Raw genomic sequence first — 72,089 nt, 5'->3', positions numbered from 1 at the left:
AGTAAATACTAAAAAAAGTGATTCATTTATTTGTAGAACAACCAAAACATCAACATTTTCAGTAACAGTATTTTTATTTTTAGCTTTTTACATTTCTGTCCTTTGCCACATTAAATTATACTGTATCTGATTTCCAAGTAAATTATTTGTTTCAGAATATCCAACGCAACCAACACCCACAGACTACAAAGGTACAATGTGTATAAAATGCATTTTGATGACAGCTGTATACATATACTGTATATATCTATATGAAGCATACATAAGTTTCTTGCATACATTGGATCTTATATACGTTGCATGTCTTAGCACACTAATGTCCTTGACAGTATTTGTATCTTCATTGGTCATGTGTGATGTTTCAAGTGAAGGAGTTTTTATGAAGACTATTATGGCCATTACCAATTACTTTAGTCATGATACCCTTGATTTGGGTTTATACATTCCATTTGCCAAGTACTTATCACTTGCATTTTATTTGACAGAATAAGTCATCAGTATGTGATCTGTGGGGTATGAAACCTGAACTCCATACAGATTAGATGTAATACACAGAGGCTGTTGCAACAAGCTGCTAGTAGGAGCAGCATATCGTTTCCCGGATGAGGCTCCTACGCGTTCCTATTACACTAGCAGCTTCCGGAATCCAGAGGCTGTTGCATTAGTTGATCTGTGTGGGGTCCAGATGAGACGAATGACCTGTGGATAGGTCACAAGCACAATAAAATTGATTGTGGGCTGGAAAACTCCTTTAAATAATGCATGAATGGTCAGTGTGCAGCTACCACATAGATTGTAGTTTATGCAGTATTTTTTTTAGCATATAACTATTAAAAAATTTGCTTCTTTTATTTCAGAAGAATCATCACCACCAACACCAACAAATTACCAGGGTACTGTCTAAACTACTTTAAAAAGATCCCCTGTTCCTGTAAAACATATTTGTTGACCTTAAAATACTATACAGCTGAATAATATGCAACTTCCACATAGCCTTTAGTTTGTACGATTCATTATTTTTAGCATGCATTATTTTTTTTTATATAACTGTTGATGATTAGAGATGAGCGAACACCGTTTGATCGAATAGGTATTTGATCGAATATCAGGCCGTTTGAGGTATTTGTTTCCAATCAAATACCACGCGGCATACACAGTAAAGATTTGTATCCCCTCCCACCTTTCCTGGCGCGTTTTTTGCACCAATAACTGTGCAGGGGAGGTGGAACAGGAACTACGACAACGGAAGCATTGAAAAAAAAATCAGAAAAAGTAATTCGCTAAATCAGGTGACTTTATACGAATGGTGGATTTAACATTCAGTTAATTTGAGACTGTGAACTATGTGATTGTGAGACGGATAGATGTACAGGTAGGGTTAGCTAGGGATTACCTTTATTTAGGTGGGAATGTCACTCACACAGCTCTTTGGGGCTCTATCTGGTCGGGATCCCTGTCAGCTTGCGATATACGCGAGCTGACTTTTTCCCATAGGAATGCATTGACCAGCGTTGATTGGCCGAATGCCATACAGAGTACAGCATTCGGCCAATCAATGCTGGTTCTGCTGGAGGAGGCGGAGTCTAAGATCGGTCCACAGCAGTTTCTATTGTGGTCTTGTGGTCCGATCTCAGATGTAGCAGAGCTGACATAGCTCTGCTACACTGGAGAAGCAGCAGAGCTCAGCACACACACCAGAGATGCAGCAGAGCTGAGTGTGCGCTGAGACCTGCTGCATCTCAGATGTAGCAGTGCTGAGTGTGCAGCAGGGTTCAGTGCACACTCAGCTCTGCAACATCTGAGATGCAGCAGAGCTGAGTGTGTAGCAGAGCTCAGCGCACACACAGCTCTACTACATCTCCGGTGTAGCCGAGCTGAGTGCACGGCCAGCTCAGTATAGTAGAGCTGGCCATGCGCTGAGCTCAGCTGTATCTCCAGTATAGTTGAGCTGAGTGCACGGCCAACTCTGCCTCATCTCCGGTGCAGCTCAGCTGGCCATGCGCTGAGCTCGGCTGTATCTCCGGTGTAATCGAGCTCAGCGCATGGCCAGCTCTGCTACATCTCAGCATAGGAATGCATTGACCAGCGTTGATTGTCCAAATGAACCTATACAGCATTCGGCCAATCAACGCTGGTTCTGCCAGAGGAGTCAGAGTCTAAGATTGGTCCACAGCAGTCTCCATTCTGGTCCGATAGTAGACTCCGCCTCCTCACAGACAAGCCTCCGGCAGAACCAGCGTTGATTGGCCGAATGCTGTACTCTGTATGGCATTCGGCCAATCAACGCTGGTCAATGCATTCCTATGGGAAAAAGTCAGCTCCCACATATCACAAGCTGACAGGGATCCCGACGTAATATAGTGACTTGGGCATGTTAGATGCCCCCAGACATGCTTCCCTTGTTGACCCAGTTGCATTTCAGGGTGTTGGCATCATTTCCTGGGGTGTCATAGTGGACTTCCTGACTCTCCTGAGTCGAAGAGTGGGATCCCCTGAAACAAGCATTTTTTCCCCATAGACTATAATGGGGTTCGATATTCGTTCAAATAGTCGAATATTGAGGGACTATTCAAAATGAATCTCGAATCTCGAATATTTGTCTGTTCGCTCATCTCTATTGACGATGTTGTTTGCTTTATTCCAGAAGAAACAAAGCTACCGATACCAACAACGTACCAAGGTATTATCTGAACTACGTCAAAATGATCCCCTTCTGTGATTTTGAAACATATTTATTATTTTTTTAAATGCCGTTCAGCTGAGTCAGTTACTGTGCACATTTATAGTTACAAGTGTGTTCCATGTTGCGAAATAAGATGCTTTCTATATTAAAATTTTATTTTTTCTGTACTGATCACCACCACTATTTGTAAATGTGACAGAGTTTTATTTGGGATATTTAAGCCCTTAAGGGCACAGTACTTTTTTATGTTTTGTTTTGTATGTTTGTTTTTTTCGTTTTTGGTAATTCATTTAGCTTAGTGATCAAGTATTGTTATCCATTTCTTATAAGGATGGAAAAAGTCAGTGGGCATCATAAATAATATAGTAACTTTTTTCTGGCGGTTATTATGATTGCCGCAATACTCAGGTTAATAAGTTTTGTATGCTTTTACAGGTTTACTACCTTTTTTAAAATAAAATCACTTATTTGCCAAAAATTATTTATTTTAGTGACACCATATTCAACGAGCCATAACTTTTTAAAATTTTTCTATCATTGGAGTTGTGTGAGGATTAATTTTTTTGTAGTTTCTATTGATATTATTTTGGGTTATAGGTAACTTTTTGATATTTTGGACAATTTTTTTAAGGCAATGTGACCAAAAAGTAGTAATTTTGTTGTTGTTTTTTTATGGTGCTTAGCATGCGGGATGAATAATGTTCTGTTTATACAATAATGATTGATATTGTCAGGGTCTGGGGTTGCTAGGTGGGGTGGCATAGACACAAAACTCCAGTTTCTAGAATAACAGAAATCCAAAAGCCAGTTGAGTCATTCAGGACACAGCTCCAAAAATATGACCTCTCTCTTTCACTCTCCAGCCAAGCTCTGCCAAAGTGTTGCTGCTGGAGCAACTTCTTAAGCCTCCTTGACAAGGAGACTCTCTGCAGCTGAGTCGCTGCTGGAACATCCCCAAAGTGTGGACTGGAGGGGGGTGGAATGACAGTTCCCACTACCAACCTACCGGTCCTTCCAAAAAATCCAGCCCAATACTTAGCATTTACCAAAATGCTCAGCAGATGAAAGTTGTCTGCTGAGAACAAACATTCCTGGAGTTTTCTCATCCCACCCACCTGAGTAGTCTGGGTGAGATGTACACCCCCTCCATTACCTGACCAGCCATCGGCTTACATATCCCCCCCTCCCCTCTTCTCCAGACCGGAGGGCTGGGCATTTGTGGCCATCATACATTGCACCCTTGACAGGGCATCAGCATTTCCCAATAATTTCCCTGGCCTGTGTTCTACATCAAACGCAAAATTTTGCAGAGACAGGAACCATCGGGTAACCTTAGCATTTCTGTCCTTATTGATTTTCATCCATGTAAGGGGAACATGGTCAGTGATCAATTTAAACTTTCTCCCCAGGAGGTAATACATCAGAGCATCCAGCACCCACTTAATGGCCAAACATTCCCTCTCTACAATGGTGTACTTTTTCTCAGTGGAGGACAGCTTCCGGCTCAGGTACATTACTGGATGCTCCTCACCATTTACAACCTGGGACAGCACTGCTCCTCAACCTGCATTTGAGGCATCTGTCTGCTCCAGGAACTACTTTCTAAAGTTAGGGGATATCAGCACTGGCTGCTGGAATAGAGCTTGCTTTAACCTCTGGAATGCCTCCTCTTCCTCTGGTGTCCAGTGGATCATCACTAACTTCCCACCTTTCATCAGGTCAGTGAGAGGAGCTGCAATAGAGGCAAAGTTTGGCACAAACCTCCGATAGTAGTCCACAATGCCAAGAAATGCCCTGACTTGCTTCTTGGTTAGTGGTCTTGGCCAGTTTTGTATTGCCTCCACCTTATTGATTTGGGACTTTATTACCCCTTTGTCAATGACATAGCCCAGGTACTTGGCTTCCTCCAGCTCTAAAGCACATTTCTCAGGGTTGCTAGTAAGGTCTGCCTCACTTATGGAGTCCAGTACTGCCTGCACCTTACAGAGGTGACTTCCCCAGTCTGGGCTATGAATGACCACATCGTCCAGGTAAGCTGCTGCGTAGTCACAATGTGGCCGCAAGATCTGGTCCATCAACCTCTGAAAGGTAGCAGGAGCTCCATGCAAACCAAATGGCATAACCCTGTATTGGAACAGCCCTTCTGGAACAACAAAGGCAGTTTTCTTCTTGGCTTCTTTAGACAAAGGTATTTGCCAGTAACCTTTTGTAAGGTGCAGTCTGGTTATGTACCTGGCATTACCCAACTTCTCAATAAGCTCATAAACCCTGGGCTTGGGATAAACGTCAAGAACTATTGGGCTTTGGTATCCATACAATTGGGTTAGACAACTCACTTGGATTCCTCAATTACACCTAACTCCAGCATGTGTTTAACCTTGGCTGACACTACCTCCTTACGTGCCTCTGGTATTCTGTAGGGTTTGAGGTTTACTTTCCTCCCAGGTTCTATCTCTACACGGTGCTCTATCAGGTGTGTACGCCCTGGTAGATCAGAGAACTTGCGTCTATTCTTCTGCAGGAACTCTTTTGCCTCCTGTTGCTGGGGCACTGAGAGGGTCTCATTCACACGAACTGTGGCAACAAATCGCCCACCTCTGTATTTGAAGCCACCAAGGATTCCCTATGGTTCCAGGGCTTAATCAAATTCACATGGTAGATTTGAAAAGGCATCCTTTTCCCTGGTTGGTGTACCTTATAGTTGACTGACCCTACTCTTTCCACAATTTCATATAGGCCTTGCCATTTCGCTAAGAACTTGCTCTCCACAGTAGGCACCAAAATAAGGACTCTGTCCCCTGGGTTAAATTCTCGGACTCTGGCACAACAATTGTAAATTCTGCTTTGGGCCTCTTGTGCTCTTTGCGATTGTCATGACTGTTGAAATGCGATCCTGCATTTGAGCTACAATCTCTATGACACTATGGTATGGGGAAGCCTCCGTTTCCCAGGTCTCTTTGGCTATATCAAGTAAGCCCCTATGGTGTCTACCATAGACTAATTCAAAAGGGGAAAAACCTGTAGACAATTGTGGAACCTCTGTAAAAGAGAACATCAGGTATGGCAACAGGCAATCCCAGTCACGACCATCTTTTTCTACCACCTTTTTAAGCATATGCTTGAGAGTCTTATTAAAGCGCTCCACTAACCCATCTGTCTGGGGGTGATACACAGAGGTCCATATGTGGGTAATTTTAAACAGCTTGCATAGCTCTTTCATAACCTTTGACATGGTCGGTCAGTATCTCTTTAGGTATGCCTGTCCTTGAAAACATATAGAATAACTCACAGGCAATACTCTTTGATGTCGTATTACGCAAGGGAACCGCCTCAGGATAGTGAGTAGCGTAATCTAAGACAACCAGAATATATTGGTGACCTCTAGCTGACTTGACTATTGGACCGACCAAGTACATACCAATCCTTTCAAAAGGCACTTCAATGATGGGCAAGGGAACCAAGGGACTACAGAAATGTGGGGCTGGGGCATGTACCTGACACGTAGGACAGGATGCACAGTAGTCCTTTATTTCCCTGTACACACCTGGCCAATAAAATCTTTGGAGAATCCTCTCCTGTGTTTTCTCCACCCCTAGGTGTCCCCCAAGCACATGATTATGGCCCATATCAAGAATCATACAGCAGTATGGCTTTGGAACAAGAAGCTGCTCCACAATTTCTCCATTACTTTTTGCAACCCGATACAAGAGGTCATTATTCATAGCAAAATGTGGGAATTGGTGGTCAGCATCAGGTTCCTGAGGCACATTGTTAACAACTGTCACATTATCACGAGTATTAGCAAGAGTGGGATCTCTCAACTGTGCAGTACCAAAATTATCCAGTGAGACCTCTAATTCAGGTATATTAGGCTCAGGAACTGGCGAACTGACATCATCCTCCTCTCCAGCTAGGACCTGTAATGGAAAGGTGTCGCCCTCCTCATGCACTTTGGGCGGAGTTTCCACATTTGGCTGTGTGGCTTTACCTTTTCCCCACAAATCCCAGAACAAAGGGAAATCATGTCCCAAAATCACATTATGCATAAATATTTTTACAACACCCACTTCATAATAAACTTATCCTACTATAGTCTCTATTGTGACCTTGGACATAGGGTAGTCCTTGACATCCCCATGGATGCAACAAACACTCATACGTTTGCCCGGGATAAATCTGGCATGCACCAGAGTGACCAGATGTTAGGATGGGGTCCCGCAGGTTGTCCTCACAGCGCACAGCGCCACCTGCGGGTCAATCCAGCTCTTGCCCTCGACGTCATGCAGTGAGGTGCGTGGAGACTAAGTCCAGCTTTTCCCCTACTGAGCATGCTCGGACCTTTTGCAGTCGCTCAGATTCTAAGTTCCATTCTTCACCTACTGAGCATGCTCGGACTTTCTGGATTCGCTCTGATTCTAAGTGTTTCCCCTACTGAGCATGATCAGTGGGTTCATGGCCACCGCCCTGTGGGCGGGGACTTGCCTTTTTATAGTGTGAGTTGACGCCCACCGGGTGCTCACACTTTGACTAAATGTCGTTAAAACAGGAGTTCAGGGCTATCACGGCCGCAAAATAACGCAGCGTATACGATCCAGGCTCCCATTGAAATCAATGAGAGTTTTTACGGCGCGCAAAGTCTCACACGCCTTATAGGTGCCACATCACGCGGCATGTTACTCCGTGTGAATGGACCCTTAGGCAGGTTGCCAGACTAGGCTTCTAGGATAGGAGTCCTTCGCCCCACCTGGGCACTGCCGTTAGGGACCAGAAAGCTAACTGAACTTTCCTAAAATAGCCTGTCATCCATGTATTGACATGGTAGCTCCAAGCGGTAGTGGAGCACTTTTGTGTTGCTGACCTTCAGTGACGTATAACCCCTGACAGCCTTTACTTAATAGCATCTACACACAGGTGCAGTTTCCCAGTGAAGATTAACTGGTGGAAAGTTATTGCAGTCTGTTCACATGAAGACTGCACAGACAAAGCTACCCAGTGCAGTTAACTGGTAGTTGTATTTCAGCCCGCACACACAAATTCGTACCTGTGAGACAAACTGTTACAGCGTGTATTGCGGCGTACATTCTGCTGTGCTCAGGCAGACGGCTGCCCTCCTGGGGCTTGTGGACCTCGACTGCCATCAATTGCAGTCTAAAAGGTTCTGTCTAAATTATATCTTTATTAATAAAAATAAAGATATTTTAATATATATAGACAGAACCATAACACCAGGCTACCAGAGTCCAACAACACCTGGACAGAATGGCCATTCACCTCAACTTGGCAGACCTGAGGCCCAGACTCTAGTCCCGGTGCTGCAGCGCAGACAGGTCTGGCAAATAATGATCAATGCCCACCAGCGTCACAGTCCATTGGGTCATAGGTGAATGGGCAAGTGGTTACCCCCAGCTGACAAGAATTTCCGCCTTTAATTTGTCATAGTCCTGGACATCTTGCTGGCAGAGGTCATAATAGGCCTTCTGGGGTTCACCAGTCAAATAGGGTGCAATGACATCTGCCCAGTCAGCATCTGGCAGTTTCTCCCGATCGGCCACTCTCTCAAACACAGTCAGGAAGGCCTCCACGTAATCATCTGGGGACATCTTTTGAAAATCTCTTTGCACAGCCTGCTTCTCTTCTCTGTGCTCCACAGGTCTTTGCGGGCTATTGACAACAGTCTCTTTAAGGAGCCCAATTTGCTTTATCAGCAAACGATTCGTTTGTTGTTGCTGCACATTTGACTGTACAAGATGCTTCAGTATCTCCTCCATAGTCTCCATAGCAGCCTTTACCCAGGACATAAAAAAAAATTTCTCCAGAAAGGAGTGGACGTGTCATTGCCCCTAGCAACTGCTGTACGCCCACATCCTCCACCAATTGTCAGGGTCTGGGGTTGCTAGGTGGGGTGGCATAGACACAAAACTCCAGCTTCTAAAATAACAGAAATCCAAAAGCCAGTTGAGTCATTCAGGACACAGTTCCAAAAATATGACCTCTCTCTTTCACTCTCCAGACAAGCTCTGCCAAAGTGTTGCTGCTGGAGCAACTTCTTAAGCCTCCTTGACGAGGAGACTCTCTACAGCTGAGTCGCTTCCGGAACATCGCCAAAGTGTGGACTGGAGGGGAATGGAATGACAGGTCCCACTACCAACCTACCTGTCATTCCTAAAAATCCAGCCCAATACTTAGCATTTACCAAAATGCTCAGCAGACGAAAGTTGTCTGCTGAGAACAAACATTCTGGGTGAGATGTACACCCCCTTCATTACCTGACCAGCCATCGGCCTACAGTATATACTAGATATGGCTATTTTTTATTATAATTTTTTGCGGAAAGAGTTATTTATGTTTTTTAAATTTTTTAACACTTTACAATTATTTTATTTATTTATCTTTTGTACTTAGTACCACACTAGGACTTAAACCTAGGGGGAGTGATTGCTAGTACAGTACATTGCAATACTTCCATATTGCAGTGTATTATACTTTGCCAAAGTGAAAGTGAAAGTAAATCTGTATATAGGGTTTACTTATGATGGTGACGTGGTGGTCTTCAGTAGGACCATCATCACCATGACAAACCATCTATACCTTGTGATTGCATTGAGATGTTTTTATTGGTAAACTGACACTTCCAAAACTTAATTCTGTATGGTGTATAGTTAGTATATTATAGTTATTTAGTGCATTTTATAGAAATTATAAAAAATAGATAAAACATTTTTCTTTTTTTGTTGATATTCAGATTCTGAAACAGTGGGTGAGTATTTCAGTCATATTTATTCTTGAATTATTCTTGTTGCTATTAATCTTTTAATTTTTATACATGCAATTTACATTAACTACTAAAGGGGGCTTCCCAATATAAAACTTGAGCAGCCATGTTGATAGACTATCTGCACAGTAACTTCATCCCTCACTGCACCCCTCCATAGCTCAATTATATGTTCAGCTTTACTATAATGCATATGACTGTCTGCTTCACCAGTGAGAGCTACATTTCCCAGGTGCACCTTGCTCTGTGCCACACTGGCCACTCCTCCTACCAGAAATTATTCATACATTCCATCTGTTAGGACGGAACCTTCACTTTAGTATAGCAAAGTGTTAGGATAGTGCGGCAGATGCAGCCAAGGGGCCGGGTCACTGCCCATTCCTCTGTTGTAGTGTCTTGATGGCTGTCATCCTTTCCCTGTTGCTGGCAGCCCTGTGTGGTCTTTGCAGCTATTGGGTGTGGTTGGTCTGTTGACTGACAGTGGTGTCAGCCCATGAGCGCCTGGCTTAGGCAGCTGGGATGGACCGCCCCTCCTCCATTTAAGGAGGCAAGTTTGTCAGCCCGCTGCCCTAGCCTCATTTCCAAAATGCATTGCATTGAAATGCATTCATGTGGGTTCAGCACTAGGGTTGAGCCGATCTTGAAATTTCAGGATCGTTTTTAAAATCCGATTTCCGATCATTTTCCATTCAAACCCGATCCCAATTCCGGTCCCAATGCAAGTCAATGGAATTTTTTTTAATAATCAAAGATCGGATTTTAAAAACGATCCTATTCACTACACAGCATGTAGTCCAAAAATTGTTTCAATTTTTGGACTCCACGCTGTGTAGTGATTAAGAAAAAAATTCTCCCTGGTGTCCGCTTACCTGCACAGATCCGCTGCCGCTCCCAGTTCTTCTTGGTCCAGTCCGGTCTTGGTCTCTCCTTCACAGGCCTTCAGAGCGCTGTCACCTCCCTAGACTAGTGTCCTCTAGTGGCTGTTCTGAACTACAGAGACCTCTTTGTGAAGTTAACAGAGAAATACCCAAATGGTGGAGTAGCCCGGCAGTGGCGCTGTCAGGTCCAGCTCACACCAGAGTAGCTCTGCGGTTCAGAGCCCATTTGGGCTCCACAGGTTATTGTTCATTTTTTAATTTTTTTAGTTAACCTGTTGATCATAACACACTGATCTAATAAATAGTTACAGACAAGAGGATCTGAGATGCTTATCCTGGATGAAGATGGGCTACAGGCCGAGACAACAATTCTCAAACAATGTTAGGAAAGATTGATATCTCTAGGCTTTTTCTAGTGATGTATACAATTTGGATAATTTCAAAGGGTGACAATGATATATTTTTTTTATGAAATATGATTTTTGTTGTGTGAATACACGTTTAAGAAAAATGTCAAACTAATATACATTTTGGAAGATAAACTAATAAAAATGCACCAGAATTCTAGCCTAATTTCTACAAAGAAAATGATGTGCATACTTTAATCTTCATTTTCTGTGTGTTTTAGAAACTTTGTAACAGCTTGTGTACCTCGTGTGATATGTGAACAGTGATTTTTTTAAAAAAGGGATTGATTACCCTGCTAATCTTTGAGCCAGAAATTGCAATAAAATTTCAGCCTTTGTGCTTAATTATGGGGAGGTGCACTGTTCTATTATTGATGATCTATCCTGAGGATACAGCTGTAAAGCCCCTTTAAGAAAGCCAAAGTGCCACTTCAATTAAATTAATTGGCCCTTATATTAAAACCCCTGATGTATATACAGCAGACCTGCTTATGACTCCTTATATAAATGATGTTCCCTTCTAGTCACAATAGCCCCTTATATAAATGATCCCTTATGTTTGTAATTTCCTCTATTGAGCCCTTACATGAATGTTTCTCCCCCTTATAGTCATAATGCCCCATAATTAGCCTTTAATAAAAGTAATGATTTATTATTTATTTTTGCAAACATGGGGAGAACATACAATCACCTTGCAGATGTACCTTTAGTCGATTTTCAACCTTGTACTCCAGCACTGCAAGGCCAGCAGTGCTAACCACATAATTATCTCTTCTCTCTATCTTATAAAAATGAATTCTTGTCTGTCTGTCTGTCTGTTCTCTAATGTGAACCAAACGACTGGACCGATCTTCACCAAATTTGGTACAGAGATACTTCAGATATCAGGGAAGGTTTAAGATGAGACTCCAACTCGCTCGGACGTACCGTTGCTGAGATACAGCATTCCAAACACAGTGCCCCCCCTTAGCCAATACAAACCTGCAAGACTTTCACTCATATTCCAACAGCAATACACACGGTCACTCCACATGCACAATACAACACTGATATAAAAACTGAGATACACGCATCAGAGGATTAGATACACAGATCAGCACAAAGTATCACACGCCAGAGGATTAGATACACGGGTCTGCACACAGTCCCACAAACCAGAGGATTAAATACGCACTTCTGCACACAGTTCCACACACTGAAGGATTAGATACACGCATCTGCACTCGGTTCCACATGCCGTAGGATTAGATACAGGCATCTACACATAGTTTTACACTCCAGAGGATTAGATACGCGCATCTGCACACAGTTGTACACGCCATAGGATTAGATACACGTGTCTGCACACAGTACCACATGCAGTAGGATTAGATACGCGCGTCTACACATAGTTCCACACGTTGAAGGATTAGATACGCGCCTCTTCACACAATACCACACAAGGGAGGATTAGATACATGCCTCTGCACACAGTACCACAAGCCAGAGAATTAGATATGCGTGTCCGCACACAGTATCACACGGGGGAGGATTAGATACACGCGTCTGCACACAGTACCACACGGGGGAGGATTAGATACAGGCGTCTACACACAGTACCACATGCCATAGGATTAGATACGCGCGTCTGCACACAGTACCACATGCCGGGGGATTTGATACGCGCGTCTACACACAGTTCCACACGCCATAGGATTAGATACGCGCCTCTTCACACAATACCGCACAGGGGAGGATTAGATACACGTGTCTTCACACAGTTGTACATGCCATAGAATTAGATACATGCGTCTGCACACAGTACCACATGCCGTAGGATTAGATACGCGCGTCTACACACAGTACCACATGCCGTAGGATTAGATACGCGCATCTACACACAGTTCCACACACCATAGGATTAGATACACACGTCTGCACACAGTACCACATGCCGTAGGATTAGATACGCGCGTCTACACACAGTACCACATGCCGTAGGATGAAATACGCGCATCTACACACAGTTTCACACTCCAGAGGATTAGATACGCGCATCTGCACACATTTGTACACGCCATAGGATTAGATACACATGTCTGCACAGAGTACCTCATGCCATAGGATTAGATACACGCGTCTACATACAGTTCCAAACTCCAGAGGATTAGATACGCGCATCTGCACACAGTTGTACATGCCATAGGATTAGATACACGCGTCTGCACACAGTACCACATGCTGTAGGATTAGATATGCGCATCTACACACAGTTCCACACGCCTTAGGATTGATTAGATACGCGCCTCTTCACACAATACCACACAGGGGAGGATTAGATTAAAGCGTCTGCACACAGTACCACATGCTGTAGGATTAGATACGCGTGTCTACACATAGTTCCACACCCCGAAGGATTAGATACGCGCCTCTTCATGCAATACCACACAAGGGAGGATTAGATACGTGTGTGTGCACACAGTACCACACTTTGGAGGATTAGATACATGCCTCTGCACACAGTACCGCAAGCCAGAGAATTAGATACGCATTTCCGCACACAGTATCACACGGGGGAGGATTAGATACGCGCGTCTGCACACAGTACCACACGGGGGAGGATTACATACATGCGTCTACACACAGTACCACATGCCATAGGATTAGATACGCGCGTCTGCACACAGTACCACATGCCGGAGGATTGGATACGTGCGTCTACACACAGTTCCACACGCCATAGGATTAGATATGCGCCTCTTCACACAATACCACACAGGGGAGGATTAGATACACGTGTCTTCACACAGTTGTACATGCCATAGGATTAGATACATGCGTCTGCACACAGTACCACATGCCGTAGGATTAGATACGCGCGTCTACACACAGTACCACATGCCGTAGGATTAGATACGCGCATCTAAACACAGTTCCACACACCATAGGATTAGATACACGCGTCTGCACACAGTACCACATGCCGTAGGATGAAATACGCGCATCTACACACAGTTTCACACTCCAGAGGATTAGATACGCGCATCTGCACACATTTGTACACGCCATAGGATTAGATACACATGTCTGCACAGAGTACCACATGCCGTAGGATTAGATACACGCATCTACATATAGTTCCACACGCCGAAGGATTAGATATACGCCTCTTCACACAATACCACACAGGGGAGGATTGGGATACGTGTGTGTGCACACAGTACCACACTTTGGAGGACTAGATGCATGCCTCTGCACACAGTACCACAAGCCAGAGAATTAGATATGCGTCTCAGCACACAGTATCACACGGGGGAGGATTAGATTCGTGCATCTGCACACAGTACCACACGCCAGAGGATTAGATACACACGTCTACACACAGTACCACATGCCATAGGATTAGATATGCGCTTCTGCACACAGTACCACATGCCGGGGGATTGGATACGCGCGTCTACATACAGTACCACTTGCCGTAGGGTTAGATATGCGCATCTACACACAGTTCCACACTCCAGAGGATTAGATACGCGCATCTGCACACATTTGTACATGCCATAGGATTAGATACACACGTCTGCACAGAGTACCACATGCCGTAGGATTAGATACACGCGTCTACATACAGTTCCACACTCCAGAGGATTAGATATGCGCGTCTGCACACAGTTGTACATGCCATAGGATTAGATACACGCGTCTGCACACAGTACCACATGCTGTAGGATTAAATATGCGCGTCTACACACAGTTCCACACGCCGAAGGATTAGATACGCGCCTCTTCACACAATACCACACAGGGGAGGATTAGATACGTGCGTCTGCACACAGTACCACACTTTGGAGGATTAGATATATGCATCTCAGCACACAGTACCACATGCCAGATAATTAGATGCGTATCTCAGCACACAGTACCACACGGGGGAGGATTAGATACGCGCATCTGCACACAGTATCTCACGCCAGGGATTAGATACACCTGTCTGCACACAATACCACACGCCAGAGGATTAGATACACGCGTCTGCACATAGTACCACATACCGTAAGATTAGATATGCACGTCTGCACACAGTTTCATTACCGGAGGATTAGATACGTGCCTCTTCACACAATGCCACACGGGGGAGGATTAGATACACACATCTGCACACAGTACCACACCAACAAGGATTAGATACTTGCGTCTAAACACAGTACTGCACGGGGAAGGGTTAGATACAGCTTTACTCCAGGTATCCATAACAACTGATCACAGGTTTTTCACTGATGTCCAAAATGAGATACACATAATCACATGATGCTTATGGACATACACACAAACCACATACAAAATACATCAGTGCAAAACTGGACAATTCTTATGGGGCCACTACACAAACATAACATGTAATATACCCGTGCGAAGCCGGGTCCTCCCTCTAGTCCTTTATATAAATGACTCCCCCTTTATGTGATCCCCTCACCCTTGTACTATTATAGGGCCACAGGTCTGCTTAAAAAGAAAAGAGTAAAAGTTATTCTAACCTGGTTCCGATCTCTTGATGAAACGGAACCGCTTCTTCCTTTTCTTGAGCCACGCTGTATGTGCTGTGACTACATATTAAACGTCAGTATCTCTGCGCAGGAGACACAATGCTATGATGTCATCGCGCCTGCCTGTGATGAGAAGCAAGCATCTTGTCTGTGGTCTCAGAGTTCAGTATTTTATTTGTCTGGATTTTTAAATGCAGTTTAGGATGAATAGTCTTAGATATGATATTATAACATTTGTAAACATTATAACTTAATTCTAACATATATGTATGTATTTTATTGTAAGATATCAAGATATCAGATTATGAAGGTAAGTTGATTGTAAAAAAAAAATACATTAGCAAAATACCTACCATGACACAGACTACTTAACCTCTTCAGGAAACATTTTGTTTTGGCCTTTACACTGTTTGCAGATGACCATGGCCGTATTCAGTGTGCTACCTGTGTATTTCACGGATAGCACACTGACTCATTCATGACTTTGAATTACATAGTCACGTGTGCGGGCTGACAGTCCGAGCCACTAGATATGGAACAGGTCCTATTGCTCTCCTGTTTTGCGGCCCTTGCTTCCATGGATGCACACAGTTGTCTTCAATCAGCCTAAGGCTTATCTATTTTTTTCCACTTTTTCTTGGAAGAATTAATAAAGCCAAATATTTTGTCTGTAGTATTATAAAATAGTTTTTTTTTTTTTTTTTGACGTACACAAAGTCCTGCATGTCCGACTTTGTGTGGTGCCAAAAAAATCCCAATTTTCCCGCAGAGAGACTGCATATGGACATTGGCGGTTTCCTTTTAAACTCCTTCAAATGAACGGGCTTTAAAACTGACCGCCTGGAAGCCGCCCCCTGTCCAGTTTCGTCTTGGATTAGACAGAATGACACAAGGCAGACACAGGTGCAAGTGTGAACGCCTTTTTTTTTTTTTTTTAATAAGATCAAATTTTTTGTGTCACGATGTTCTGAGAGCCGTAATTTTTTTCAACAGAGCTGATGGAAAGCTTCTTTTTTTGAGACGAGCTGAAATTTTTATTGATACCATTCTGTGGTACATTCATCTTTATGATTAATTTTTATTCCTTTTTTGTTACTGATACTGGCATTGTTTTTTTTTTTGTTTTTTTTTTATAAAAATGTATTTATTTTTATAGTAGAGTTCATTCTAAATATTTTAATACTAAATAGAGATGAGCGAACAGCACACTCCCATAGAAATGAATGGAAGCACCTGTGACGCTCACTTTGCCGGCGGTCGGCCTGCATCACAAGTGCTTCCATTTATTTCTATGGGAGCGTGCTGTTCAGATCGGCTGATCCGAACAGTGTTCGCTCATCTCTATTACTAAACGCATTGTTTATTGTTTGATTATAAATTAATAATACATTCATAATTTAACTGCATTTCATGTGTACTCTAAATCTTTTCTTTTTAAACGTTTTAAAATTATATTCTTCTTTTTTTAGTTCTATTAGGGAATTATTTATTATTTATTTATTTATTTATTTATTATGCTTAATTATATAGCGCCATCATATTCCGCAGTGCTTTACAGATATTGTTGGTCACTGTCCCATATAGGGCTCACAATCTACATTCCCTATCAGTATGTCTTTGGTGTGTGAGAGGAAACCGGAGTACCCGGAGGAAACCCACGCAAACACGGGGAGAACATACAAACTCCTTGCAGATGTTGCCCTTGGCAGGATTTGAACCTAGGACTCCAGCTAATTCTGATAATTAGCCTAATAATTAGAATTAGACTAAACTGGATAGAAGATACCTCACTATTAATATACTGCAGTGTATACTGGCTGTCAGCAAATGGCAGTTAGCTCCTACCTGCTAGACAAGTAGAGATGGAGTATCAAGGATAAGGCCGCAGGTTGGCATAGCAGCACTTTGACTCCCCTGATCACAGACCGGAGGGCTAATAAGGGAGGCCCTAACAGCAATTATCCCCTTAGATTTTGTAGCTTCTAAAGGGCTATAAACCTGTAATCTGAGTTATCTTTGATCACAGCTTTTACAATCAGGTAAGGCTAGGTTCATACCTGCGGCTGGGTTCCATTCGGTTTCCATCAAGCAGGACTTCTCTCTCTGCATTTTTCTACCTTTTTTTGTGTGGAACCTGGTCAGGAACCACTTTTTAAGCCGAACGCAATTGTGATATGCAGGGCTTTGTACATGTGGATAATATTCAATATTTTTACTACTACGACTACTACTGAAAACATATTTGTGTAAATAAATTAATATCTATTTATTTAATTCCATTGCAGGTCCATCATTTACAGGTATTATTATTTATTTAGTTATACATATTTGTTTATTAAAATACTCAACAAAGTGTACTGGATGGGGTTATCAATTATATTTTCATATCACAAGTCCGGAAACACTGATAGGGCTCGTTCACATCTGTGACCGGGTCTCCGTTATGCAGGTTTCCATTTTCTGCACGAAACTGGGCAGGAGACGGAAACCTGCAGTCATGTTTAAACCCATTCACTTGAATGGGCTTAAAAAGTGTCCAGCCGTGAGTGCCGGTGAGCGTTTTATGCTCTCCACGGAAAAATCGTTTTTTTTTAACCGAATACAGTCGGACATGCAGGACTTTGTGTCCGTTTTTTTAAAAAAAAACGGTTTCGCCGCGGAGAGCATAAAACGCTCACCGGCACTCACGGCTGGACCCGGTCTGACAGGTTTCCGTCTTCTGCTGACAGAAGACGGAAACCTGATACGGAGACCTGAACACTGGTGTGAACCCAGCGTTAAGTGTTTTTTGTGTGTAAATTACATTGTCTCTTTTTTTTCTATTTTGGTTTCCCTGAGTAGCCATTGGTGGTACAGTGATGCTATTGTGTACTGCTGCAGACAGGCTCTAGGAACAATTAGTCTTTTGTCCTCCGGCAAGTTACAATATAAACCTTTCTTACTTCCTTAGCAAGTAGGTAATGGATAGAGATGAGCGAGTAGTGAAATATTCGATATTCGTTTCGAGTAGACCCTCAATATTTGACTATTCGACCGAATATTGAATCCTATTATAGTCTATGGGAGAAAAAATGCTTGTTTCAGGGGAAACCAAAATTCGACTAATTGGAGTCACCAAGTCCACAGTGACACCTCAACAAATGATTCCAACACCTCTGGAATGCAACTGGGACAGCAGGGGAAGCATGCCTGGGTGCATCTAACACACCCAAGTCCCAGTATTACCCCAGTATCACAGCCTATCAACCAGACACTTCTCAAACTCAATAGAACCTCTATAAAAGTGGAAAAATACTTGGAAGCCTTCTTTCCTCTACATTAGTATGGACAGAAAGCCAAATTTTAAACTAAAGAAATATTAGCATGCACCCCTTTAAATCATGTTGCCCATGACAACCACAGATGGCATAGTCAATGGGAAATCCAACAGCCCCCACCCTTAAATGTCATTGTTTATGTGTGTGTGTGATGTGGTGAGACCTCCAAAAATTACTTTTATGGCCCTTCACATGAGCCCTTTCAAATTAAGCTGAGCCATACATAAATTTACTTTTCAGGCCCTTGGGGTGAATTGAGCCTTTAACCAGCAGAGTATTAGGCCATTGAAGTGATTGAGCCTTGTAGTAGCAGAGTTTTAGGCCCTTGAGGTGAGTTGAGCCTTGCACCAGCAGAATTTTAGGCCCTTGAAGTGAGTTGAGCCTTTAACCAGCAGTGTTTTTGGCCCTTGGGGTGAGTTGAGTCTTGCACCAGCATTTTTTTTTTTAGTTTTTGGCCCTTGGGGTGATTTGAGCCTTGCACCAGCAGTGTTTTAGTTTTTGGCCCTTTGGGTGAGTTGAGCCTTTAACCATCAGTGTTTTTGGCCCTTGGGGTGAGTGGAGCCTTTAACCAGCAGTGTTTTACTTTTTGGCCCTTGGGGTAAGCCCTAAAAAATAACTTTTCAGGCCTTTGGGGTGAGCCCTAAAAAATGATTTGTAAGGCCCTTGGGGTGAGCCCTAAAAAATTATTTGTAAGAACCTTAGTGCGAGCCCCAGTGGCGTAACTAGGAATGGCGGGGCCCCGTGGCAAACTTTTGACATGGCCCCCCCCCCTTCCTGACCGGCACCGAAGAGCTTGTCTGACCGCCACCCCCCCCCCCCCCGGCGCATTCCTGCGCGCTCTATTATGTCCATATTATGTCAGTGGCCCCTTCACACAGTATTATACCCCATTGTGGCCCCTGCACACAGTATTACACCCCATTGTGGCCCCGGCACACGGGATTATGCCCCATAATGAACACCCATGAACAATTATTATACTCTGGGGTATTTTCAGACCCCGGAGTATAATAATCAGAGACCGAGGGGAGATACAGACATAAAAAAAAGTTACTTACCTGTCTCCGGCTCCGCTGCAGTCTTTGGTGGTGTTGGCCATCTTTAATAACACACGGATGTCACATGACATTTCATGCCCTCCCTCCATCTGCCCCCAGATTCATGTCCTCCCTCCATCTGCCCCCAGTTTCATGCACCCCTCATCTCTGCCCCCATTTTCATGTCCTCCCCTCTATCTCTGTCCCTAGGTTACTGTTGCTCCTCAATTGCTCCACACCACACATACATACACACTCACACTCTCCATTCTGCATCTCACATCCCACTCCTCTTCAGTACAATACAATACAATACACAGAGCGCCCCCTGACTACTATTAGACAGTCATTAGTAACAGCAATTGCAGGCAAGTCTGAATACAAACAATGTGTAGAGTACTGATCCATCTACTGACACTGACCTCCCCCTCTTCCTAATACAGAGATATCAGGACACTGACCTCCCCCTCTTCCTAATACAGAGATATCAGGACACTGACCTCTCCTCACCTAATACACAGATATCAGGACACTGTCCTCTCCCCTCCTCCAGACCACACATACATACACACTCACACACACTCTCCATCCTGCATCTCACATTACCTCTCCCCTTCAGTACCTAGCACCACATCTCCCCTTCTTTTCATCTCTTACAGGACTGCACGGGCTATAAAGACATGCCAACCTAGTCATGTGATGGCTGACGTCACTCAAGATCCTTCACCTACAGGTCCTACAAGCTTTCCCCCGATCTTATCACAGTTTGTCTGTTATAAGAGGGGGGGTAGCAGGGGTAGCTGTCACCGGGCCCCTAATGTCCCGAGCCCTGTGGCAGCTGCCTTTGCTGCTATGGCGGTAGTTACGCCACTGGTGAGCCCTAAAAAAATATTTTTTAGGCCCTTGGGGTGAGCCCTAAAAAATTATTTGTAAGGCTCTTTCGGTGAGCCATAAAATAAATATTTGTAAGGCCCTTTGGGTGATCCTTAATGGGGTGATTTTAATTGGTTTTTAACAGTGATGGTGGTGGTGGTGGAGGAGGAGGAGGAGGACGAGGAACATGTGAGCTGGTACAGAAACATGGAACTGTGTCTCGTCATTAGCACTGAGGACGGGACATGCTGGTTGCAACCACTACATCGCCAGGAGAGGCAGACTTGTGTTACTACATGCCTGAAGGTAGTGGCTGACTGACTGGTGCAAATGCCGCTGGAAGCAATATCTGCTATCCACTGTAACATCGGTTCCTGGTGCTCGGGCCTCGTCAGCGGGGTACCCTGTACTCTGCTTGATGTTGTGGATGAGGGCACTGCTGCTGCCCCTCTCCAGTAGCCATTGGATCCACAGTATCTCGACTGTGGCCTGAATCCCCAGCTGGATTTCCATGTTCCCATCCTCTTTCCCATCCCTTTGTGCTACCCTGACGCATTTTCAGATGTGTAAAGGTGATGACAGTATACAGCTTTCTTCTCACCCCTATGGGACAGTTAAAATGTATACCAGTTGTAAGGAATTTGAGCCCTAAAAAGGGCTTTTGTTAAATTTTGGCAGGTTGAGTATATACACTCTTCCTGCAGTGTAGCTCTGAAAAGAACTGTTGGTTTTCAGTTTTCCTGCCTAGCAGATGCTAAAATCGCTATCTGACCCTCAGTAGTATGTCTCTCCAAACCGTATCTGACACGAATATGGCTGACACTATTCTTATAAAATCCGAGGTCACCTGATTTAGCCAGCCAATGACTTTTTTCTATTTTTTCGATGCTTACGTTTTCCTGCTTCCTGTCCCACCTTCCTTGCACAGTTATTGCTGCAAAAAAAGTGCCAGGGAAGGTGGGAGGGGATACAAATTTTTACCGCGTAATATTCGATCGAATACCTACTCGATCGAAAAGTATTCGCTCATCTCTAGTAATGGATAATTTTCCCAGAAAAAACACTGAAAATATAATGAAGTAAAACGATATTAATTGGGTTGACACGTTCAGGGTTCATATCTGGCTGTCAGGATGCAGAGCTGTACAATTCTTAGTCTGCATGCACACAAAAGTCTGCATCTTCTGGTCATTTGGAAATGGCTTGGATGGCACATGGTTGATATTAGAGATGAGCGAACAGTGTTCTATCGAACACATGTTCGATCAGATATCAGGGTGTTCGCCATGTTCGAATCGAATCGAACACCGCGTGGTAAAGTGCCTACATCAGAGCCGAGGGTGCGCTTGAACCCTTGTGCACCCTCGGCTCTGCTACATCAGAGCTAAGTGTGCGCTTGAACCCTTGTGCACACTCGGCTTCATCAAGCTAATAGAATGCATTGGCCAGCGCTGATTGAAGCAGAGCTGAATCTGTGTGCTTAGCTCAACTACTCCACCGGCGTAGTTGAGCTAAGCACACATTCAGCACTGCTTCATCACGCCAATAGAATGCATTGGCCAGCGCTGATTGGCCAGCGTACGGAATTCAGCCAATCAGCGCTGGCTCTGCTGGAGGAGGCGGAGTCTAAGGTCGGACCAGAATGGAGACTGGTGTGGAGCGATCTTAGACTCCGCCTCCTCCAGCAGAGCCAGCTTTGATTGGCCAAAGTACGGAATTCGGCCAATCAGCGCTGGCCAATGCATTCCTATGGGAAAAAGTTAGCTTGCGACAATCGCAAGCTGACGGATTTCCATGTAATTAAGTGATTTATATGCACCCAGACATGCTTCCCCTGCTGTCCCAGTGTCATTCCAGGGTGTTGGCATCATTTCCTGGGGTGTCATAGTGGACTTGGTGACCCTCCAGACACGGATTTGGGATTCCCCCTTAACGAGTATATGTTCCCCATAGACTATAATGGGGTTCGAAACCCGTTCGAACACTCGAACAGTGAGCGGCAGTTCGAATCGGATTTCGAACCTCGAACATTTTGGTGTTCGCTCATCTCTAGTTGATATCCATGAGCCATTTGTGGCCTCCAAGGACCCTTTCATCTCATGTATTGTGACTGGTAGCAAAGCAGACAGGAATGGGACCTAAATTTTGCCGCTGAGCTCATGGCTCCCTAGCTGAGATAAGACATGATAGTGTGTAAGGAGCCATAGAAATTAATGGGTCAGTGTGCTAGCTGTTAAAATCATGTGCATAGAACCTTAATGTGAGCTTATGCAACACTTTTAATTGTGGTATTTTATTGATGAACTGAAATCCAGTCTAACAAGCTGAGAATGAGGTATTTTCTCAACAATACTGCCACATTTATGTTTTTCTCCATGATATATATATATATATATATATATATATATATATATATATATATATATATATACATTATTTACAGTGGGGAAAGAAATTATTTGCAAATTATGGTGGAAAATAATCCTTTGTTACCAATGACAGAGGTCAAATGTTTTCTGTAAGTCTTCACAAGGTTGGCACATACTGTTGCTTTTATGTTGGCACTTTCCTCCATGCAGATCTCCTCTACAGCAGTGATGTTTTGGGGCTGTCGCTGGGCAACACAGACTTTCAACTTCATCCAAAGGTTTTCTATAGGGTTGAGATCTGGAGACTGGCTAGGCAAATCCAGTACCTTGAAATGCTCCTTACAAAGACACTTCTTCGTTGCTCTTGTAGTGTGCTTGGGATCCCTGTCATGCTGAAAGACTCAGCCACGTTTCATCTTCATTGGACTTGCTGATGGAAGGAAGTTTGCACTCAAAATCTCATGATACATGGCCCCATTCATTCTTTCATGTACATGGATCAGTCGTACTGGTCCCTTTGCAGAGAAACAGCCCCAAAGCATGATGTTGCCACCTCCATGCTTTACAGTAGGTATGGTGTTCTTTGGAAGCAACTCAGCATTCTTTCTCCTCCAAACACGATGACTTGTGTTTTTACCAAACAGTTCTAGTTTGGTTTTATCTGACCATATGATATTCTTCCAATACTCTTCTGGATCATCCAAATACTTTCTAGAAAACTTCATACGGGCCCAGACATTTACTGGGTTAAGCAGGAAGACACGTCTGGCACTGCAGGATCTAAGTCCCTGGTGGCATAGTGTGTTACTGATGGTAGCCTTTGTTACGTTGCTTCCAGCTCTCTGTAGTTCATTCACTAGGTCCCCCCACCATGTGGTTCTGGGATTTTTGTTCACCATTCTTATGATCATTTTGACCCCACGGGGAGAGATCATGCATGGAGCCCCAGATCGAGGGAGATTATCAGAGGTCTTGTATGTCTTCCTGTTAGGAACCTGATGCGACAATAGCGGACAGTTAGCCCTGGGCAAACAGAATCCTCAATCACTGAGGCTAAAACAGACCTGAGTGTACAACGCTCTCCTAACCAGAGCAGAACCAGGCCCCAGAAGTCTTCGTCAGAGCTCCTGATGGTGGAGTTGGAATTGGTAAATTCTGAGACCCAGAATCACAACTGCCCAGAGAGCACTGTGCACTCAGCGCACCCCAAGTAGCAGAGGACCCAGAAAACCAAGTAAAACCAACCTTAGCAGATGAAGAAACGGGAGAGCTGCTCAGCAAGGAGAGAGATGTTCTGAGGTATGCCAGGAGATAGCAGAAGCACCGCAGGAAAGTCGTACAGGCCAAGATGATACACAGGAGGTCTTGCAGGTTCAAGGGGATATCCAAAATGAAGAGGTAGCAGGAGGGAGAAGCAAATGTGTAGTCAGAAGAGCCGGGTAATGCACAAGAGATCATGGAATAGCCAAGCAGAGGTCAAGCAGGAGTAGTCAGGAAACAAGCCGAGGTCATACACAGGAGGTCAGAAGGTAGCCAAATTAGGAGTTCAAGGAGAGGTAGTCTGGAAGATAAGCAGAGGTCATACACAGGAACACTGGAGGACAAACAGGAGGTTCAGGGTCAGGATCAAAATAGGAGCACAAGAGGAAACTGTCACCAGGTATACTGAATAACCAGTAATGGGCCAGAGCCAGAATGAGGCCTAAATAGCCTCTGGCCTGCCGCTGACCTCCGCAACCACGGAAGTATGGTTTCCGGTCCCAGGAGGAGACCAGAATCCCCGCAGACTATTGCAGAGGTTCTGGCCTTCCTCCATAGGACCGGAAGTGCTAATGCGCACCGACAGCACTTCTATTTTCTAATTATTGCTCCCACAGTTGATTTATTCACAGACAAGCTGCTTGCCTATTGCAGATTCAGTTTTCCCAGCCTGGTGCAGGGCTACAATTTTGTTTCTGGTGTCCTTCGACAGCTCTTCGGTCTTCACCATAGTGGAGTTTGGAGGTTGTGGACAGGTCTCTTTTATACTGATAACATGTTCAAACAGGTGCCATTACTACAGGTAATGAATGGAGGACAGAGGAGCCTCTTAAAGAAGAAGCTACAGGCCTGTGTGAGAGCCAGAAATCTTGCTTGTTTGTAGGTGACCAAATACTTATTTTCCACCATAATTTGCAAACAAATTATTTCCAAATCAGACATTGTGATTTTCTGGATTTGTTTTCTCATTTTGTCTCTTATAGTTGAGATCTACCTATGATGTCAATTACAGGCGCCTCTCATGTTTTTGAGTGGGAGAACTTGCACAATTGGTGGCTGACTAAATATTTTTCCCCCCACTGTATCTAGACATTTGGCTGGATTACCGTATATACTCAAGTATAAGCTGACCCGAATATAAGCCGAGGCCCCTAATTTTACCACAAAAAACTGGGAAAACTTATTGACTTGAGTATAAGCCGAGGGGGTGAAATCACCATTGCAGATAAAAAGTCTGGTCATGTGCATTACAGCTTAGTAACTCCATGTGCCTCATAGTAATAGCAGTTAACCCCATCATGTCCCTCACATTAACCCCCTGTGTGCCTCACATAAAAGTTACTGATACGTGGGACACATGGAGGTAATAATTAGGTGTCTTCATAATTAAGGCCCTTCATTAGTACCCCCATGTGTCTCACATATTAGTAACCCTTATATGGGGCACAGAGGGGTTAATATGAGGGACATGATGTGGTTAACTATTATTAATGTGAGACACATGGAGTTACTGAAACTAAATGAATAAACCCAAATGCCTGACATTAATAGGCAGAGTAATAGGCACAGCAGGGACCTGTGTTTTACTTTCATTTTACTGTAGCTTCCTCTCCTCCATACAACAGACATCTTCTATAAGACTCAATGAATCCTGTCCACTGGCTTATCTGCAGATGTAACATTCTAGTGGCTACAGGACCTTTGATGACATCACAGCCATGTGACCTACATTACAAAGCCAATCACAGATCAATAGCACTAAAGGACCTCCCCCTTCCTTTAATTTATGCAGGTCCTTCAGTTTTTTGTGCTCCATGGATCCTGACTTGAGTATAAGCCGAGGGGAGCTTTTTCAGCATAAAAACTGTGCTGAAAAAGTCGTCATGTACTCGAGGATATACGGTAATCATCCCACTTACAGTCCCTTACCGTGCCACAGACATATGTCATTCATCTTGACAGGGTAGCACTTTAGTAGCCAAGGACATATAGGGTGCAGAACACCCTTGCTACTAATGGCAATTTCTCAGGATCCATTAGGGCTCAGTAGAAGATTTGGATTCATTTTATAGATGAGAATCGCATCATGAGTGCCCTTACAGATCAGGAGCAATTTCACTGGTAAAAACGCTGTTCGGAATGGAGACCTATGGGTCTTCATAGTCCTAATGGATCCTGAGTAGAGATGAGCGAACACTAAAATGTTCGAGGTTCGAAATTCGATTCGAACAGCCGCTCACTGTTCGAGTGTTCGAATGGGTTTCGAACCCCATTATAGTCTATGGGGAACATAAACTCGTTAAGGGGGAAACCCAAATTCGTGTCTGGAGGGTCACCAAGTCCACTATGACACCCCAGGAAATGATACCAACACCCTGGAATGACACTGGGACAGCAGGGGAAGCATGTCTGGGGGCATAAAAGTCACTTTATTTCATGGAAATCCCTGTCAGTTTGCGATTTTCGCAAGCTAACTTTTCCCCATAGAAATGCATTGGCCAGTGCTGATTGGCCAGAGTACGGAACTCGACCAATCAGCGCTGGCTCTGCTGGAGGAGGCGGAGTCTAAGATAGCTCCACACCAGTCTCCATTCAGGTCCGACCTTAGACTCCGCCTCCTCCGGCAGAGCCAGCGCTGATTGGCCGAAGGCTGGCCAATGCATTCCTATGCGAATGCAGACTTAGCAGTGCTGAGTCAGTTTTGCTCAACTACACATCTGATGCACACTCGGCACTGCTACATCAGATGTAGCAATCTGATGTAGCAGAGCCGAGGGTGCACTAGAACCCCTGTGCAAACTCAGTTCACGCTAATAGAATGCATTGGCCAGCGCTGATTGGCCAATGCATTCTATTAGCCCGATGAAGTAGAGCTGAATGTGTGTGCTAAGCACACACATTCAGCACTGCTTCATCAAGCCAATACAATGCATTAGCCAGTGCTGATTGGCCAGAGTACGGAATTCGGCCAATCAGCGCTGGCCAATGCATTCTATTAGCCCGATGAAGTAGAGCTGAATGTGTGTGCTAAGCACACACATTCAGCACTGCTTCATCAAGCCAATACAATGCATTAGCCAGTGCTGATTGGCCAGAGTACGGAATTCGGCCAATCAGCGCTGGCTCTGCTGGAGGAGGCGGAGTCTAAGGTCGGACCTGAATGGAGACTGGTGTGGAGCGATCTTAGACTCCGCCTCCTCCAGCAGAGCCAGCGCTGATTGGCCGAATTCCGTACTCTGGCCAATCAGCACTGGCTAATGCATTGTATTGGCGTGATGAAGCAGTGCTGAATGTGTGTGCTTAGCACACACATTCAGCTCTACTTCATCGGGCTAATAGAATGCATTGGCCAATCAGCGCTGGCCAATGCATTCTATTAGCGTGAACTGAGTTTGCACAGGGGTTCTAGTGCACCCTCGGCTCTGCTACATCAGATTGCTACATCTGATGTAGCAGTGCCGAGTGTGCATCAGATGTGTAGTTGAGCAAAACTGACTCAGCACTGCTAAGTCTCTGCATTCGCATAGGAATGCATTGGCCAGCCTTCGGCCAATCAGCGCTGGCTCTGCCGGAGGAGGCGGAGTCTAAGGTCGGACCTGAATGGAGACTGGTGTGGAGCGATCTTAGACTCCGCCTCCTCCAGCAGAGCCAGCGCTGATTGGTCGAGTTCCGTACTCTGGCCAATCAGCGCTGGCCAATGCATTCTATTAGCCCGATGAAGTAGAGCTGAATGTGTGTGCTTAGCACACACATTCAGCTCTACTTCATCAGGCTAATAGAATACATTGGCCAATCAGCATTCCGAATTCCGTACTCTGGCCAATCAGCGCTGGCCAATGCATTCTATTAGCTTGATGAAGCAGAGTGTGCACAAGGGTTCAAGCGCACCCTCGGCTCTGATGTAGCAGAGCTGAGGGTGCACAAGGGTTCAAGTGCACCCTCGGCTCTCCTACATCAGAGCCGAGGGTGCGCTTGAACCCTTGTGCAGCCTCGGCTCTGCTACATCAGAGCCGAGGGTGCGCTTGAACCCTTGTGCACACTCTGCTTCATCAAGCTAATAGAATGCATTGGCCAGCACTGATTGGCCAGAGTACGGAATTCGGCCAATCAGCGCTGGCCAATGCATCCCTATGGGAAAAAGTTTATCTCACAAAAATCACAATTACACACCCGATAGAGCCCCAAAAAGTTATTTTTAATAACATTCCCCCCTAAATAAAGGTTATCCCTAGCTATCCCTGCCTGTACAGCTATCCCTGTCTCATAGTCACAAAGTTCACATTCTCATATGACCCGGATTTGAAATCCACTATTCGTCTAAAATGGAGGTCACCTGATTTCGGCAGCCAATGACTTTTTCCAATTTTTTTCAATGCCCCCAGTGTCGTAGTTCCTGTCCCACCTCCCCTGCGCTGTTATTGGTGCAAAAAAGGTGCCAGGGAAGGTGGGAGGGGAATCGAATTTTGGCGCACTTTACCACGTGGTGTTCGATTCGATTCGAACATGGCGAACACCCTGATATCCGATCGAACATGTGTTCGATAGAACACTGTTCGCTCATCTCTAATCCTGAGATATGGGGCTTTTATGTCTCATCATGGGCCCAATGGTGTTCGTTGCAAATATTCAGCAGAATCTTCAGGTTCAGCAGAATCTTCACGTTCAGCAGCCTTACTTACCAATCCCATTCCTTCTTACAGCCACTTCTGCTTCCCTTCTTCCCTCCAGGGAGCCACAGTGACATGATATGGGATGCAAGGGGCACCCTGGAGAGCAGAAGGGGAAGCAGAGATGGCTGTTATCAGGAGTGGGGATTTTTAAATAATTAGGGCCCATTACCTGCTGGGATTACTCCAACAGTTAATGGTCTTTAACAAAGAAAGAAAATCTGCAGCGGCCCAATGGTCACCCTAAGGTCATGGGCCCCCTGGAAGCCATTACAGCTGCTATGGCAATACTTACACCACTGGGTAAAATGCAGTGGTTTTTGCTAAGGCAAAAAGACTGCGTTTTCGCAATGTGGGGCCCCTTCTGGTAAATCCACTCCTGGCTTTGGCTCAAAAGAATGTAGCAAAGTCTGCAAAAAAAAGGAGTTAATTGCGCAACACGTGATTTTAGCTGTCAATAGTTTTTATTTATCTGCCCTCTTCTCTGTTCTTCATTTTAGTTAACAAACTCAAAGTCAAATATAAGCTGCATTTTCTTTAAGGGTGCATTCACACTACGTATACAGAAGCTTATTCTGAACGTAAAACACGTTCAGAATAAGCGGCATATAAAGCAGCTCCATTCATTTCTATGGGAGCCGGCATACGAGCGCTCCCCATAGAAATGAATGGGCTGCTTCTTTCACTCCGAGCACTCCCATTGAAGTGAATGGGAAGTGCCGGCGTGTACTTCCCATTCACTTCAATGGGACTGCTCGGAGTGAAAGAAGCAGCCCATTCATTTCTATGGGGAGCGCTCGTATGCCGGCTCCCATAGAAATGAATGGAACTGCTTTATACGCCGCTTATTCTGAACGTGTTTTACGTTCAGAATAAGCTTCAGTATACGTAGTGTGAATGCACCCTAACACATATTTTTTAAGATTAATTTGCAAATTTGTTATTGTTGGTATAGTATTTTAATAATTCAATATTTTATTTTTTATTTAGCTGCTGGTCAACATTTTGAACCACCAGGTAAAACTTTTTATATCCTTTATCCTCTATCTTTCTAGAAAGAATATTAAATTTGTTTATCCTGGACATTTGCTTAGATAAAATAGTTAAGTAGATACATGGTTAATAATGTTAAAACAAGACGCAGCTTTGTGAAACCCAATTTGTAATTCTACAGTCAGGGGTTACTAGATGCCTACAGTATATGGGCAATTTTACACTTTGAATAAGTCTCATGCAATTTAAAGGGAACTTGAAAGGGTTTATTCCATCTTTGCCGGGGCCCCACATTGCGAAAACGCAGCACTTTACAGTACCTACAAAATGGATGTGATTCTGGCTAATCCCATCCATACATTGCAGAAAAAAATCTGCAGCGGAAAACCATGTAGCAGCATGACAATTATACCTGCAGAAATGCTGACATTTTCTGTATAGGTGTAATAGAGGCAGAAAGTCTACAAAGGGAAATTCTGAGGACTTTCTGTGAAAAAAAAAAAGAAAGAAAAACAGCAGAAAAAAAACACAATACATTTCCTCCGTAATCATTTCCACAGCATTTTTAGCTGTGGCTTTCTAAGCGAGTCTTTAGCCTTAGATCGATCCAAACATGTCTACTGTAAGGACTATTACAAAATAAATATCTTTATTGATGCATGTGAAAATTCCACAAATCAATGGCCTACGCAAGACAAGCTAGTCACACAAATAGTGATTACAGGATGTGGGTGCCTGAAGAGTACTTTGCCTCATAAATTCTGATTATAGCAACCAGCAGATCACAGCAAATGTATCTTGTCGGGAGTAAACAATAGTGAATATTAGAGATGAGCGAACTGCGTTCGGTCGAATAGGTATTTGATCAAATATCAGGCCGTTCGAGGTATTCGATTCCAATCAAATACAAGGCCGCAAACGCAGTGTCCCCTCCCACCTTTCCTGGTGCTTTTTTTGCACCAATAACTGTGCAGGGGAGGTGGGACAGGAACTACAACAACTGAGGCAGTGAAAAAAATGGAAAAAAACCCATTGGCTGCCGAAAACATGTGACCTCTGATTCATAAGAATAGTGTCGACCATCTTCGTCTCATTTTCGTTTTGGAGTGATAGGGAGAGCTTGGTCTCAGGGTGATACAGTGCTTTTAGCTTTGGTTAGGCAGGAACTAACAGCTTTTTTCAGAGCTAAATATAAAATCAAACTGCAAATCATGCAGCAGCGTAGCAGCAGGGGACGTGGGCGAGGACGTGGATGTGAGTATCCAGCTGGGTATCCAGTCCAGAGTCCAGGTACTGGAGAGAGGCTGCCAGCAGTGCCCCTCGTCAGTAGCAGCAGGGGATGTGGGCGAGGACGTGTACGTGGATATCCAGCTGGGTATCCAGTCCACAGTCCAGGTACTGGAGAGAGGCTGCCAGCAGTGCCCCTCGTCAGTAGCAGCAGGGTACGTGGGCGAGGACGTGGACATGGATATCCAGCTGGGTATCCAGTCCACAGTCCAGGTACTGGAGAGAGGCTGCCAGCAGTGCCCCTCGTCAGTAGCAGCAGGGGATGTGGGCGAGGGGGTGCAAGTGGATACCTAGCTGTATATCCACTCCACAGTCCAGGTACTGGAGAGAAGCTGCCAGCAGTGCCGTTTGTCAGTATGAGCAGGGGATGTGGGCTAGGACATGGAAGTGGATACCCAACTGTATATCCACTCCACAGTCCAGGTACTGGAGAGGGGCTGCCAGCAGTGTCCTTCGTCATTATGAGCAGGGGACGTGGGCTAGGACGTAGAAGTGGATATCCAGCTGTAGATCCACTTCACAGTCCAGGTACTGGAGAGAGGCTGCCAGCAGTGCCCCTCGTCAGTAGCAGCAGGGTACGTGGGCGAGGACGTGGACATGGATATCCAGCTGGGTATCCAGTCCACAGTCCAGGTACTGGAGAGAGGCTGCCAGCAGTGCCCCTCGTCAGTAGCAGCAGGGGATGTGGGCGAGGGGGTGCAAGTGGATACCTAGCTGTATATCCACTCCACAGTCCAGGTACTGGAGAGAAGCTGCCAGCAGTGCCGTTTGTCAGTATGAGCAGGGGATGTGGGCTAGGACATGGAAGTGGATACCCAACTGTATATCCACTCCACAGTCCAGGTACTGGAGAGGGGCTGCCAGCAGTGTCCTTCGTCATTATGAGCAGGGGACGTGGGCTAGGACGTAGAAGTGGATATCCAGCTGTAGATCCACTTCACAGTCCAGGTACTGGAGAGAGGCTGCCAGCAAGGGCCAAAAAATAAAACACTGCTGCTGCATGGCTCTAGTCACCCCAAGGGCCAAAAAATAAAACACTGCTGCTACAAGGCTCTAGTCACCCCAAGGGCCAAAAATAAAACACTACTGCTGCATGGCTCTAGTGACCCTAAGGGCCAAAAAATTAAACACTGCTGCTGCATAGCTCTAGTCACCCCAAGGGCCAAAAAATAAAACACTGCTGCTACAAGGCTCTAGTCACCCCAAGGGCCAAAAAATAAAACACTACTGCGGCATGGCTCTAGTCACCCTAAGGGCCAAAAAATTAAACACTGCTGCTGCATAGCTCTAGTCACCCCAAGGGCCAAAAAATAAGACACTGCTGCTACAAGGCTCTAGTCACCCCAAGGGCCAAAAGCACTGTATTTTAAAGGTTCTACTCACTCCAAGGGTCAAAAACACTGCTTTTTAAAGGCTCTGCTCATGCCAAGGGCCAAAAGCACTGTATTTTAAAGGCTCTACTCACCCCAAGGGCCAAAAAATAAAACACTGCTGCTACAAGGCTCTAGTCACTCCTAGGGCCAAAAGCACTGCTTTTTAAAGGCTCTACTCACTCCAAGGGCCAAAAACACTGCTTTTTAAAGGCTCTACTCACTCCAAGGGCCAAAAACACTGCTGGTACAAGGCTCTACTCACGCCAAGGGCCAAAAACACTGCTTTTTAAAGGCTCTACTCACTCCAAGGGACAAAACCACAGCTTTTTAAAGGCTCTGCTCACACCAAGGGCCAAAAGCACTGTATTTTAAAGGCTCTACTCATTCCAAGGGCCAAAAGTACTGTATCTTAAAGGCTCTACTCACTTCAAGGGCCAAAAGCATTGCTTTTTAAAGGATCTGCTCACGCCAAGGGCCAAAAGCACTGTATTTTAAAGGCTCTACTCACTCCAAGGGCCAAAAACTGCTTTTTAAAGTCTCTACTCACACCAAGGGCCAAAAACACTGCTGGTGCAAGGCTCTACTCACTCCAAGGGCCAAAAACACTGCTTTTTAAAGGCTCTACTCATGCTAAGGGCCAAAAGCACTGTATCTTAAAGGCTCTACTCACTCCAAGGGCCAAAAACACTGCTTTTTAAAGGCTCTACTCACGCCAAGGGCCAAAAACACTGTATTTTAAAGGTTCTACTCACTCCAAGGGCCAAAAACACAGCTTTTTAATGGCTCTACTCACGCCAAGGGCCAAAAGCACTGTATCTTAAAGCCTCTACTCACTCCAAGGGCCAAAAACACAGCTTTTTAATGGCTCTGCTCCCGCCAAGGGCCAAAAGCACTGTATTTTAAAGGCTCTACTCATTCCAAGGGCCAAAAACACTGCTGGTGCAAGGCTCTACTCACTCCAAGGGCCAAAAACACTGTTTTTTAAAGGCTCTACTGACTCCAAGGGACAAAACCACAGCTTTTTAAAGGCTCTGCTCACACCAAGGGCCAAAAGCACTATATTTTAAACGCTCTACTCATTCCAAGGGCCAAAAGCACTGTATCTTAAAGGCTCTACTCACTTCAAGGGCCAAAAACACTGCTTTTTAAAGGCTCTGCTCACGCCAAGGGCCAAAAGCACTGTATTTTAAAGGCTCTACTCACTCCAAGGGCCAAAATCATTGTTTTTTAAAGTCTCTCCTCACACCAAGGGCCAAAATCACTGCTGGTTCAAGGCTCTATTCACTCCAAGGGCCAAAAACATTGCTTTTTAAAGTCTCTACTCACACCAAGAGCCAAAAACACTGCTGGTGCACGGCTCTACTCACTCCAAGGGCCAAAAAATAAAACACTGCTGCTACAAGGCTCTAGTCACCCCAAGGGCTAAAAAATAAAACACTGCTGCTACAAGGCTCTAGTCACTCCTAGGGCCAAAAGCACTGCTTTTTAAAGGCTCTACTCACTACAAGGGCCAAAAGCACTGCTTTTAAAAGGCTCTACTCACGCCAAGGGCCCAAAGCACAGCTTTTTAAAGGCTCTGCTCCCGCCAAGGGCCAAAAGCACTGTATTTTAAAGGCTCTACTCATTCCAAGGGCCAAAAGCACTGTATCTTAAAGGCTCTACTCACTTCAAGGGCCAAAAGCACTGCTTTTTAAAGGCTCTACTCACTCCAAGGGCCAAAAACACTGCTTTTTAAAGGCTCTACTCACTCCAAGGGCCAAAAACACTGCTGGTGCAAGGCTCTACTCACGCCAAGGGCCAAAAACACTGCTTTTTAAAGGCTCTACTCACTCCAAGGGACAAAACCACAGCTTTGTAAAGGCTCTGCTCACACCAAGGGCCAAAAGCACTGTATTTTAAAGGCTCTACTCACTCCAAGGGCCAAAAACTGCTTTTTAAAGTCTCTACTCACACCAAGGGCCAAAAACACTGCTGGTGCAAGGCTCTACTCACTCCAAGGGCCAAAAACACTGCTTTTTAAAGGCTCTGCTCACACCAAGGGCCAAAAACACTATATTTTAAAGACTCTACTCATTCCAAGGGCCAAAAGCACTGTATCTTAAAGGCTCTACTCACTTCAAGGGCCAAAAACACTGCTTTTTAAAGGCTCTGCTCACGCCAAGGGCCAAAAGCACTGTATTTTAAAGGCTCTACTCACTCCAAGGGCCAAAATCATTGCTTTTTAAAGTCTCTCCTCACACCAAGGGCCAAAATCACTGCTGGTTCAAGGCTCTATTCACTCCAAGGGCCAAAAACACTGCTTTTTAAAGTCTCTACTCACACCAAGGGCCAAAAACACTGCTGGTGCACGGCTCTACTCACTCCAAGGGCCAAAAAATTAAACACTGCTACAAGGCTCTAGTCACAACTAGGGCCAAAAGCACTGCTTTTTAAAGGCTCTACTCACTCCAAGGGCCAAAAAATAAAACACTGCTGCTACAAGGCTCTAGTCACTCCAAGGGCCAAAAACACTGCTTTTTAAAGGATCTGCTCACGCAAAGGGCCAAAAGCACTGTATTTTAAAGGCTCTACTCACTCCAAGGTCCAAAAACACTGCTTTTTAAAGGGTCTGCTCACGCCAAGGGCCAAAAGCACTGTATCTTAAAGGCTCTACTCACTCCAAGGACCAAAAACACTGCTTTTTAAAGGCTCTGTCATGCCAAGGGCCAAAAGTACTGTATCTTAAAGGCTCTACTCACTCCAAGGACCAAATACATTGCTTATTAAAGGCTCTGCTCACGCCAAGGGCCAAAAGCACTGTATTTTAAAGGTTCTACTCATGCCAAGGGCCAAAATCTAAATCTCTGCTGTTTAAAGGCTCAACTAAGCCAAAGGGCCAACAAATCTCTACTGGTGCAAGGCTGAACTAAGTTAAAGGGCCTAAAACTCTGCAGGTAAAAGGCTGAAGTCACCTAAAGGGCCTCAATCTCTGCTGATAGCTCAGCTTAAGGGCCTGTAACTTAATTTGGAAGGGCTCACGTTAAGTGCCATAAAAGTGAATTTTGGAAGGTCTTACCACATCACACACTCACACACTCACACACACCCACACACCCACAATGACAGTTCAGGGTGGGTACTGATGGATTTCCCATTGCCTATTCCATCTGTGGTTGTCATGGGCAACGTGATTTAAAGGGGTGCTTGTTAATGTTTGTTTTGCTAAAATTTGGGTTTGTGTCCATCCATTTGGGGAGTAAAGAAGGTTTCCAGGTATTTTCCCACTTTGATAGAGGTTTTTTGAATGTGGAAAGTGTGGAAACTTTGGTGTGTTAGATGCCCCCAGGCATGCTTCCCCTGCTGTCCTAGTTGCATTGCAGAGGTGTTGGCATCATTTGCTGAGGTGTGATAGTGGACTTGGTAACCCTCCTGAGTCGAATGGTGGGATCCCCTGAAACAAAGCATTTTCTCCCATAGACTATAATGGGGTTCAATATTCGTTCGAATAGTCGAATATTGAGTGGCTATTTGAAACGAATAACGAACATCGAATATTTTACTGTTCGCTCATCTCTAGTGAATATGTATCATCTGCCCCTTTTTTTGGTAATTTGGCCTCTTTTTTAAATGTTGTGCACATATATTAAATAGTTTAGATGCGCCTTTATGACATACCCGCTGTGAGGGTGTGAACCCAGGGGGCGCTGTGGAGCAGCCAGAGATAGGGTTAAAAAGGACCTGGACCACACCCTTGAGTCAGAGAGAAAGGGCCTCACTCTAGAGAGGGAGAGCTGCCAGTGACCTGCATGTGCAGGTGAAAGCAGACCAGTTGGAGACAGACAGGCGGTCCGTCCCCTGAGAACTGGCATCCATAAAGGACTTGGTTAGGCTCTGCGTGAGCCAGACCGCTGAGGAAAACCTTAGGAAAGACTTGCCCTCTATAGTGTATTCAGGGTTCAAGTAGCGAGGTAGTGCCCTGTGTGTGGGCTAGGCTGTTTGTTATTTTTGTTCTGTTGTAAGCTGAATAAAAGCCACTTGATTTGGATCGCATTACCTGAGCTGCTGTTTATTTGGCACCCAGCACCACCAACACCTCTGTAAATCCAGGAAAACCACTACCTTTGGTGCTAAATATCCCCCAACTATCACATATGGTGCTTCGGATGCAGGCATGAAGAAATCCACGCAAGTCCTGGAAGATAAGTGTTTGGAAAACTGCAGTATAGCTAAATATGAATTGTGGCCTACAGCTGGAAAAGAAACCCAAGTGGGGTGAGTGGAATAAAATTGCAAACTTGTGAAAGTGAAACTCTGGAAGAGAAATCCAGGGAATGGACTTTGATTACTGTGGCACAGTGTTATCAAAAATCAGAAGGATACCACTCCAGACCTCGGTCTTCAAGAAGTATAAGGCTTTATTCACCCGGGTGGGAGAAAATGCTTATTACATTAGTGAAGTCAGATTCTCTACAGCACAAAGAACTCAGGACTTCTTATACATCAAAACTCTCGCTTATGACATCATTCTCAATTCCTATTGGTTGAAGATTACATCAATTATTATCAATCAACTTAAACAAAGAACATACTCATTATTCAAAGCACATGGTTTCATCTTAAAGGGCCCCATAGTCTAGCCGTTACAATAACAATCAAGAATGACCTTTGGCATAGGCATTGGACACCCCTCTCCCACAGGGACTAGAGATGAGCGAACACTAAAATATTCGAGGTTCGAAATTCGATTCGAACAGCCGCTCACTGTTCGAGTGTTCAAACGGATTACGAACCCCATTATAGTCTATGGGGAACATATACTCGTTAAGGGGGAAATCCAAATCCGTCTCTGGAGGGTCACCAAGTCCACTATGACACCACAGGAAATGATGCCAACACCTCTGGAATACAACTGGGACAGCAGGGGAAGCATGTCTGGGGGCATCTAACACACCAAAGACCCTCTATTACCCCAACATCACAGCCTAACAACTACACACTTTACACACTCAATACCACCTCTCTGACAGTAGGAAAACACCTTGAAAAATGTGTATTTGGCACTTGCAGTGAGGAGAGCTTGTCACCAGCAGTGAATTTGGCCCTTGTAGTAAGTTGAGGTTGGCACCAACATTTCTTTTGAAAATCAGGGTGGATTGAGCCTCTAACCAGCAGAGTTTGGGCAAATTCATGGTGGAGGGAGCCTCTAACCAGCCCAGTTTGGACCAATTCATGGTGGAGGGAGCCTCTAACCAGCCCAGTTTGGACCAATTCATGGTGGAGGGAGCCTCTAACCAGCCCAGTTTCGACCAATTCATGGTGGAGGGAGCCTCAAAAACCCCAGTTTGGCTAAACTCATGGTGGAGGGAGCCTCTAACCAGCCCAGTTTGGGCAAATTCATGGTGGAGGGAGCCTCTAACCAGCCCAGTTTGGGCAAATTCATGGTGGAGGGAGCCTCTCAACAGCCAAGCTATGGGAAATTCATGGTGGAGGGAGTCTCTAAAAACCCCAGTTTGGGCAAATTCATGGTGGAGGGAGCCTCTAAAAACCCCAGTTTGGCCAAATTCATGGTGGAGGGAGCCTCTAACCAGCCCAGTTTGGACCAATTCATGGTGGAGGGAGCCTCTAACCAGCCCAGTTTGGGCAAATTCATGGTGGAGGGAGCCTCTAAACAGCCAAGCTATGGGAAATTCATGGTGGAGGGAGCCTCTAAACACCCCAGTTTGGGCAAATTCATGGTGGAGGGAGCCTCTAACCAGCCCAGTTTGGACCAATTCATGGTGGAGGGAGCCTCTAACCAGCCCAGTTTCGATCAATTCATGGTGGAGGGAGCCTCTAAAAACCCCAGTTTGGCTAAACTCATGGTGGAGGGAGCCTCTAAAAACCCCAGTTTGGCCAAATTCATGGTGGAGGGAACCTCTAACCAACCCAGTTTGGGAAAATTCATGGTGGAGGGAGCCTCTAACCAGCCCAGTTTGGGCAAATTCATGGTGGAGGGAGCCTCTAACCAGCCCAGTTTGGGCAAATTCATGGTGGAGGGAGCCTCTCAACAGCCAAGCTATGGGAAATTCATGGTGGAGGGAGTCTCTAAAAACCCCAGTTTGGGCAAATTCATGGTGGAGGGAGCCTCTAAAAACCCCAGTTTGGACCAATTCATGGTGGAGGGAGCCTCTAACCAGCCCAGTTTGGACCAATTCATGGTGGAGGGAGCCTCTAACCAGCCCAGTTTGGGCAAATTCATGGTGGAGGGAGCCTCTAAACAGCCAAGCTATGGGAAATTCATGGTGGAGGGAGCCTCTAAACACCCCAGTTTGGGCAAATTCATGGTGGAGGGAGCCTCTAACCAGCCCAGTTTGGACCAATTCATGGTGGAGGGAGCCTCTAACCAGCCCAGTTTCGACCAATTCATGGTGGAGGGAGCCTCTAAAAACCCCAGTTTGGCTAAACTCATGGTGGAGGGAGCCTCTAAAACCCCCAGTTTGGCCAAATTCATGGTGGAGGGAGGCTCTAACCAGCCCAGTTTGAACCAATTCATGGTGGAGGGAGCCTCTAAAAACCCCAGTTTGGCCAAATTCAAGGTGGAGGGAGCCTCTAACCAGACCAGTTTGGACAAATTCATGGTGGAGGGAGCCTCTAAACAGCCAAGTTTGGCCAAATTCATGGTGGAGGGAGCCTCTAAAAACCCCAGTTTGGCCAAATTCATGGTGGAGGGAGGCTCTAACCAGCCCAGTTTGAACCAATTCATGGTGGAGGGAGGCTCTAACCAGCCCAGTTTGAACCAATTCATGGTGGAGGGAGCCTCTAAAAACCCCAGTTTGGCCAAATTCAAGGTGGAGGGAGCCTCTAGCCAGACCAGTTTGGACCAATTCATGGTGGAGGGAGCCTCTAAACAGCCAAGTTTGGCCAAATTCATGGTGGAGGGAGCCTCTAAAAACCCCAGTTTGGGCAAATTCATGGTGGAGGGAGCCTCTCAAAACCCCAGTTTGGGCAAATTCATGGTGGAGGGAGCCTCTAAAAACCCCAGTTTGGCCAAATTCATGGTGGAGGGAGCCTCTAAAAACCCCAGTTTGGGCAAATTCATGGTGGAGGGAGCCTCTAAACAGCCCAGTTTGGGCAAATTCATGGTGGAGGGAGCCTCTAAACAGCCAAGCTATGGGAAATTCATGGTGGAGGGAGCCTCTAAACAGCCCAGTTTGGGCAAATTCATGGTGGAGGGAGCCTCTAAACAGCCAAGCTATGGGAAATTCATGGTGGAGGGAGCCTCTAAACAGCCAAGTTTTGGGAAATTCATGGTGGAGGGAGCCTCTAAAAACCCCAGTTTGGCCAAATTCATGGTGGAGGGAGCCTCTAAAATCCCTAGTTTGGCCAAATTCATGGTGGAGGGAGCCTCTAAAAACCCCAGTTTGGGCAAATTCATGGTGGAGGGAGCCTCTAACCAGCCCAGTTTGGACCAATTCATGGTGGAGGGAGCCTCTAACCAGCCCAGTTTGGGCAAATTCATGGTGGAAGGAGCCTCTAAAAACCCCAGTTTGGCCAAATTCATGGTGGAGGGAGCCTCTAAAAACCCCAGTTTGGCCAAATTCATGGTGGAGGGAGCCTCTAACCAGCCCAGTTTGGACCAATTCATGGTGGAGGGAGCCTCTAACCAGCCCAGTTTGGACCAATTCATGGTGGAGGGAGCCTCTAAACAGCCCAGTTTGGGCAAATTCATGGTGGAGGGAGCGTCTAAACAGCCAAGCTATGGGAAATTCATGGTGGAGGGAGCCTCTAAACAGCCCAGTTTGGGCAAATTCATGGTGGAGGGAGCCTCAAAAACCCCAGTTTGGGCAAATTCATGGTGGAGGGAGGCTCTAACCAGCCCAGTTTGGGCAAATTCATGGTGGAGGGAGCCTCTAAAAACCCCAGTTTGGCCAAATTCATGGTGGAGGGAGCCTCTAAAAACCCCAGTTTGGGCAAATTCATGGTGGAGGGAGCCTCTAAAAACCCCAGTTTGGCCAAATTCATGGTGGAGGGAGCCTCTAACCAGCCCAGTTTGGACCAATTCATGATGGAGGGAGCCTCTAAAAACCCCAGTTTGGCCAAATTCATGGTGGAGGGAGCATCTAAAAAACCCAGTTTGGGCAAATTCATGGTGGAGGGAGGCTCTAACCAGCCCAGTTTGGTCAAATTTATGGTGGAGGGAGGCTCTAACCAGCCCAGTTTGGTCAAATTTATGGTGGAGGGAGCCTCTAACCAGCCCAGTTTGGACCAATTCATGGTGGAGGGAGCCTCTAACCAGCCCAGTTTGGGCAAATTCATGGTGGAGGGGGCCTCTAAACAGCCAAACTATGGGAAATTCATGGTGGAGGGAGCCTCTAAAAACCCCAGTTTGGGCAAATTCATGGTGGAGGGAGCCTCTAAAACCCCAGTTTGGGCAAATTCATGGTGGAGGGAGCCTCTAAAAACCCCAGTTTAGCCAAATACATGGTGGAGGGAGCCTCTAAAAACCCCAGTTTGGCCAAATTCATGGTGAAGGGAGCCTCTAACCAGCCCAGTTTGGACCAATTCATGGTGCAGGGAGCCTCTAAACAGCCCAGTTTGGGCAAATTCATGGTGGAGGGAGCCTCTAAAAACCCCAGTTTGGCCAAAATCATGGTGGAGGGAGCCTCTAAAAACCCCAGTTTGGCCAAATTCATGGTGAAGGGAGCCTCTAACCAGCCCAGTTTGGACCAATTCATGGTGGAGGGAGCCTCTAACCAGCCCAGTTTGGGCAAATTCATGGTGGAGGGAGCCTCTAACCAGCCCAATTTGGGCAAATTCATGGTGGAGGGAGCCTCTAAAAACCCCAGTTTGGCCAAATTCATGGTGAAGGGAGCCTCTAAAAACCCCAGTTTGGCCAAATTCATGGTGAAGGGAGCCTCTAACTAGCCCAGTTTGGACCAATTCATGGTGGAGGGAGCCTCTAAAAACCCCAGTTTGGGCAAATTCATGGTGGAGGGAGCCTCTAACCAGCCCAGTTTGGGCAAATTCATGGTGGAGGGAGCCTCTAAAAACCCCAGTTTGGGCAAATTCATGGTGGAGGGAGCCTCTAAAAACCCCAGTTTGGCCAAATTCATGGTGGAGGGAGCCTCTAAAAACCCCAGTTTGGCCAAATTCATGGTGGAGGGAACCTCTAACCAGCCCAGTTTGGGAAAATTCATGGTGGAGGGAGACTCTAACCAGCCCAGTTTGGGCAAATTCATGGTGGAGGGAGCCTCTAACCAGCCCAGTTTGGGCAAATTCATGGTGGAGGGAGCCTCTCAACAGCCAAGCTATGGGAAATTCATGGTGGAGGGAGTCTCTAAAAACCCCAGTTTGGGCAAATTCATGGTGGAGGGAGCCTCTAAAAACCCCAGTTTGGGCAAATTCATGGTGGAGGGAGCCTCTAACCAGCCCAGTTTGGACCAATTCATGGTAAAGGGAGCCTCTAAAAACCCCAGTTTGGCCAAATTCATGGTGGAGGGAGCCTCTAACCAGCACAGTTTGGACCAATTCATAGTGGAGGGAGCCTCTTAACAGCCAAGTTTTGGGAAATTCATGGTGGAGGGAGCCTCTAAAAACCCCAGTTTGGAGCAATTCATGGTGGAGGGAGCGTCTAAAAACCCCAGTTTGGCCAAATTCATGGTGAAGGGAGCCTCTAAAAACCCCAGTTTGGACCAATTCATGGTGGAGGGAGCCTCTAACCAGCCCAGTTTGGACCATTTCATGGTGGAGGGAGCCTCTAAACAGCAGAGTTGTGGGAAATCATGGTGGAGGGAGCCTCTAACCAGCAGAGTTGGGGGAAATCAGGGTGGAGGGAGCCTCTAACCAGCAGAGTTGGGGGAAATCAGGGTGGAGGGAGCCTAGTATTAGCAGAATTGTGCAACACTTATGGTGGATGAGTATGAGGATGCAGAGGAATTGGATATGTTGAGCACAGACATGGAGTTTCATGTTGGGGTGCTTTACACAGGTGGGCACGAAAATGAAGGCTCTATCCAGTGGTGGTTCATTTTTATCAAAGTAGCCGGTCGGCACTCTCAACTGACAGACGGGTGCGCTTGTCAGTGATGATGCCACTGGCTGCACTGAACACCCTCTCAGATAGGACGCTGGCGGCAGGACAGGACAGCACCTCCAAGGCATATAGGGCAAGTTCAAGCCACAGGTCCAACTTCGACACCCAATACGCAGGGCGCAGAGGGATCGGAGAGGACATTGCTGTGGTCGGAAAGGTATTCCCGCAACATGCGCCTATACTTCTCACGCCTGGTGACACTAGGACCCTCCGTGGCGGCACTTTGGCGAGGGGGTGCCATCAAGGTGTCCCAGACCTTAGACAGTGTGCCCCTTGTTTGTGTGGACCGGTGAGAACTTGGTCACCTACTGGAGGAACTGCCCTCCCTGCCGCCAACGTCACATGCTGGAAACATCTCCATCATATTCTGCACCAATTGCTTGTGGCAAGCATTGATGCAATTAGCCCTCCCCTCTACCGGAATAAAAGAGGAGATGTTGTTTTTATATCGGGGGTCAAGGATAGCAAAGATCCAGTACTGGTTGTCCTCCATGATTTTGACAATACGCTTGTCGGTTGTAATGCACTCCAACATGAACTCAGCCATGTCTGCCACAGTGTTAGTTGGCATGACTCCTCTGGCCCCACCGGAAAGTTCAATCTCCATTTCCTTCTCATCCTCCATGTCTACCCATCCGCGCTGCAACAATGGGACGATTCGAAGTTGCCCGGAAGCCTCCTGTATCACCATCACATCATCGGACAGCTCTTCTTCCTCCTCCTCCTCCATTAAACGTGATGAAGCGGACAGATGTGTGGACCTACTCTCCAGCTGTGACGGATCAGATGCTATCCCCAACTCCTCTGTGTGATCTGAGTTATCCCTGATGTCAATCAGGGATTCTCTCAGAACACACAAGAGCGGGATTGTAATGCTCACCATCGCATCCTCAGAGCTCACCCTCCTTGTGGACTCCTCAAACACCCGTAGGATGTCACAAAGGTCTCTCATCCATGGCCACTCATGGATGAGAAACTGAGGCAGCTGACTTTGTGGCACCCAAGGGTTTTGTAGCTGGTATTCCATCAAAGGTCTCTGCTGCTCAACCACTCTATTCAACATCTGAAACTTTGAGTTCCAGCGTGTGGGGACGTCGCACAAAAGCCGGTGTTGTGGCACATGCAGGCATTGCTGGAGAGATTTTAAGCTAGCAGCGGCTACTGTCGACTTGCGAAAGTGGGCGCACATGTGCCGCACTTTCTCCAGTAGCTCTGGAACATTGGGGTAGCTCTTTAGGAAACGTTGCACCACTAGGTTGAAGACGTGGGCCAGGCATGGAACATGGAGTCCGGCAAGCTCCAGAGCTGCTACCAGGTTCCGTCCGTTATCACAAACGACCATGCCTGGGCCAAGGTGCAATGGCTCAAACCATTGCCGTCTCATCGAGGAGGGCATCCCTCACCTCGGAGGCAGTGTGCTGTCTGTCCCCCAAGCTGATCAGCTTCAGCACGGCCTGCTGACGTCTACCAACGCCAGTGCTGCAACGTTTCCAACTCGTAGCTGGGTTCAATCTAACAGCGGAGGAGGAGGCGGTAGCGGAGGAGGAGGCGGTGGCGGAGGAGGAGGCGGTGGCGGAGGAGGAGGCGGTGGTGGAGGAGGAGGAGGAGGGTGTTCTTCTCGTGTCCCTGCCAGGAATGTTAGGCGGGGAGACGAGGTACACCAGGCCAGTTTGGGAAGCAGTCCCAGCCTCAACTACATTCACCCAGTGTGCCGTCAGTGAAATGTAGCGTCCCTGTCCGCATGCACTTGTCCACGCGTCGGTGGTCAAGTATACCTTTGTGCAAAGCGCGGAACTAAGGGCCCGCCTGATGTTGAGTGACACGTGCTGGTGCAAGGCAGGGACGGCACACCGGGAGAAGTAGTGACGGCTAGGGACGGCATAGCGAGGTGCCACAGTTGCCATCAGGTCCAGGAAGGCGGGAGTTTCAACAAGCCGGAACGCCTACATATCCTAGGCCAGCAGTTTAGTGATGTTGGCGTTCAAGGCTTGCGCGTGTGGGTGGTTAGTGGTGTATTTCTGCCGCCGCTCCAATGTCTGAGAGATGGTGGGTTGTTGTAAAGAAGCGCCTGATGGTGCCTTTGATGGAGCAGGAGAAGGAGATAAGACAGGAACAGGGGAGGATGAGGAAGAAGTCAACAAAGTTGCGGAGGCAGATGAAGTGGTGTCCTGGCTCGTCCTCTGGAGTGCATCACCAGCACTGTGAGCAGTTGCAGTGGCAGAGGCAGTGGCGTGAACGGCGGGCGGCCTTTGTCCTGCCGTTGCTGCCTGCCACTGATTCCAGTGCTTGGATTCCAAATGACGGCGCATTGAAGTGGTGGACAGGTTGCTCTTCTCAGAGCCCCTATTCAATTTCGAGAGGCAAATTGTGCAGACAACACTATATCTGTCCTCGGCGCATTCCTTGAAAAAACTCCACACCTTCGAGAAACGTGCCCTCGAGGTGGGAGTTTATCGGGGCTGGGTATGAACTGGAACATCTTGGGAGATTCCGGGTGTGGCCTGGCTTCGCCTAAGCTGCTGACCTCTGCCTCTAGCTACCCTTTTGGGTGCTGCACCTGCCTCAACATCCACACTACCTTCCCCGCTTGACATCCCCCCTGTCCAGGTCGGGTCAGTGTCCTCATCATCCACCACTTCCTCTTCCAAATCCTGTCTCATCTCCTCCTCCGCACAATGCGCATGTCAACTGGATGCCCTGACGGCAACTGCGTCACATCGTCGTCGATGAGGGTGGGTTGCTGGTCATCCACCACCAAATCGAACGGAGATGGAGGAGACTCTAGTGTTTGAGCATCTGGACACAGATGCTCGTCTGTTAGGTTCGTGGAATCGCGAAATGGAGGGGCAGGTTGAGGGACAAGGAAAGGAACGGAGAACAGCTCTGGGGAGCAGAGATAGTTGGGGTTATTGTTCTGGGAAGATTGGGAATTTTGGGAGGAAGGAGGACAAGACTGTTGGGTAATGGGAGGAGAGGAGGCAGAGGTTGACTGGCTGGTGGACAATGTGCTGGAAGCGTTATCCGACAGCCATTGCAAGACCTGTTCCTGGTTCTCAGGCCTACTAAGGTTTGTACCCTGCAGTTTAGTTAATGTGGCAAGCAACCCTGGCACTGTGGAGTGGCGCAATTCTTGCTGCCCCACAGGAGTAGGCACGGGACGCCCTGTGGCTTCACTGCTACCTTGCTCCCCAGAACCATTCCCCCGACCTCGCCCACAGCCTCATCCACGTCCCTTTCCGGGAGCCTTGCGCATTTTGAATTCCCAGGCAGAAAATGACACTATATGGCAGTAGCAAGACTTGAGTGTATTTGTAACCCCAATATATTCTTTGAATTCCCAGTCAGAAACTGGCACTATATGGCAGTAGCAAGAATTGAGGTTATTTGTAACCCCAATATATTCTTTGAATTCCGAGTCAGAAACTGGCACTATATGGCAGTGGCAGGACTTGAAGGTATTTGTAACCCCAATATATTCTTTGAATTCCCAGTCAGAAACTGGCACTATATGGCAGTGGCAGGACTTGAAGGTATTTGTAACCCCAATATATTCTTTGAATTCCCAGTCAGAAACTGGCACTATATGGCAGTAGCAAGAATTGAGGTTATTTGTAACCCCAATATATTCTTTGAATTCCCAGTCAGAAACTGGCACTATATGGCAGTGGCAGGACTTGAAGGTATTTGTAACCCCAATATATTCTTTGAATTCCCAGTCAGAAACTGGCACTATATGGCAGTGGCAGGACTTGAAGGTATTTGTAACCCCAATATATTCTTTGAATTCCCAGTCAGAAACTGGCACTATATGGCAGTAGCAAGAATTGAGGTTATTTGTAACCCCAATATATTCTTTGAATTCCCAGTCAGAAACTGGCACTATATGGCAGTGGCAGGACTTGAAGGTATTTGTAACCCCAATATATTCTTTGAATTCCCAGTCAGAAACTGGCACTATATGGCAGTGGCAGGACTTGAAGGTATTTGTAACCCCAATGTATTCTTTGAATTCCCAGTCAGAAACTGGCACTATATGGCAGTAGCAAGAATTGAGGTTATTTGTAACCCCAATATATTCATTGAATTCCCAGTCAGAAACTGGCACTATATGGCAGTGGCAGGACTTGAGTGTATTTGTAACCCCAATATATTCTTTGAATTCCCAGTCAGAAACTGGCACTATATGGCAGTGGCAGGACTTGAGTGTATTTGTAACCCCAATATATTCTTTGAATTCCCCGTCAGAAACTGGCACTATATGGCAGTAGCAGGACTTGAAGGTATTTGTAACCCCAATATATTCTTTGAATTCCCAGTCAGAAACTGGCACTATATGTCAGTGGAAGAACTCGAAGGTATTTGTAACCCCAATATATTCTTGGAATTTCCAGGCAGACAATGGCACTATATGGCTGTAGCAAGACTTGAGTGTATTTGTAATCCCAATATATTCTTTGAATTCCCAGTCAGAAACTGGCACTATATACATAGTTACATAGTTAAATAGTAGATGAGGTTGGATAAATACATGAGTCCATCAAGTCCAACCTATAACCCTACAATCCCCTACAGTGTTGATCCAGGGGAAGGCAAAAAAACCCATGAGGCTCATGCCAATTGCCCTATTTCAGGGGAAAAAATTCCTTCCCGACTCCAAATCTGGCAGTCAGTATAAAACCCTGGATCAACGTGTCCTTAAAATCTAGAGACCATAACCCATTATATTTTTCTCTTCAAGAAAGGCATCGAGGCCCACTTTGAACTTGTTCAGTGAATCCGCCATCACCACTTCCTGGGGCAGAGAGTCCCATAGCCTCGCTGTTCTTACTGCAAAGAATCCCCTTCTATGTTTCTGGTGAAACCTTCTCTCCTCCAGACGTAGAGGATGTCCTCTTGTCACTGCCACTGGCCTAGGAGTAAAAATATCCTTAGAAAGTTCTTTGTACTGTCCCTTCATGTATTTGTACATTGTTATTAGATCTCCCCGTAGACGTCTTTTCTCTAAACTGAATAACCCCAAGTTTGTTAATCTATCGTTGTACTCCAGTCCACCCATTCCCCTAATCATTTTGGTTGCCCGTCTTTGCACTTTTTCAAGTTCACTTATGTCTTTCTTGTATATCGGGGCCCAAAATTGCGCACAATATTCTAAGTGTGGCCGTACCAGTGATTTGTATAGAGGCATAACTATGTCCTTGTCATGAGAATCTAGACCTCTTTTGATGCATCCCATAATTTTATTTGCCTTGGCAGCAGCTGCCTGATACTGTTCATTAAAGGTAAGCTTGCTGTCCACCAAAATCCCCAAGTCTTTTTCATTGACAGTCTTACCCAGTAATTTACTATTTAGTACATAGTCATACATTTTATTACGTCGCCCAAAGTGCATTACTTTACATTTGTCAACATTAAACTTCATTTGCCAAGTCTCCGCCCATGCTTCCAGTTTCCTTAGATCCCCTTGTAATATTCTACTATCCTCCTCATTATTGATTACCCTACAAAGTTTAGTATCATCTGCAAATATAGACACCCTGCTTTGTAAACCCTCTACCAGGTCATTAATAAAGATATTAAACAAGAGAGGACCTAATACTGACCCTTGTGGCACCCCACTGGTGACTGTGGCCCAGTCTGAATATTTACCATTAACAAGTACCCTCTGTTTCCTATCAGTGAGCCAGTTGCTAACCCAAATGCATATGTTTTCCCCCAGTCCCAACATTCTCATTTTGCATACCAACCGTTTATGTGGAACAGTATCAAAAGCCTTTGAAAAGTCCAGGTACACCACGTCTACTGCATTACCCATGTCCAGTCTTGAACTTACCTCCTCATAGAAGCTGATCAGATTAGTCTGACAGGACCGATTCCTCATAAACCCATGCTGATTTGGTGTTATAAGATTATTTACATTGAGATACTCCAGGATAGCATCTCTTAGAAAGCCCTCAAATATCTTTCCCACCACAGAAGTTAAACTTACTGGCCTATAGTTTCCAGGTTCCCTTTTACACCCCTTTTTGAAAATTGGCACCACATTTGCTATTCGCCAATCCTGTGGAACAGACCCAGTCATTACTGAATCCTTAAGTATTAGATACAAGGGTCTATCTATGACCATGCTTAATTCCCTCAGAACTCGGGGGTGTATACCATCTGGACCGGGCGATTTCTCTATTTTAGTGTTTTGCAGGCGGCGCTGCACTTCTTCCTGGGTTAAGCAGGTGACATTTAATTGAGAGTTTACATTACCCCTAATCATGTTGTTGGCCAATGGATTTTCTTGTGTAAACACTGTAGAGAAGAAGGTATTTAATAATTGTGCTTTTTCCTCATCCTCCTCCACCATTACACCCAGATTATTTTTGAGAGTGCCCACATTGTCAGTTTTTATTCTCTTATTATTTATGTAATTGAAGAATAATTTTGGATTACTTTTACTTTCCTTGGCAATTTTTCTCTCAGCCTCAATCTTCGCCTCCTTTATTTGTTTTTTGCACAATTTATTTTTCTCCTTATAGTTTTTTAATGCTGTGTCGCTACTTTCTTGTTTTAGTACTTTAAATGCTTCCTTTTTATCCCTCATTGCATTCTGTACTGTTTTAGTTAGCCATATTGGTTTTCTATGATTTCTGGCCCGCTTATTCCCATAGGGTATGTGTTTTCTAGTGGTCTTATTTAGTATATTTTTGAAGATGTCCCATTTAGTTTGTGTTCCCGTCACGTTGAGGACATTGTCCCAGTTTATGCTACTAAGCTCCTCTCTCAGCTGGTTAAAATTTGCCTTCCTGAAGTTTAGTGTTTTTGTACCCCCTCTAATGAACGTCTTCTTAATGTGTACAAAAAAACTTATTATGTTATGGTCACTATTACCCAGATGTCCCCCAACCTCCACTTTTGATAATGTGTCAGGTTCATTTGTTAAAATTAGGTCTAAAAGTGCCTCGCCTCTTGTTGGGTCCTGCACTAGTTGCGATAGGTAATTGTCTTTTATTACTGACAAGAACCTGTTCCCTTTGTTGGATCTGCAGGTTTCTGCCTCCCAGTTGATATCAGGGTAGTTGAAATCCCGCATAATAATGACTTTATTATGCTTTGCGGCCTCATCTATTTGTTTTATTAGTATATTTTCAGCTTCTTCCGTTATATTTGGAGATTTATAACAAACCCCTATCAGTATTTTATTTTTTGTTCCTCCCGTAATCTCCACCCATAAGGACTCCACATAATCATTTTCCTCCCAGATGTCCTCAAGCAGGACTGGCTTAAGGCCGGTTTTTACGTATAAGCAAACCCCTCCCCCTTTCTTATTTGTACGCTCCTTTCTAAACATATTGTACCCTTGTATATTTATAGCCCAGTCATAGCTAGAGTCCAGCCATGTCTCACTTACCCCCACCATGTCATAATTGTCTTCCAACATCATCACTTCTAGTTCCTCCATCTTGTTAGTAAGACTTCGGGCATTTGTATACATACATTTCATAGATTTATCTTCCCTACTCTTCCACTGCCTACTGACTGCTCTAACCTGACCCCCTGCTCCACCCCCAGTTACAGTATCTAGCCCTCTTTCCATTTCTACACTATATCCTGGCAGTGGCAGGACTTGAAGGTATTTGTAACCCCAATATATTCTTTGAATTCCCAGTCAGAAACTGGCACTATATGGCAGTAGCAAGACTTGAGGGTATTTGTAACCTCAATATATTCTTTGAATTTCCAGTCAGGAACTGGCACTATATGGCAGTGGCAGGACTTGAAGGTATTTGTAACTCCAATATATTCTTTGAAATCCCAGTCAGACAATGGCACTATATGGCAGTAGCAAAAATAGTGGGTGTATATAGCCCCAATTCTATTGCTAGGGGACTGCCAGTGCATTTCTGGGGTGAAGGTGGGGGGGCACACCGTTGGAACATGGATCGGGGTTGTATATATAGGGTATACGGGAATACACTGTGAGTGTATTCCATTCAGGATCCGGGGAAAGCTGGGATGCGGCGATTTAGCTCGTCAGTGCCACGTTACACTGACAAGCTTCTCCCTGGAATTTAGCTCTTACAAGAGCTGTTGGTTGTCTTCTCCTTCCTATCCTAGCCTTTCCCTGCCTACCCAGAATCTAATCCCTAGCTAAGTGGACTGAAGCCTCTGTTCCCGGTGAATTGCAAGCTCAGAATGACGCGAACCTGGGCAGCGCTGTTTTTTTTAAATCATAGGTCACATGTTTTCGGCAGCCAATGGGTTTTTCCTACTTTTTTCAACGTCACCGGTGTCGTAGTTCCTGTCCCACCTACCCTGCGCTGTTATTGGAGCAAAAAAGGCGCCAGGGAAGGTGGGAGGAGAATCGAGTAATGGCGCACTTTACCACGTGGTGTTCGATTCGATTTGAACATGCCGAACAGCCTATTATCCGATCGAACGTGTTTGATAGAACACTGTTTGCTCATCTCTAATCATTAGTTATTCCTTCCATATTATGCTACAAAATCTACAATTAAAGACTTGCCCATAATATATAAAGCACAAATACATGACCTGCACCTTCTTGACAGTTTTCTATTCCTATGTTTTGTTTTGCTTTTGATTTTTTTTTTTTTCTTTTTTTTATGTCTTTCTGTATTTTAATGGAACCTTAACAGAAGCAAAGAAAAGAAACAGTAAGCCTACAATGAGGTAGAACATTTCTGGGGAAGTTTCGCATGAGGTTGCTAGAGCCGAACCCCAGAATGGACAGCAAGTAGAGAAAATATTTTAATCAGCCGCATGATACTTTCCCTTCTTTGGGGATACACTTCTGGAATTTGTTCTAAATGAAAAACAGGATCGACAGCATTCCTCCAAATGCCCGTGTTTGCTTCCAGACTCAGATTGTTACAAGAAAAATGTTATAGAATACAACAATCTCTACTTACAGAAATCTGTTTCCTCTTGTAGAATGTTTTATTTGGACTTTCCATATCCGTCGAGATCTTCATCTAGAATTTTTTGTAGCATTACTTAAATTTGTATTGCTTTCCAAATTCTTAAATCAGTTTTTTACTAATTTCGTAAAATAATTTCTCTTTCCTTTTCCCAATTTAGGTTATGAAACACCCACAGCAGGTAAAGTGTAACAGAACACAAATTGTTTTAAGTCAAGTTTTACTTTAAAAAAAAAGAATAGAAAAGGCAGTTTATAGATAAAATGGCCATGGTATATGGTCCCTGGAGCAACCCTGCTGATTTTAGCATTTGCTGACTTAATTATATAACTTTTGCATCATGTGACCTTGCAGCTCTTCTCTTTTTATGACGGTGATATCCACTGGCAATTAAAAAAAGCACTGTGGCTCAAATGTGCCTGCTAGATTACATTATGAGCACACAGAAAGTTAGGACAACAAAAGTTAGGACAACCATAGGGTAACCAAGATGTGGGGGGTGGGCTGCAAAACATTGTGAGCATTTTAAAAGATAAACATAGTGTCATTTTTCACTTTAAGCTATTTGGTGACTTCTGCCTTAATATATCAACATATGGAGAACTGCAAAGATATACTTATGTTTTACCATATTTTTTCTTTAGCTGAAACCTGCAAACCGGGAGATTCCAACTGTTTAATAGAGATGAGTGAACACTAAAATGTTCGAGGTTCGAAATTCGAATCGAACAGCCGCTCACTGTTCGTGTGTTCGAACGGGTTTTGAACCCCATTATAGTCTATGGGGAACAGATACTCGTTAAGGGGGAAACCCAAATCCGTGTCTGGAGGGTCACCAAGTCCACTATGACACCCCAGGAAATGATGCCAACACCTCTGGAATGACACTGGGACAGCAGGGGAAGCATGTCTGGGGGCATATAACACACCAAAGACCCTCTATTACACCAACATCACAGCCTAACAACTACACACTTTACACACTCAATACCACCTCTCTGACAGTAGGAAAACACCTTGAAACATGTGTATTTGGCACTTGCAGTGAGGAGAGCTTGTCACCAGCAGTGAATTTGGCCCTTGTAGTAAGTTGAGGTTGGCACCAACATTTGTTTTGAAAATCAGGGTGGATTGAGCCTCTAACCAGCAGAGTTTGGGCAAATTCATGGTGGAGGGAGCCTCTAAAAACCCCAGTTTGGACCAATTCATGGTGGAGGGAGCCTCTAAAAACCCCAGTTTGGACCAATTCATGGTGGAGGGAGCCTCTAAAAACCCCAGTTTGGACCAATTCATGGTGGAGGGAGCCTCTAAAAACCCCAGTTTGGACCAATTCATGGTGGAGGGAGCCTCTAAAAACCCCAGTTTGGACCAATTCATGGTGGAGGGAGCCTCTAAAAGCCCAGTTTGGACCAATTCATGGTGGAGGGAGCCTCTAAAAACCCCAGTTTGGACCAATTCATGGTGGAGGGAGCCTCTAAACAGCCCAGTTTGGGCAAATTCATGGTGAAGGGAGCCTCTAAAAAACCCATTTTGGACCAATTCATGGTGGAGGGAGCCTCTAAAAACCCCAGTTTGGACCAATTCATGGTGGAGGGAGCCTCTAAACAGCCCAGTTTGGGCAAATTCATGGTGGAGGGAGCCTCTAAAAACCCCAGTTTGGACCAATTCATGGAGGAGGGAGCCTCTAAAAAACCCAGTTCGGACCAATTCATGGTGGAGGGAGCCTCTAAAAACCCCAGTTTGGAACAATTCATGGTGGAGGGAGCCTCTAAACAGCCCAGTTTGGGCAAATTCATGGTGGAGGGAGTTTCTAAAAACCCCAGTTTGGACCAATTCATGGTGGAGGGAGCCTCTAACCAGCCCAGTTTGGACCAATTCATGGTGGAGGGAGCCTCTAAAAACCCCAGTTTTGACCAATTTATGGTGGAGGGAGCCTCTCACCAGCCCAGTTTGGGCAAATTCATGGTGGAGGGTGCCTCTAAAAACCCCAGTTTGGACCAATTCATGGTGGAGGGAGCCTCTAAAAAAAACCCAGTTTGGACCAATTCATGGTGGAGGGAGCCTCTAAAAACCCCAGTTTGGACCAATTCATGGTGGAGGGAGCCTCTAAAAAACCCAGTTTGGACCAATTCATGGTGGAGGGAGCCTCTAAAAACCCCAGTTTGGACCAATTCATGGAAAAGGGAGCCTCTAAAAACTCCAGTTTGGACCAATTCATGGTGGAGGGAGCCTCTAAAAACCCCAGTTTAGACCAATTCATGGTGGAGGGAGCCTCTAACCAGCCCAGTTTGGACCAATTCATGGTGGAGGGAGCCTCTAACCAGCCCAGTTTGGGCAAATTCATGGTGGAGGGATCCTCTAAAAACCCCAGTTTGGACCAATTCATGGTGGAGGGAGCCTCTAAAAAACCCAGTTTGGACCAATTTATGGTGGAGGGAGCCTCTAACCAGCAGAGGTGGGGGAAATCAGGGTGGAGGGAGCCTCTAAACAGCAGAGTTGGGGGAAATCAGGGTGGAGGGAGCCTCTAACCAGCAGAGTTGTGGGAAATCAGGGTGGAGGGAGACTGTAACCAGCAGAGTTATGGGAAAGCAGGGTGGAGGGAGCCTCTAACCAGCAGAGTTGGGGGAATTCAGGGTGTAGGGAGCCTAGTATTAGCAGAATTGTGCAACGCTTATGGTGGATGATTATGAGGATGCGGAGGAATTGGAGAGGTTGAGCACAGACATGGAGTTTCATGTTGGGGTGCTTTACACAGGTGGGCACAAAAATGAAGGCTCTATCCAGTGGTGGTTCATTTTTATCAAAGTGAGCCGGTCGGCACTCTCAGCTGACAGACGGGTGCGCTTGTCAGTGATGATGCCACCGGCTGCACTGAACACCCTCTCAGATAGGAAGCTGGCGGCAGGACAGGACAGCACCTCCAAGGCATATAGGGCAAGTTCAAGCCACAGTTCCAAGTTCGACACCTAATACGTGTAGGGCGCAGAGGGGTCAGAGAGGACAGGGCTGTGGTCGGAAAGGTATTCCCGCAACATGCGCCTATACTTCTCACGCCTGGTGACACTAGGACCCTCCGTGGCGGCACTTTGGCGAGGGGGTGCCATCAAGGTGTCCCAGACCTTAGACAGTGTGCCCCTTGTTTGTGTGGACCGGTGAGAACTTGGTCGCCTACTGGAGGAATTGCCCTCCCTGCCGCCAACGTCACATGCTGGAAACATCTCCATCATATTCTGCACCAATTGCTTGTGGCAAGCATTGATGCAATTAGCCCTCCCCTCTACCGGAATAAAAGAGGAGATGTTTTTATACCGGGGGTCAAGGATAGCAAAGATCCAGTACTGGTTGTCCTCCATGATTTTGACAATACGCTTGTTGGTTGTAATGCACTCCAACATGAACTCAGCCATGTCTGCCACGGTGTTAGTTGGCATGACTCCTCTGGCCCCACCGGAAAGTTCAATCTCCATTTCCTCCTCATCCTCCATGTCTACCCATCCGCGCTGCAACAATGGGACGATTCGAAGTTGCCCGGAAGCCTCCTGTATCACCATCACATCATCGGACAGCTCTTCTTCCTCCTCCTCCTCCATTAAACGTGATGAAGCGGACAGATGTGTGGACCTACTCTCCAGCTGTGACGGATCAGATGCTATCCCCAACTCCTCTGTGTGATCTGAGTTATCCCTGATGTCAATCAGGGATTCTCTCAGAACACACAAGAGCGGGATTGTAAGGCTCACCATCGCATCCTCAGAGCTCACCCTCCTTGTGGACTCCTCAAACACCCGTAGGATGTCACAAAGGTCTCTCATCCATGGCCACTCATGGATGAGAAACTGAGGCAGCTGACTTTGTGGCACCCTAGGGTTTTGTAGCTGGTATTCCATCAAAGGTCTCTGCTGCTCAACCACTCTATTCAACATCTGAAACGTTGAGTTCCAGCGTGTGGGGACGTCGCACAAAAACCGGTGTTGTGGCACATGCAAACGTTGCTGGAGAGATTTTAAGCTAGCAGCGGCTACTGTCGACTTGCGAAAGTGGGCGCACATGCGCCGCACTTTCACCAGTAGCTCTGGAACATTGAGGTAGCTCTTTAGGAAACGTTGCACCACTAGGTTGAAGACGTGGGCCAGGCATGGAACATGTTGGAGTCCGGCAAGCTCCAGAGCTGCTACCAGGTTCCGGCCGTTATCACAAACGACCATGCCTGGGCCCAGGTGCAGCGGCTCAAACCATATTGCCGTCTCATCGAGGAGGGCATCCCTCACCTCGGAGGCAGTGTGCTGTCTGTCCCCCAAGCTGATCAGCTTCAGCACGGCCTGCTGACGTCTACCAACGCCAGTGCTGCAACGTTTCCAACTCGTAGCTGGGGTCAATCTAACAGCGGAGGAGGAGGCGGTGGCGGAGGAGGAGGCGGTGGCGGAGGAGGAGGCGGTGGAGGAGGAGGAGGAGGGGGGTGTTCTTCTCGTGTCCCTGCCAGGAATGTTAGGCGGGGAGACGAGGTATACCGGGCCAGTTTGGGAAGCAGTCCCAGCCTCAACTACATTCACCCAGTGTGCCGTCAGTGAAATGTAGCGTCCCTGTCCGCATGCACTTGTCCACGCGTCGGTGGTCAAGTGGACCTTTGTGCAAAGCGCGGAACTAAGGGCCCGCCTGATGTTGAGTGACACGTGCTGGTGCAAGGCGGGGACGGCACACCGGGAGAAGTAGTGACGGCTAGGGAAGGCATAGCGAGGTGCCGCAGTTGCCATCAGGTCCAGGAAGGCGGGAGTTTCAACAAGCCAGAACGCCAACATCTCCTGGGCCAGCAGTTTAGCGATGTTGGCGTTCAAGGCTTGCGCGTGTGGGTGGTTAGCAGTGTATTTCTGCCGCCGCTCCAATGTCTGAGAGATGGTGGGTTGTTGTAAAGAAGCGCCTGATGGTGCCTTTGATGGTGCAGGAGAAGGAGATAAGACAGGAACAGGGGAGGATGAGGAAGAAGTCAACAAAGTGGCGGAGGCAGATGAAGTGGTGTCCTGGCTCGTCCTTTGGAGTGCATCGCCAGCACAGTCAGCAGTGGCAGTGGCAGAGGCAGAGGCAGTGGCGTGAACGGCAGGCGGCCTTTGTCCTGCCGTTGCTGCCTGCCACTGATTCCAGTGCTTGGATTCCAAATGACGGCGCATTGAAGTGGTGGACAGGTTGCTCTTCTCAGAGCCCCTAATCAATTTCGAGAGGCAAATTGTGCATACAACACTATATCTGTCCTCGGCGCATTCCTTGAAAAAACTCCACACCTAAGAGAAACGTGCCCTCGAGGTGGGAGTTTTTCGGGGCTGGGTACGAACTGGAACATCTTGGGAGATTCCGGGTGTGGCCTGGCTTCGTCTAAGCTGCTGACCTCTGCCTCTGCCTCTAGCTACCCTTTTTGGTGCTGCACCTGCCTCAACATCCACACTACTTTCCCCGCTTGACATCCCCCCTGTCCAGGTCGGGTCAGTGTCCTCATCATCCACCACTTCCTCTTCCAACTCCTGTCTCATCTCCTCCTCCCGCACAATGCGCAGGTCAACTGGATACCCTGACTGCAACTGCGTCACATCATCGTCGATGAGGGTGGGTTGCTGGTCATCCACCACCAAATCGAACGGAGATGGAGGAGACTCTAGTGTTTGAGCATCTGGACACAGATGCTCCTCTGTTAGGTTCGTGGAATCGTGACGTGGAGGGGCAGGTTGAGGGACAATGAAAGGAGCGGAGAACAGCTCTGGGGAGCAGGGACAGTTGGGGTTATTGTTCTGTGAAGATTGGGAATTTTGGGAGGAAGGAGGACAAGACTGTTGGGTAATAGGAGGAGAGGAGGCAGAGTCTGACTGGCTGCTGGACAATGTGCTGTAAGCGTTATCCGACAGCCATTGCAAGACCTGTTCCTGGTTCTCGGGTTTACTAAGGTTTGTACCCTGCAGTATAGTTAATGTGGCAAGCAACCCTGGAACTGTGGAGTGGCGCAATGCTTGCTGCCCCACAGGAGTAGGCACGGGACGCCCTGTGGCTTCACTGCTACCTTGCTCCCCAGAACCAGTCCCCCGACCTCGCCCACGGACTCGTCCACGTCCCTTTCCGGGAGCCTTGCGCATTTTGAATTCCCAGTCAGACAATGGCACTATATACCAGTAGCAAAAATTGTGGGTGCACGTAAGCCCAATATATTCTTTGAATTCCCAGTCAGACAATGGCACTATATAGCAGTAGCAAGAAATGAGGGTATTTGTAACCCCAATATATTCTTTGAATTCCCAGTCAGAAACTGGCACTATATGGCAGTAGCAATAAATGAGGGTATTTGTAACCCCAATATATTCTTTGAATTCCCAGTCAGACAATGGCACTATATGGCAGTAGCAAGAAATGAGGGTATTTGTAACCCCAATATATTCTTTGAATTCCCAGTCAGAAACTGGCACTATATGGCAGTAGCAAGAAATGAGGGTATTTGTAAACCCAATATATTCTTTGAATTCCCAGTCAGACAATGGCACTATATGGCAGTAGCAAAAATTGTGGGTGCACGTAACCCCAATATATTCTTTGAATTCCCAGTCAGAAACTGGCACTATATGGCAGTAGCAAGAAATGAGGGTATTTGTAAACCCAATATATTCTTTGAATTCCTAGTCAGACAATGGCACTATATGGCAGTAGCAAAAATTGTGGGTGCACGTAACCCCAATATATTCTTTGAATTCCCAGTCAGAAACTGGCACTATATGGCAGTAGCAAGAAATGAGGGTATTTGTAAACCCAATATATTCTTTGAATTCCCAGTCAGACAATGGCACTATATAGCAGTAGCAAAAATTGTGGGTGCACGTAACCCCAATATATTCTTTAAATTCCCAGTCAGACAATGGCACTATGTACCAGTAGCAAAAATTGTGGGTGCACGTAACCCCAATATATTCTTTGAATTCCCAGTCAGACAATGACTCTATATAGCAGTAGCAAAAATTGTGGGTGCACGTAACCCCAATATATTCTTTGAATTCCCAGTCAGACAATGGCACTATATGGCAGTAGCAAAAATTGTGGGTGCACGTAACCCCAATATATTCTTTGAATTCCCAGTCAGAAACTGGCACTATATGGCAGTAGCAAGAAATGAGGGTATTTGTAACCCCAATATATTCTTTGAATTCCCAGTCAGACAATGGCACTATATGGCAGTAGCAAAAATAGTGGGTGTATATGGCCCCAATCCTATTGCTAGGGGACTTGCAGGGTATTTCTGAGGTGAAGGTGGGGGGGGGCACACCGTTGGAACGGGGATTTGGGGTGTATATATGGGGTATATGGGAATACACTGTCAGTGTATTCCATTCAGAATCCTGGGAAAGCTGGGTTGCGGCGATTGAGCCCGTCAGTGCCACGTTACACTGACAAGCTTCTCCCTGGAATTTAGCTCTTATAAGAGCTGTTGGTTGTCTTCTCCTTCCTATCCTAGCCTTTCCCTGCCTACCCAGAATCTAAGCCCTAGCTAACTGGACGGAAACCTCCGTCCCCGGTGAATTGCAAGCTCAGAATAACGAGAACCTGGGCGTCGCTGTTCTTTTAAATTAGAGGTCACATGTTTTCGGCAGCCAATGGGTTTTGCCTACTTTTTTCAACGTCACCGGTGTCGTAGTTCCTGTCCCACCTACCCTGCGCTGTTATTGGAGCAAAAAAGGCGCCAGGGAAGGTGGGAGGGGAATCGAGTAATGGCGCACTTTACCACGCGGTGTTCGATTCGATTCGAACATGCCGAACAGCCTAATATCCGATCGAACATGAGTTCGATAGAACACTGTTCGATCATCTCTACTGTTTAACACCTGCCACACAAGCAGAAGGTAAAATGGCCAACAGTGTGAATGTTTGCACAGTGGTCCAATATTTCATACATTTTAATACTATGTCTAGTAATAAGAGAAGTGGAAAATACACATCTTGTATTCACAAAGGAAACGCTAAAAATAAGACTTTGGCTTTTGTCTTTTACCTAAAGCCATTTGGTTTTCAATTGTTTCTTTTGCCTCTTTATTAGGAGTTGAATCACTTTACACAATCCTATATTCTTTGGGCCAGTCACTATTACTCATTCGGTTTATCAATATGATAGACTTTTCCAAAGACAACTCTGAATAATATCTGCTTTTTAGTCTCCCCCAAGCATCTGAGAAATGTATGTACACTTGGCACTGGGATGATAGCAATGTAGTTGTGAACTGTTGTAAGTACTTTAGTTGAATGTGTCCAGTTTGATACGTATCTTTGCAACCCCCTGCAGTACCCGTGATGTTTGAAATGTGATTTGTGGGCTTAAAATGTTTCAAAATTAGGTCAGTTTTGCACATTCAGATTATTTCTATCAATCAACTGATCAATAAGATGCATTTTTGGGCAGAGTCTTGATGTAGTCAGAAAATTTCGTTTTATCACTTTCATCGTGTCGATCTCCTGATATTCCTTCAAATGAATTAAAGTTTAATTTGATACAACATTTTAAGTGCACTGTGTAACAGAGTGCAACCTTTTCAGTGGCTTTCAATGGCTTTTGCGAGAAGATAACACACTTCAGCAATTACATAGGTTCCAGTTATCCTTTGCTACATATGTTTTTTGGGCAAAGGAAAAATTCAGAATAAAAGTTGTCAGAGATCACTTTGACATAGGCATTGTTTATTGCTTGTCCTTATTAGTGTTTTTATTTGCTATCTTTTGATTGTTGGAAATGAATTTCCTGTGGTAACATTTTATCCTTTAGTAAAAAAAAAACAAAAAAACAACAACACACTAAAACATAAGACCTGTGGAGTGATGTACAGAGTTATCATTAGTTATTCCTTCTGTATTATGCTACGAAATCTACAATTAAAGACTTGCCCATAATATTTAAAGCACAAATACATGACCTGCACCTTCTTGACAGTTTTCTATACCTATGTTTTGTTTTGCTTTTGATTTTTTTTTTTTTTTTTTTTTTTTTTTACGTCTTTCTGTATTTTAATGGAATCTTAACAGAAACATAGAAAAGAAACAGTAAGCCTACAATGAGGTAGAACATTTCTGGGGAAGTTTCGCATGAGGTTGCTCGAGCCGAACCCCAGAATGGACAGCAAGTAGAGAAAATATTTTAATCAGCCACATGATACTTTCCCTTCTTTGGGGATACACTTCTGGAATTTGTTCTAAATGAAAAACAGGATCGACAGCTTCCTCCAAATGCCCGTGTTTGCTTCCAGACTCAGATTGTTACAAGAAAAATGTTATAGAATACAACAATCTCTACTTACAGAAATCTGTTTCCTCTTGTAGAATGTTTTATTTGGACTTTCCATATCCGTCGAGATCTTTATCTAGAATTTTTTGTAGCATTACTTAAATTTGTATTGCTTTCCAAATTCTTAAATCAGTTTTTTACTGATTTTGTAAAATAATTTCTCTTTCCTTTTCCCAATTTAGGTTATGAAACACCCACAGCAGGTAAAGTGTAACAGAACACAAATTGTTTTAAGTCAAGTTTTACTTTTAAAAAGAAAAGAAAAGGCAGTTTATAGATAAAATGGCCATGGTATATGGTCCCTGGAGCAACCCTGCTGATTTTGCTATTTGCTGACTTAATTATATAACTTTAGCATCATGTGACCTTGCAGCTCTTCTCTTTTTATGACGGTGATATCCACTGGCAATTAAAAAAAAGCACTGTGGCTCAAATGTGCCTGCTAGATTACATTATGAGCACACAGAAAGTTAGGACAACAAAAGTTAGGACAACCATAGGGTAACCAAGATGTGGGGGGTGGGCTGCAAAACATTGTGAGCATTTTAAAAGATAAACATAGTGTCATTTTTCACTTTAAGCTATTTGGTGACTTCTGCCTTAATATATCAACATATGGAGAACTGCAAAGATATACTTATGTTTTACCTTATTTTTTCTTTAGCTGAAACCTGTAAACAGGGAGATTCCAACTGTTTAACACCTGCCACACAAGCAGAAGGTAAAATGGCCAACAGTGTGAATGTTTGCACAGTGGTCCAATATTTCATACATTTTAATACTATGTCGAGTAATAAGAGAAGTGGAAAATACACATCTTGTATTCACAAAGGAAACGCTAAAAATAAGACTTTGGCTTTTGTCTTTTACCTAAAGCCATTTGGTTTTCAATTGTTTCTTTTGCCTCTTTATTAGGAGTTGAATCACTTTACACAATCCTATATTATTTGGGCCAGTCACTATTACTCATTCGGTTTATCAATATGATAGACTTTTCCAAAGACAACTCTGAATAATATCTGCTTTTTAGTCTCCCCCAAGCATCTGAGAAATGTATGTACACTTGGCACTGGGATGATAGCAATGTAGTTGTGAACTGTTGTAAGTACTTTAGTTGAATGTGTCCAGTTTGATACGTATCTTTGCAACCCCCTGCAGTACCCGTGATGTTTGAAATGTGATTTGTGGGCTTAAAATGTTTCAAAATTAGGTCAGTTTCGCACCATTCAGATTATTTCTATCAATCAACTGATCAATAAGATGCATTTTTGGGCAGAGTCTTGATGTAGTCAGAAAATTTCGTTTTATCACTTTCATCGTGTCAATCTCCTGATATTCCTTCAAATGAATTAAAGTTTAATTTGATACAACATTTTAAGTGCACTGTGTTACAGAGTGCAACCTTTTCAGTGGCTTTCAATGGCTTTTGCGAGAAGATATCACACTTCAGCAATTACATAGGTTCCAGTTATCCTTTGCTACATATGTTTTTTGGGCAAAGGAAAAATTCAGAATAAAAGTTGTCAGAGATCACTTTGACATAGGCATTGTTTATTGCTTGTCCTTATTAGTGGTTTTATTTGCTATCTTTTGATTGCTGTAAATGAATTTCCTGTGGTAACATTTTATCCTTTAGTAAAAAAACCCAAAAAAACAACAACACACTAAAACATAGGACCTGTGGAGTGATGTACAGAGTTATCATTAGTTATTCCTTCTGTATTATGCTACGAAATCTACAATTAAAGACTTGCCCATAATATATAAAGCACAAATACATGACCTGCACCTTCTTGACAGTTTTCTATACCTATGTTTTGTTTTGCTTTCGATTTTTTTTTTTTTTACGTCTTTCTGTATTTTAATGGAATCTTAACAGAAACATAGAAAAGAAACAGTAAGCCTACAATGAGGTAGAACATTTCTGGGGAAGTTTCGCATGAGGTTGCTCGAGCCGAACCCCAGAATGGACAGCAAGTAGAGAAAATATTTTAATCAGCCACATGATACTTTCCCTTCTTTGGGGATACACTTCTGGAATTTGTTCTAAATGAAAAACAGGATCGACAGCTTCCTCCAAATGCCCGTGTTTGCTTCCAGACTCAGATTGTTACAAGAAAGTTGTTATAGAATACAACAATCTCTACTTACAGAAATCTGTTTCCTCTTGTAGAATGTTTTATTTGGACTTTCCATATCCGTCGAGATCTTCATCTAGAATTTTTTGTAGCATTACTTAAATTTGTATTGCTTTCCAAATTCTTAAATCAGTTTTTTACTGATTTTGTAAAATAATTTCTCTTTCCTTTTCCCAATTTAGGTTATGAAACACCCAGAGCAGGTAAAGTGTAACAGAACACAAATTGTTTTAAGTCAAGTTTTACTTTTAAAAAAAGAAACAAAAAGGCAGTTTATAGATAAAATGGTCATGGTATATGGTCCCTGGAGCAACCCTGCTGATTTTGCTATTTGCTGACTTAATTATATAACTTTAGCATCATGTGACCTTGCAGCTCTTCTCTTTTTATGACGGTGATATCCACTGGCAATTAAAAAAAAGCACTGTGGCTCAAATGTGCCTGCTAGATTACATTATGAGCACACAGAAAGTTAGGACAACAAAAGTTAGGACAACCATAGGGTAACCAAGATGTGGGGGGTGGGCTGCAAAACATTGTGAGCATTTTAAAAGATAAACATAGTGTCATTTTTCACTTTAAGCTATTTGGTGACTTCTGCCTTAATATATCAACATATGGAGAACTGCAAAGATATACTTATGTTTTACCTTATTTTTTCTTTAGCTGAAACCTGTAAACAGGGAGATTCCAACTGTTTAACACCTGCCACACAAGCAGAAGGTAAAATGGCCAACAGTGTGAATGTTTGCACAGTGGTCCAATATTTCATACATTTTAATACTATGTCGAGTAATAAGAGAAGTGGAAAATACACATCTTGTATTCACAAAGGAAACGCTAAAAATAAGACTTTGGCTTTTGTCTTTTACCTAAAGCCATTTGGTTTTCAATTGTTTCTTTTGCCTCTTTATTAGGAGTTGAATCACTTTACACAATCCTATATTATTTGGGCCAGTCACTATTACTCATTCGGTTTATCAATATGATAGACTTTTCCAAAGACAACTCTGAATAATATCTGCTTTTTAGTCTCCCCCAAGCATCTGAGAAATGTATGTACACTTGGCACTGGGATGATAGCAATGTAGTTGTGAACTGTTGTAAGTACTTTAGTTGAATGTGTCCAGTTTGATACGTATCTTTGCAACCCCCTGCAGTACCCGTGATGTTTGAAATGTGATTTGTGGGCTTAAAATGTTTCAAAATTAGGTCAGTTTTGCACCATTCAGATTATTTCTATCAATCAACTGATCAATAAGATGCATTTTTGGGCAGAGTCTTGATGTAGTCAGAAAATTTCGTTTTATCACTTTCATCGTGTCAATCTCCTGATATTCCTTCAAATGAATTAAAGTTTAATTTGATACAACATTTTAAGTGCACTGTGTTACAGAGTGCAACCTTTTCAGTGGCTTTCAATGGCTTTTGCGAGAAGATATCACACTTCAGCAATTACATAGGTTCCAGTTATCCTTTGCTACATATGTTTTTTGGGCAAAGGAAAAATTCAGAATAAAAGTTGTCAGAGATCACTTTGACATAGGCATTGTTTATTGCTTGTCCTTATTAGTGTTTTTATTTGCTATCTTTTGATTGCTGTAAATGAATTTCCTGTGGTAACATTTTATCCTTTAGTAAAAAAACCCAAAAAAACAACAACACACTAAAACATAGGACCTGTGGAGTGATGTACAGAGTTATCATTAGTTATTCCTTCTGTATTATGCTACGAAATCTACAATTAAAGACTTGCCCATAATATATAAAGCACAAATACATGACCTGCACCTTCTTGACAGTTTTCTATACCTATGTTTTGTTTTGCTTTTGATTTTTTTTTTTTTACGTCTTTCTGTATTTTAATGGAATCTTAACAGAAACATAGAAAAGAAACAGTAAGCCTACAATGAGGTAGAACATTTCTGGGGAAGTTTCGCATGAGGTTGCTCGAGCCGAACCCCAGAATGGACAGCAAGTAGAGAAAATATTTTAATCAGCCACATGATACTTTCCCTTCTTTGGGGATACACTTCTGGAATTTGTTCTAAATGAAAAACAGGATCGACAGCTTCCTCCAAATGCTCGTGTTTGCTTCCAGACTCAGATTGTTACAAGAAAGTTGTTATAGAATACAACAATCTCTACTTACAGAAATCTGTTTCCTTTTTGTAGAATGTTTTATTTGGACTTTCCATATCCGTCGAGATCTTCATCTAGAATTTTTTGTAGCATTACTTAAATTTGTATTGCTTTCCAAATTCTTAAATCAGTTTTTTACTGATTTTGTAAAATAATTTCTCTTTCTTTTTCCCAATTTAGGTTATGAAACACCCAGAGCAGGTAAAGTGTAACAGAACACAAATTGTTTTAAGTCAAGTTTTACTTTTAAAAAGAAAAGAAAAGGCAGTTTATAGATAAAATGGCCATGGTATATGGTCCCTGGAGCAACCCTGCTGATTTTGCTATTTGCTGACTTAATTATATAACTTTAGCATCATGTGACCTTGCAGCTCTTCTCTTTTTATGACGGTGATATCCACTGGCAATTAAAAAAAAGCACTGTGGCTCAAATGTGCCTGCTAGATTACATTATGAGCACACAGAAAGTTAGGACAACAAAAGTTAGGACAACGATAGGGTAACCAAGATGTGGGGGGTGGGCTGCAAAACATTGTGAGCATTTTAAAAGATAAACATAGTGTCATTTTTCACTTTAAGCTATTTGGTGACTTCTGCCTTAATATATCAACATATGGAGAACTGCAAAGATATACTTATGTTTTACCTTATTTTTTCTTTAGCTGAAACCTGTAAACAGGGAGATTCCAACTGTTTAACACCTGCCACACAAGCAGAAGGTAAAATGGCCAACAGTGTGAATGTTTGCACAGTGGTCCAATATTTCATACATTTTAATACTATGTCGAGTAATAAGAGAAGTGGAAAATACACATCTTGTATTCACAAAGGAAACGCTAAAAATAAGACTTTGGCTTTTGTCTTTTACCTAAAGCCATTTGGTTTTCAATTGTTTCTTTTGCCTCTTTATTAGGAGTTGAATCACTTTACACAATCCTATATTATTTGGGCCAGTCACTATTACTCATTCGGTTTATCAATATGATAGACTTTTCCAAAGACAACTCTGAATAATATCTGCTTTTTAGTCTCCCCCAAGCATCTGAGAAATGTATGTACACTTGGCACTGGGATGATAGCAATGTAGTTGTGAACTGTTGTAAGTACTTTAGTTGAATGTGTCCAGTTTGATACGTATCTTTGCAACCCCCTGCAGTACCCGTGATGTTTGAAATGTGATTTGTGGGCTTAAAATGTTTCAAAATTAGGTCAGTTTTGCACCATTCAGATTATTTCTATCAATCAACTGATCAATAAGATGCATTTTTGGGCAGAGTCTTGATGTAGTCAGAAAATTTCGTTTTATCACTTTCATCGTGTCAATCTCCTGATATTCCTTCAAATGAATTAAAGTTTAATTTGATACAACATTTTAAGTGCACTGTGTTACAGAGTGCAACCTTTTCAGTGGCTTTCAATGGCTTTTGCGAGAAGATATCACACTTCAGCAATTACATAGGTTCCAGTTATCCTTTGCTACATATGTTTTTTGGGCAAAGGAAAAATTCAGAATAAAAGTTGTCAGAGATCACTTTGACATAGGCATTGTTTATTGCTTGTCCTTATTAGTGTTTTTATTTGCTATCTTTTGATTGCTGTAAATGAATTTCCTGTGGTAACATTTTATCCTTTAGTAAAAAAACCCAAAAAAACAACAACACACTAAAACATAGGACCTGTGGAGTGATGTACAGAGTTATCATTAGTTATTCCTTCTGTATTATGCTACGAAATCTACAATTAAAGACTTGCCCATAATATATAAAGCACAAATACATGACCTGCACCTTCTTGACAGTTTTCTATACCTATGTTTTGTTTTGCTTTTGATTTTTTTTTTTTTTACGTCTTTCTGTATTTTAATGGAATCTTAACAGAAACATAGAAAAGAAACAGTAAGCCTACAATGAGGTAGAACATTTCTGGGGAAGTTTCGCATGAGGTTGCTCGAGCCGAACCCCAGAATGGACAGCAAGTAGAGAAAATATTTTAATCAGCCACATGATACTTTCCCTTCTTTGGGGATACACTTCTGGAATTTGTTCTAAATGAAAAACAGGATCGACAGCTTCCTCCAAATGCTCGTGTTTGCTTCCAGACTCAGATTGTTACAAGAAAGTTGTTATAGAATACAACAATCTCTACTTACAGAAATCTGTTTCCTTTTTGTAGAATGTTTTATTTGGACTTTCCATATCCGTCGAGATCTTCATCTAGAATTTTTTGTAGCATTACTTAAATTTGTATTGCTTTCCAAATTCTTAAATCAGTTTTTTACTGATTTTGTAAAATAATTTCTCTTTCTTTTTCCCAATTTAGGTTATGAAACACCCAGAGCAGGTAAAGTGTAACAGAACACAAATTGTTTTAAGTCAAGTTTTACTTTTAAAAAGAAAAGAAAAGGCAGTTTATAGATAAAATGGCCATGGTATATGGTCCCTGGAGCAACCCTGCTGATTTTGCTATTTGCTGACTTAATTATATAACTTTAGCATCATGTGACCTTGCAGCTCTTCTCTTTTTATGACGGTGATATCCACTGGCAATTAAAAAAAAGCACTGTGGCTCAAATGTGCCTGCTAGATTACATTATGAGCACACAGAAAGTTAGGACAACAAAAGTTAGGACAACGATAGGGTAACCAAGATGTGGGGGGTGGGCTGCAAAACATTGTGAGCATTTTAAAAGATAAACATAGTGTCATTTTTCACTTTAAGCTATTTGGTGACTTCTGCCTTAATATATCAACATATGGAGAACTGCAAAGATATACTTATGTTTTACCTTATTTTTTCTTTAGCTGAAACCTGTAAACAGGGAGATTCCAACTGTTTAACACCTGCCACACAAGCAGAAGGTAAAATGGCCAACAGTGTGAATGTTTGCACAGTGGTCCAATATTTCATACATTTTAATACTATGTCGAGTAATAAGAGAAGTGGAAAATACACATCTTGTATTCACAAAGGAAACGCTAAAAATAAGACTTTGGCTTTTGTCTTTTACCTAAAGCCATTTGGTTTTCAATTGTTTCTTTTGCCTCTTTATTAGGAGTTGAATCACTTTACACAATCCTATATTATTTGGGCCAGTCACTATTACTCATTCGGTTTATCAATATGATAGACTTTTCCAAAGACAACTCTGAATAATATCTGCTTTTTAGTCTCCCCCAAGCATCTGAGAAATGTATGTACACTTGGCACTGGGATGATAGCAATGTAGTTGTGAACTGTTGTAAGTACTTTAGTTGAATGTGTCCAGTTTGATACGTATCTTTGCAACCCCCTGCAGTACCCGTGATGTTTGAAATGTGATTTGTGGGCTTAAAATGTTTCAAAATTAGGTCAGTTTCGCACCATTCAGATTATTTCTATCAATCAACTGATCAATAAGATGCATTTTTGGGCAGAGTCTTGATGTAGTCAGAAAATTTCGTTTTATCACTTTCATCGTGTCAATCTCCTGATATTCCTTCAAATGAATTAAAGTTTAATTTGATACAACATTTTAAGTGCACTGTGTTACAGAGTGCAACCTTTTCAGTGGCTTTCAATGGCTTTTGCGAGAAGATATCACACTTCAGCAATTACATAGGTTCCAGTTATCCTTTGCTACATATGTTTTTTGGGCAAAGGAAAAATTCAGAATAAAAGTTGTCAGAGATCACTTTGACATAGGCATTGTTTATTGATTGTCCTTATTAGTGTTTTTATTTGCTATCTTTTGATTGCTGTAAATGAATTTCCTGTGGTAAAATTTTATCCTTTAGTAAAAAAAACCAAAAAAACAACAACACACTAAAACATAGGACCTGTGGAGTGATGTACAGAGTTATCATTAGTTATTCCTTCTGTATTATGCTACGAAATCTACAATTAAAGACTTGCCCATAATATATAAAGCACAAATACATGACCTGCACCTTCTTGACAGTTTTCTATACCTATGTTTTGTTTTGCTTTTGCTTTTTTTTTTTTTTTACGTCTTTCTGTATTTTAATGGAATCTTAACAGAAACATAGAAAAGAAACAGTAAGCCTACAATGAGGTAGAACATTTCTGGGGAAGTTTCGCATGAGGTTGCTCGAGCCGAACCCCAGAATGGACAGCAAGTAGAGAAAATATTTTAATCAGCCACATGATACTTTCCCTTCTTTGGGGATACACTTCTGGAATTTGTTCTAAATGAAAAACAGGATCGACAGCTTCCTCCAAATGCCCGTGTTTGCTTCCAGACTCAGATTGTTACAAGAAAGTTGTTATAGAATACAACAATCTCTACTTACAGAAATCTGTTTCCTCTTGTAGAATCTTTTATTTGGACTTTCCATATCCGTCGAGATCTTCATCTAGAATTTTTTGTAGCATTACTTAAATTTGTATTGCTTTCCAAATTCTTAAATCAGTTTTTTACTGATTTTGTCAAATAATTTCTCTTTCCTTTTCCCAATTTAGGTTATGAAACACCCACAGCAGGTAAAGTGTAACAGAACACAAATTGTTTTAAGTCAAGTTTTACTTTTAAAAAGAAAAGAAAAGGCAGTTTATAGATAAAATGGCCATGGTATATGGTCCCTGGAGCAACCCTGCTGATTTTGCTATTTGCTGACTTAATTATATAACTTTAGCATCATGTGACCTTGCAGCTCTTCTCTTTTTATGACGGTGATATCCACTGGCAATTAAAAAAAAGCACTGTGGCTCAAATGTGCCTGCTAGATTACATTATGAGCACACAGAAAGTTAGGACAACAAAAGTTAGGACAACCATAGGGTAACCAAGATGTGGGGGGTGGGCTGCAAAACATTGTGAGCATTTTAAAAGATAAACATAGTGTCATTTTTCACTTTAAGCTATTTGGTGACTTCTGCCTTAATATATCAACATATGGAGAACTGCAAAGATATACTTATGTTTTACCTTATTTTTTCTTTAGCTGAAACCTGTAAACAGGGAGATTCCAACTGTTTAACACCTGCCACACAAGCAGAAGGTAAAATGGCCAACAGTGTGAATGTTTGCACAGTGGTCCAATATTTCATACATTTTAATACTATGTCGAGTAATAAGAGAAGTGGAAAATACACATCTTGTATTCACAAAGGAAACGCTAAAAATAAGACTTTGGCTTTTGTCTTTTACCTAAAGCCATTTGGTTTTCAATTGTTTCTTTTGCCTCTTTATTAGGAGTTGAATCACTTTACACAATCCTATATTATTTGGGCCAGTCACTATTACTCATTCGGTTTATCAATATGATAGACTTTTCCAAAGACAACTCTGAATAATATCTGCTTTTTAGTCTCCCCCAAGCATCTGAGAAATGTATGTACACTTGGCACTGGGATGATAGCAATGTAGTTGTGAACTGTTGTAAGTACTTTAGTTGAATGTGTCCAGTTTGATACGTATCTTTGCAACCCCCTGCAGTACCCGTGATGTTTGAAATGTGATTTGTGGGCTTAAAATGTTTCAAAATTAGGTCAGTTTCGCACCATTCAGATTATTTCTATCAATCAACTGATCAATAAGATGCATTTTTGGGCAGAGTCTTGATGTAGTCAGAAAATTTCATTTTATCACTTTCATCGTGTCAATCTCCTGATATTCCTTCAAATGAATTAAAGTTTAATTTGATACAACATTTTAAGTGCACTGTGTTACAGAGTGCAACCTTTTCAGTGGCTTTCAATGGCTTTTGCGAGAAGATATCACACTTCAGCAATTACATAGGTTCCAGTTATCCTTTGCTACATATGTTTTTTGGGCAAAGGAAAAATTCAGAATAAAAGTTGTCAGAGATCACTTTGACATAGGCATTGTTTATTGATTGTCCTTATTAGTGTTTTTATTTGCTATCTTTTGATTGCTGTAAATGAATTTCCTGTGGTAACATTTTATCCTTTAGTAAAAAAAACCAAAAAAACAACAACACACTAAAACATAGGACCTGTGGAGTGATGTACAGAGTTATCATTAGTTATTCCTTCTGTATTATGCTACGAAATCTACAATTAAAGACTTGCCCATAATATATAAAGCACAAATACATGACCTGCACCTTCTTGACAGTTTTCTATACCTATGTTTTGTTTTGCTTTTGATTTTTTTTTTTTTTTACGTCTTTCTGTATTTTAATGGAATCTTAACAGAAACATAGAAAAGAAACAGTAAGCCTACAATGAGGTAGAACATTTCTGGGGAAGTTTCGCATGAGGTTGCTCGAGCCGAACCCCAGAATGGACAGCAAGTAGAGAAAATATTTTAATCAGCCACATGATACTTTCCCTTCTTTGGGGATACACTTCTAGAATTTGTTCTAAATGAAAAACAGGATCGACAGCTTCCTCCAAATGCCCGTGTTTGCTTCCAGACTCAGATTGTTACAAGAAAGTTGTTATAGAATACAACAATCTCTACTTACAGAAATCTGTTTCCTCTTGTAGAATGTTTTATTTGGACTTTCCATATCCGTCGAGATCTTCATCTAGAATTTTTTGTAGCATTACTTAAATTTGTATTGCTTTCCAAATTCTTAAATCAGTTTTTTACTGATTTTGTAAAATAATTTCTCTTTCCTTTTCCCAATTTAGGTTATGAAACACCCACAGCAGGTAAAGTGTAACAGAACACAAATTGTTTTAAGTCAAGTTTTACTTTTAAAAAATGAAAAGAAAAGGCAGTTTATAGATAAAATGGCCATGGTATATGGTCCCTGGAGCAACCCTGCTGATTTTGCTATTTGCTGACTTAATTATATAACTTTAGCATCATGTGACCTTGCAGCTCTTCTCTTTTTATGACGGTGATATCCACTGGCAATTAAAAAAAAGCACTGTGGCTCAAATGTGCCTGCTAGATTACATTATGAGCACACAGAAAGTTAGGACAACAAAAGTTAGGACAACCATAGGGTAACCAAGATGTGGGGGGTGGGCTGCAAAACATTGTGAGCATTTTAAAAGATAAACATAGTGTCATTTTTCACTTTAAGCTATTTGGTGACTTCTGCCTTAATATATCAACATATGGAGAACTGCAAAGATATACTTATGTTTTACCTTATTTTTTCTTTAGCTGAAACCTGTAAACAGGG

This window comes from Leptodactylus fuscus, chromosome 5 (assembly GCF_031893055.1).
Source record: "Leptodactylus fuscus isolate aLepFus1 chromosome 5, aLepFus1.hap2, whole genome shotgun sequence".
In the NCBI taxonomy this organism is placed as follows: Eukaryota; Metazoa; Chordata; class Amphibia; order Anura; family Leptodactylidae; genus Leptodactylus; species Leptodactylus fuscus.
The sequence above is the reverse complement of the archived record's forward strand: the minus strand, read 5'-3'. Positions refer to the sequence as shown.